This window comes from Bidens hawaiensis, unplaced genomic scaffold (assembly GCF_021521415.1).
Source record: "Bidens hawaiensis isolate Kalapana, Puna unplaced genomic scaffold, B.hawaiensis_p1.1 tig00017348_1, whole genome shotgun sequence".
Classification (NCBI taxonomy): domain Eukaryota; kingdom Viridiplantae; phylum Streptophyta; class Magnoliopsida; order Asterales; family Asteraceae; genus Bidens; species Bidens hawaiensis.
In genome coordinates this window covers 12,213-84,301 of record NW_027492625.1, presented here as the reverse complement: position 1 = coordinate 84,301, position 72,089 = coordinate 12,213, and the positions used below count along the sequence as shown (strand labels likewise).

The 72,089-nt window shown below is 40.3% G+C and overlaps 1 protein-coding gene and 2 pseudogenes across 2 annotated transcripts; 1 reads left to right on the top strand and 2 right to left on the bottom strand.

Annotated features, from left to right (window-relative positions):
- The first annotated feature begins 30,462 nt into the window (after nucleotides 1-30,462).
- On the top strand, nucleotides 30,463-32,061 carry LOC143553659 (phospholipase A1-Igamma1, chloroplastic pseudogene; annotated as a pseudogene).
- Nucleotides 32,062-32,371: 310 nt separating this feature from the next.
- Nucleotides 32,372-35,899, bottom strand: LOC143553648 (hyperosmolality-gated Ca2+ permeable channel 3.1-like; annotated as a pseudogene). The gene is made up of 4 exons (XR_013138866.1): nucleotides 35,576-35,899; nucleotides 34,211-35,096; nucleotides 33,906-34,169; nucleotides 32,372-32,869 (listed from the first exon to the last, which is right to left on the bottom strand). The product of XR_013138866.1 is annotated as a hyperosmolality-gated Ca2+ permeable channel 3.1-like (transcript).
- Nucleotides 35,900-50,339: 14,440 nt separating this feature from the next.
- LOC143553658 (hydroxyproline O-galactosyltransferase GALT2-like) lies at nucleotides 50,340-59,668 on the bottom strand. Its single transcript, XM_077043602.1, has 7 exons — nucleotides 58,596-59,668; nucleotides 52,525-52,757; nucleotides 52,155-52,445; nucleotides 51,940-52,068; nucleotides 51,680-51,853; nucleotides 51,067-51,174; nucleotides 50,340-50,981 (listed from the first exon to the last, which is right to left on the bottom strand). The coding sequence occupies exons 1-7, from the start codon at nucleotides 59,446-59,448 to the stop codon at nucleotides 50,775-50,777; spliced, it is 1,995 nt and encodes a 664-aa protein (XP_076899717.1). The 5' UTR covers nucleotides 59,449-59,668; the 3' UTR covers nucleotides 50,340-50,774.
- Nucleotides 59,669-72,089: the final 12,421 nt, after the last annotated feature.

Below are 72,089 nucleotides of genomic sequence, written 5' to 3'. Positions count from 1 at the left end.
GAGCTCGATCCCGTTTAAGCCGGGGCTCGATTTGAGCTTTCAAATCAGCCTACCTCAAATTGCTTATGAGCAATAGAGCCCTGCTTGTTTACACCATAATCCATAATTTGTCTTCATTGAATTTGTTTCTTAATAATCGGTTTATTATTCTTCTGAACGAGCAAAATGATATTTGTTGGGTTTTGTAGGCCTTTTCGGTGTAGGCCCGGTTTATTATTTGAAGTCCAAAGGGCAGGCCCGGCCGGGTTTGGATTTCTTGTTTAATAAGATATAAACCCTAAGTGTATCTCTATATATTTGATGTCATGTACTTGTAATCGTTGTCACAATATACCTAGTTGTCACCCGTGGACGTAGGTCAGTTTAGACCGAACCACATTAAATCCTCGTGTCGTTTATTGCTTTCGCGTGTCGTGTTCAGTTCGTGTGTGTGTTTAATCCTAACAAGTGTTATCTAGAGCTTAGGTTCGGATCGCACGAAGAACACGCAGAACCGTCCCGTCGCCGCCGCACCAGAATCGGTTTTAGGATTCCACCTGGCAGATTAGTCGCCGCCACCCTATTTCTGTTGTTGTCGCTCGCTGTCGTCGGAGATCTTTTACGGGTTCGGTTATTTTTTGTTGAAAGCAATTATTATTTGCTGTTTGGAGTTCACGCCATTCAAGAAGAAGAAAAAGATGGTTCTTTTCTGATTTCCTAGGAAGAAGATGATGGCAAATAAAGCAAATTAGTTTTGCCGTAGAAAAGGCTTTGACTTTTCTTTCTTTAATTCATCAAGAGTTTCTTTTACATTAGGCATTTTTTTACCAGGGCCAATCCGTTGTACGAGTTATTCGTACCGAGGGTTCGAATCCCTCTCTTTCCGTTGATGACTTTCTATTTTTTTTCTAGTTAAGTATGTGGAATAGCTAAAAGAAAATAAAAATATGAAGAAAATTGTAAAATAAAGCAAGAAAAACAATTTATTCTTCACGTCCAGGATTACGTCCTGGATCATTGGATAGGAATCCAAAGATGAAGAGAGAAACAAAGAATATTACTACTGTGTAAACGAAAAGTTTGAGAGTAAGCATTACACAACCTCCAAGATCTTTTTTTGAAAAAGAAAAACGAGAGAAAAGAAAAGATAATAGATCCTCCATTTTTATATCACATATCTTATTTTGACACCAAGAAATGAATTCTAAAATAGAAAAGAATGTTCAGAAATTCAAATGAAGTTGTGAAGTTGAAATTTTTCAAAAGAGTCTTTGATTACCAGAAATCACTTTCATACCCCCAATTAGATGTTGTAAGCGACCCTAAGCTAATAAGGTATTTTGCCGGAAAGGAAAAAGGATTAAAATCGGGAAATGGAGCGAGCCGGATTTCTCACGGCTATTCGATCATTTCAATGTTTGAATTGAAGGTTCATACTGTCAGACTTATTTGATCTTATCAAATGTTATCATTTTTCTCGAATAAATCATGAATTCTACATGAATTCTATAAGATACTATTAAAGATCTTATCGAAAACTTACAGCAGCTTGCCAAACAAAGGCTAAAAGAAAAAAGAACAGGGGTATTACTGGCATAACATCTACGATTGGATTCAAAAAAGCATAGGCTTCGGGCAATTTGGCGAAGAAAAGACTACTCGGATAAATGGCAGAATTAAGACAGATCAAACTAAAGATATTAAGCATAACAGACATTTTTTTCGTCGAGATAATTGCATTTTGATTGAGTTATTGATATAAGGAAAAATGAAGAAAGTAAGGTAGACAAAAAAATCCTTCTTTTTCCACTCAATCAAAAATCCTCCAATTCTCAAAGAAGACTAGAAGAAATCATACTTTCATACAATATCTTAATTGAATTATATGTAATGATCAATAAATTAAGTTGAATTCTAGATATACACATGTCAAAATCCTAGCAACGAATCTATAATATCTATAATAAATTCTATAAAGAAGAAAGGTTTTCTATAGATAGTTGGACTGGAATTGACGAACACTTAATACCAATATTATTCTTTATTAGTATTAGTGTCCAATAAAAATAGAAATGGGGCGTAGCCAAGCGGTAAGGCAACGGGTTTTGGTCCCGCTATTCGGAGGTTCGAATCCTTCCGTCCCAGAGCATATCCCCTGTACCCGAATACTTCTTTTTTGTTCAACAAGGTTCTGTTTCACGGTCTAATATTGGATAGAATAGTATTCCTCTTTCTTTTTTTTATTTTGAATGATTCTTTTCGGAATCATATCTGAATTTTTCACAAACTGAACTAAATCGAGTTCAAATGACATGCAAAAGTAACTAAACCCTTTTGATAAAGATAAGATGAGATGTAGAAAGATTACTTAACCTCAGGTTCAAATATGAAAATACATATAAAAGAGGAAGTGCTTATCCTATAGGTATGTATTGTTATCAGGTATGTATTGTTATCCTATTTCAGTGACAAAAAGTCTTTCTATTTTTGTGAAAAAGGGTTTTCATACTTACTTAAAAAATGAAAATTTAAATATTTAACAATTATATTTATTTTCATTTTAAATATTTAACAATTATATTTATTTTCATTGTTCGATCTATTTAGCCCCACACGAAGTTTGTGAATAAGTGACTGTCTGATAATGAGCAAGGAATATCCGTCTTTCTGCTAAAAAGGATGTATTGAACTCATAATTCATTAGATACTTTTTATGAATGTCAACTAAGTCTCGTAAGTAAATTGCTCCCGGTTGTTCAATTATTTGATAACCAGAGTCATTCTTTGATAAATGATCACTATGAGTCAGACTCAATAAAATTTGATCAATCCTTTTTTCTGTCGTTAAGGTGGAGAACTGAACAAAGAATTCTCTTTTTTCATCATCAATCGAATCACTGTTTGCAACCCAGGATTCTATTTTATCATCAATCCAGTCCCCGTTCACGTTTTTTCTTTTTCTTATCAATTAATAGATCTCTTTACTTGTATGACTTAGATGTCTCGTATTTCTCGAAAAAGTGATTCGATTGATGGGATTTTGTATGATACTTATGAGATCGATGAGATTGATATTCAAATATTTCTTCTTAGAGCGTCTTGATTTGACCCCATAAGCGGGACCACCACCCAATAGCATGTTGCCGCCTAGAGAAGCTCCTAATTGTTTCAGAGCAACTAGAAAGAGATTCTTTAACTAGAAAGAATTCGGTTCAGATGTAGGATACCTATCCAGAAGTTTTCGCAACTCAATCATAGATGATGGAATCATCAAAGATTTGACCTTTTCAAACTCTGTCTGTAACTCACTAGAGGCCCCGAAAACAAAGAGAAGATGTGTACAAACGAGATATGCAGCAACAAGAAGAAGGAAAAGGATTGCATAGAGGAACTCCCGAACATTTGTCAGATGTGTCGATATCAATGGTGACTCATTATTTCGATGAATCATTTCTTCGGACGGAAGAAGATTATGGAAACACTTACTCGAAATCTCACTTATCAGATTCCATTTTGGAAGACATAATTTTTTCTGAAGAATTCGCCATGATATATCTGATCCATGCATAATATCATGAAAAATGGATACAATTTTTTGGCTGCTACTTAGTATCGGCAATAGGTCTGAAAAAGTATCTAAAAATAAAAACTTTAGATATCTGTACCCTGTCGAAGTAAGGAACCATGACATATATGTTTGGAATAGATTCCATTTTGAGAGAGTTGAATAAGCACTATCTCGTTGAAAAGTTCTATACATCTGCCCTTTCTCAACGCATTTCTTTAGACAAAGACTCCGTTTTTTCCTCTTTTCGGATGGTAAAGATTTCTCAGAACATGGAGTGTGAATCAAACCCATGTTTGAATTGAAATTGAGATACTGATACAAGTTCTTCCCTTCTGAATCAGATAGATTCATATCTGAAAGAGGTTGACAATAAGTTCTTTCAAAATTGACTATTTGTCCCTCTGTTAGAGGTGTTCCAGAAATGTCTGCGATCGAGTAAATAGCTCTACGAACGAATGGATTGGATCGAGTTGGAAAATGGAAAGATTTGTACAAGTTATACGTTTCGTCACCACTTTGTGGAAAAGCCTTAGGTATGAATATGTTAGATACCTGTGACTCGATTGCTGAAATAGTATCTCTCCACCAAAAAGCATGTTTTTTTTTACCGACGCACAAAGAAAATAAGACTTCGAAAATCTAGGTCTAGAAAACAATTTGGGTTGTTTTATTTCTTCTTGGACTATAATTATTTAGGCAGTAGTCCTAGTTTGATTGTGTGGACCAAAACTGTTGAGCAGTTTAGCTTGGAAATAAATTTGGGTCGAGTATCTACTACCGTAAAGCACGAGTCAGGAACAGTTGAATCGATTTCTATTTTTTGGTTGAAGAGCAGTTGTCAAGTCAGAAGAAGCGTTAAGAAACGGAGAACCAGTGCCAACCGCTTTTGTCAGGTTTTATCGTTTCGGTTTAAAGTTTCAGTTTTCTGACTTACAGTTCGTTATTCCGTTGCGTTTAAAATAGGTTGATTGTTTAACAGAGTTTAGTAGAACAGTTGTTAAGTTCAGGCCCGTGCGATTGTTGTGTCTGTCTCTGTTTTATCCAGTTTTTCGTTTTAGTCATTGTCATGGCAGAAGACGGAAATGTTTCGATACAGAAGTTTGACGGACAGAAGTTTGGTTAGTGGAAGATGCAGATTGAGGCACTACTTTGTCAGAAAGACTTGGATTACATTATCGTTGGAAGAAGTTAGACAAGAAAGCTAGAGCTTCAATTGTTGTCAGAAGCATATTGGAAGAAGTTAGACAAGAAAGCTAGGGCTTGTATTACATTGTCGTTGTCGGAAGATGTGGCATTTAACGTCATGAAAGAAACCACGGCCCGTGGTATGATGGACGCACTATCCAACATGTATGAGAAGCCTTCGGTAGCGAATAAGGTCTATCTTATCAGAGAGCTAGTGACAACTTGAATGAAAGAGGGTGGGTCAATTACAACGCATATCAATAATCTTAATTCGAACCTCTCCCGCTTAGTGTCAGTCGGCATCAAGTTTGATGATGAAGTTTAAGGTCTTTTGTTATTATCCTCTTTGCCCGACAGTTGGTCGCAAACAGTGACTGCAGTTTGTAGTTCGTCTACAAAAATTACTTTTGATGGGATTCGGGATTTGATTCTTGGAGAAGATTCAAGACGCAGAAATTCAGGTGGATCATCAAGTGATATATTAGTCACAGAAGGTAGAGGTAGGGGAAAACAACGAGGCAGTGGGAGTAGGAAGAGGAGTCAGTCTATGACTCGTAATGATATTGAATGCTGGGGTTGTAAAGAGAAGGGACACTTCAGGAATCAGTGTCCGAATGGTAAGAAAGAGGTGAACGTTACAGAAGTCAACACTGCAGAAGAATGCCCAGAGGATGAGTTTTACGTTCTTAGTGTTGAGGATAACGTTGATGCTTGGGTGATGGATTCTGGTGCATCGTTTCATGCCACTCATTGTAGTGAAACAATAAAGAATCTAAAGTTTGGGGATTTTGGAACGGTTCGACTTGAGAACGATGATATTCTAGAGGTTACGGGTATGGGAGATGTTGATTTGATAACTTCAGCGGGTACTTCTTGGAGAAGTACAAAAAATCCAATTTGGGTACTAAGATATAAAGTTTGATTTTTAGTATATCTTAGTACCCAATTTGGGTAATATATCTTAGTACCCAAATTGGATTTTTAGTATATTTATTCCAAGTTTGAAGAAAAGTTTGATTTCAGTTGGGCAGTTGGATGACCAGGGTTACGATGTTAAGTTCGGGAATGGGCAGTGGAAGGTAGTCAAAGGAATCTCGTGGTTGCTCGTGGCAAGAAAATGGGTTCGTTGTATATGGTCGATATGTCACCGAAAGGAGTGGATCCAGTTTTGGTGAAAGACAAAGTCCGGTTCACAGAATCTCGTGGGCAGAAGAAGGTTCGTTTTGCAAGTAACAAACCCAGAGCCAGAGTGAAGATTCAGGATGAACGAGCTAGGAAGGTTAAATCAGTCAGATGACATCGTGACAGTGGGAGCACATGTCGTGTTTCAGTTACAGTTCCAGGTCGACAGTGGATTAAGAAAACCAGTATTCCAGCTGTAAAAGTCTCTCTAGTGAATTACTTGTTGAATATGGAGAGTGTTTGTTCTCAGGATATCTCAGGATCCGGTAGTTTGTTTTAGTGGGAGCCGGTAGGGACAAAGAACGGGTTAGGGGCAGTTTTAGCCGTGACTGACGTGTTAGAGCTCCGGGGAGCTTCAACGGGCCTTCAGGTTAATTGATGAGATGGCGGTGGCAACTAGAAGATGGTTAATGTTTGGATTACAGAAGTACAATCAGGAGTGCAGACGAGAGTACTCAAGGCCTCCGAGTGAAGTTTGTTGGGTTTCGTAAGCCTTTTCGGTGTAGGCCCGGTTTATTATTTGAAGTCCAAAGGGCAGGGCAGACCCGGTTTGGATTTCTTGTTTAATAAGATACAAACCCTAAGTGTATCTCTATATATTTGATGTCATGTACTTGTAATCGTTGTCACTCAATAAAGAATATACCTAGTTGCCACCCGTGGACGTAGGTCAGTTTAGACCGAACCACGTTAAATCCTCATGTCGTTTATTGCTTTCGCGTGTCGTGTTCAGTTCGTGTGTGTGTTTAATCCTAACAATATTTTATTTCTGTAATTTTTTTTAATAGATGAGTAGTTGAATCAAACCAACGTTTTAAAATAATTTATTTATTTAAACATACACTACATATAGTTTTTTTTGGTGTAACATTATTAATCAAAACTGTGTTTTGGGGTCTCAAAAGTTTACAATTTAAGTCATTCACTTTTAAGCTTTATGTTGAAACATCCAAACAATTTATAATGAAGTGGTAGGTAAGCGGGCAACAAGCTGCGCCGCAACCCCTTTTTGGATAGCAAACTCAATCCTACTAAATACAAGGTTTCGATTCTTATGGGCCGATACGTTACTATGCACAACTTTCTGAACCCTATTCAAAAGGTCCACGGCATCCAGAGCTAGAGGTGCACAAACCGGTTTTTTTTAAAAAACCGGTTCGGTTATTAACAGGACCGGTTTTTTTTTGCCCGGAAAAAACCGGTTCGGTTAATAACCGGACCGGTTAATAACCGGTTTTTTTCTGTCAAAACCCTAACCGGTCTAACCGGTTAGGACCGGTTTAGAAACCGGTTAGAACCGGTTAATAAACCGGTTTTTTTTATTAACCGGTTTTTTAATAACCGGTTTTTAGGTTAACCGTTTTTTTTTTTTTTTAAATTTCGCGGTTTCAAATACGAATATTTGTTTTTTATATTTTGTACTTAATGAAGACCATTATTTTTTCACAGTATAAACAAACCGGTAACTACAAGGCAAACCGGTAACTACAAGGCAAAACGGACTGACCGAAGCCATTCTTTGCTTTCGTTGTTAGGGTTCTTTGCTTGGAAGATGAGTATGAGTGTGTGTTGGTGAATGTGTTTTCAACAAACCAAAGATTAAAAACACATAACTTTCATTTATAGTTTTTACATTAAAAATACAAACATTAAATCGTTATCGCATATTCGTAACTCAAAAATACAAACATTAAATCATTAACACTGAAGAAATCTCTGCCAAGAACTGTTGTTCATGATTTAACTCAAAAATACAAACATTAAATCGTGAACTAGCAGAGGGCCTTTGTACATGCGCTTTTAAAGTGGAGTTTGCATCTTTGCTATAAAACTTCAAAAATTGTTTGCATCGAGCTTTTTGGCTACCGTTAGACATTTCGCATAAGTCGAAATGTTGCCAAACATCATGGTTTCGTTTCGTGGGGATGACCCGAACGACCGTTTCTCCCGTGTTCGAGGCACCCATGTTGACGGATGAAGCAGCACTTTGGGAGGCCATGATAATCGACTACGAAATAAGAGTGGTATACTCGAGTATGAAATAAACGACTACGAAATAAGAGCGTATGGAGTGGTAATGTGGTATAATTGAGCGTGAGATAACAAAAATAATCGCGTATGAAATAAACGTTTAGAGCGTTTGGAGTTGTATAATCGAGTGTGATCTAACCAATACCCAACCTAAACTATATATGGATGTTTGTGGTGGTAAAATGGTAAAAAAAAAAAAAAAACGGTCCAAAAACAAAAAATACGGGCATATAGCCGTTATACAACGTTCAAAAACCGGTTTTTTAACCGGTTAACCGGTTATGGAGAAACCGGTTAACCGGTTTTTCCACAACGGTTAAAAATCGGTTTTTTTTATAAACCGGTTAACCGGTTTTTCCATAACCGGTTAATAAAAAAAACCGGTTTTTCCATTAACCGGTTCGTTAACCTGTTTTGGAGCTAGAACTTGTAACCGAAAGACGAACCGGCGGTTTGTAAACCGGTCAAACCGGTTTTTAAAAAACTGGTTTTCGTAAAAACCGGTTTCCGGTTTAAACCGGTAAACCGGTTCCCCAACCGGTTTTTTTTGGCCATCTCTATCCGGAGCTAAGAAATCAAAAGTATCAAAGACATAGTTTTTTTATAACCTATTTTTTATTATACTAGAATTTTGTGATATCCGTAATAATATCTAACTATCTGTATAATTACCTACCAAAATATCCTAAGTGTCACCCTCATCCCTCCCTCTAGAGCTACATATTGCTCGATTTGAAAATAAAGCCTTCTTCTCATGCTTTGTTTCCAAATTCGTGGGTTTATATCATATAACCTAAAAAAAATGATTCTCCTCAGACCTTCTTCACCCCACCGTCTCATCCACTTCCCACCATCTTCGTTCCTAAACAGATCATCCTAATCCGCCTCCCGTGATTTATCCTTGTGGATGATCATCCCAAACGAAGGTATGTTCACCCTAAATCAGTTTATATGTTTTGAATAATTAATTCGATTTCTATCATAGATGGATCTCCTGACATTGAAATCTTTTGTCAAACTGATCCAATTAGATGAGATTGGTTATGATGATGTAGGTGGGGTTCGTAAATAAGTCAATCATATGAGGATTGATTAAAAACTAAACTAATCAATGTTGTTTTTATTTCTATCAATTTTATCATATTTTTTAATGTGGGTATACTTTGATTAAAGTTTTATTTCTTTTGGTTGCAAATGTTGAATTTGTTAACCTCTGGTACATCAATCGAACAAACTTCCTGTAACACTCGAACCCAAGTGTAGTTAACAGGTTCGGTAAATGGATACTGTTTTACTATACGGCTTTACGAACATAAACTCGTGTAGTGAATGGACTAATATGTATGTAAGTATTAAATCTAAACAAACTTCCGTATAAAAAATTAAATTAAAATTAGGCAAAGTAAAATAATAATAATAATAATAATAATAGAAACAACACATATATTATAAAAGCCCGTGTAATACAATAGATCAAAATATGTTCAAGTATATAAATTTTGAACAAATTTTCTTATAATAAATTAATTTAAAACAAATAATTTCATAAATATGATTGAAAAATAATTAAAAACAAAACATAAATAAACCCGCGTGACACGCGGGCTAAAAGCTAGTAGTTAATATGCCCTGGCATTTATAATTAATTTGATATATAGTTTCCCTGAAACAATATTCTTATGATATAAAAACTGAATTTAATATAATTAGTTTATGTATCTGAAGAGGTAGGTCCCAGCAGAGCCCAGTTGGACCCGCAAGACTCACCTTGAACAGGGATGTCTGCGCGGTTGGACCCGCAAGACTCACCTTAAACAGGGACGTCTGCGCGGTTGGACCCGCAAGACTCACCTCGAAGAGAGACGTCTGCGCAGTTGAACTCGCAAGACTCACCTAGAGGGACGTCTGCGCAAAGACCCACTGGATCCTCAGGACCAACCATGCTCAGAGACGCGACGTCCTTACGCGCAGTACGCAAGCTGTTCCCGCAGGAAAAGCCTCCCAATGGTGACGTACTCCGCCTGTTCCCGCAGCTACGGATACTAGCCATCAGGGAAGGCTACCCGCACAGCAAGGCTACACGCACAAGGCACTAACTCTCAAATAATTCAGTAATGTCACCTGAAGAAAGAATGAGCAAGCCGGGAACACTCCCGCCCAAAGCCGGGAACACTCCCACCCAAATGAGCCAGTCCGTACGATACTGGAGGATCTTTTGTACTGTACCTGCCAAGGTATGGACAAAAGATCTGACCAAAGCTGCGACAACTCACTGACAACAGTACGACGGGCAGCACGCTCTAGTACTTAAAGTCACTATTAGCCGCTGCCTACTCACCAACCCCTGTCGGGGCACGTCCATAGCCTGCAGTTGGTGGAAAAGGAATAGTACACAGCCGGCCTGGTCACTATCAGCCGCTGCCTACCCACCAACCATCAGCATGGCACGTGCGTAGCCCACAGTTGGTAGAACAGGAATACTATTCAGCCGGCTGTACCTGCTTGGAAACCTACCTTCGGCTATAAATACTCCAACACCTTGGAACGGTATCATATCTGAATATCATATCTTCTCTCTAGCTATTTTCTTAATATACACTCATATTCAAGAGCAATCTAGTCTGATTCTCACGCCGGAGGGTGGTCACAAGGAGGTACCCCCCCTTCTCAGTGACGAGCTCACGGTGTCTGTTTTGCAGGTCATCAGAACAACCATATTTTCCGGAACTAACCCTCGTGGGAAACATTTATTTAACCCCCAGATTATCCGTAATCTGCCCGGGGTCGATTAGTGTTTTTTCATTGGCGCCATCCGTGCATAAAAGCTAGAACTTGAATCTTTTTCAGTTTTTTTTCAAAACTTCTAGAAAGATGGTTAACGTTACTCCGGTCCCAAGGCCAGCGAGTGACCAAGAAACCCCGGTAATCACAACCCCAGCTACTGGGAGGAACACCGGCGAGTACACAAATTTTACGAACACTACCCCGGTTACTCAAGCCGGGGCAAGTGCCGTAAATTTTACGAACACTACCCCGGTTACCCAAGCCGGGGCAAGTGCAGTAAACAATCATCCCCTGGGATTCATTGATACCCAGGTGGAAAGACAACAGACGAGGCTCCCCCGACAAACACTTGAACAAGTTAAAGCGTGGGCGGAAGCACGTCAGAAGGAATTCCAAGCTGAGTTGGACGAACGCTTACGTTCCATCCAACAGGCTGACGAATTTGGAAGCACTCAACAGCTCAACATGAGTAGTGAGTGCGAGTACTCGGAGGAATCCGACACCGACGCAAACCCTCGCCATATGGCGAAAGGGAAGCGTAAGGAAACAGACTTCCAACCGAGAAGGAATTTCGGAGTCACCTTCAAACCAAGGAACGCGGGGGGAAACCCACGCGACTTCTCCAAAACCTTTAGACCAACTGCTGCAAATGCGGGAACATCCAAGTTTGCAAGGGACATTGCGGAAGCAATCGCCCCGAGAAGTGCCAAACAGATGTCCAACATCGGCACTTATGATGGTATATCTGACCCAGACAATCATTTGAACAGATTCATAGCAGGGGCAACCGTCAGCAACTGGACGGAACCCACATGGTGTTATATGTTCCAGATGACGCTGTTTGGAACGGCTAGAGCGTGGTTTGACCGTCTACCGGTCCACCACATCTACGATTGGGCAGACTTCCAACAGAAGTTCAGCCAACACTTCAGTCAACAAAGAAAGTACACTGAAGAACAATGGACGATCCTCAACTGCATCTGAAAGGAAGATGAATCTTTGCTAGACTTCATCACTCGCTTCAACTCAAAGAAGCTGAGTCTGTGCGCTATTAGCGAAGATCTTGTTCGCGCTGCTTTCATCCAGGGCGCGAAAGATCCAGAGCTCATCCACACCTTAACGGGTAAAGACGGCATGCCATCCACATGGGATGCCATCATGACAGCAGCTAAACGCTTCGCGGAAACGGAAAAGCAACTGGGTAGAGATCTTCCCCAAAGCACAAACCTCTACCCCCAGAAAACAAGAGAAAACAACGTCCTTACCGCCCGACTAAACAAAAAGAGGAAGCTAGGTATTTGGCACTCAAGGGTAAACTTTGACACCTCATCCGGCTCGCACCCTCGGTTAGGCGGAAAGGACAACATGCAGTCGTCGAACCGGAACTCCAGATGGACGCCACTCACCAAAAGCGTCACCGACATATTCGCCACTGAGAGGCTCCCATGGCCAGAGGCTCCAATTATCCGACAGCGTCCAAACGCTGATCAAAGCAAATTCTGTGACTTCCAAAGGACAAGAGGCCACACCATCGAGGAATGCTTAGACTTGAAGGACATCGTCGAAGCATTTGTCAGAGATGCGACGCTCACGCACCTCGTGGCGTAATGAACGCTGAGCAGGCTAATGCGTGTAGAACCCCAGTTGGGGAAAACACGAATAAAACTGCAGCTTCAATGTTGGAGACTACATACTGCGTAAACAACGAGATTCCGAACCAAGTGCATATCGGCTCGAAAGGCTCGATGACACTCCCATCCCAAGAACATGGAAGGGAGCTCAATTACACAGGCTGCATGTAGATCAATTCCAAACTTGTAAAGAAAAGGCCCAGAGCCACTTCTAATGGAAATGATTCTCCTTATCCTATTGACGCTGATGATCTTACATTTATACTTATAAACTTTCCACACTGATATGCCGGTATTCACCGCATAAATAAGTGGAGACGTCGTTGCGTGTGGACGGCGGCAAAACCCACATAAACACAAAAAACGGCAAACCTTCACGCAGGTCAGTTATAGGTAAAGTTTGGTCATCCCACTAAATGAAAGTGCCGGTCCTATCCGCACAATCATGATAGAGGAAACTGAACTTTAACCTATTGACAACCGCGCGTCGAACGGTTAACTTATTCAAAACACTGATATGCCGGTATTCACCGCATAAATAAGTGGAGACGTCGTTGCGTGTGGACGGCGGCAAAACCTGCATAAACACAAAAAACGGCAAACCTTCACGCAGGTCAGTTATAGGTAAAGTTTGGTCATCCCACTAAATGAAAGTGACGGTCCTACCCGCACAATCATGATAGAGGAAACTGAACACTAACCTATGGACAACCGCGCGTCGAACGGTTAACTTAGTCAAAACCTTTGGAAAATTGCTGTTAAACTAAAGTATGCACGAGCGAATCATATATTGTTTATGCGGCAAAACAAGTGCCAAATTAAGCTATAATATGCATGGGCAAGTCATATAACGTTTATAAAGCAAGTCATCAAGTGAAATTGGCGGTCCTACCCGCACAAACATTTATATTTCATAAAAATTCAAACATTAAAATGGCCGGGTATCTACCCGCCTACAGAAATATAAATCTATCCTAACGGTGGGAAGGGATCTCAAGGTTCAAACTTCAGGACCACTCCCTCCAAACCCACTTGTACCCGCACCATCAGTTGGCTGTGGCGGTTCAAGGAAAGTCTTGAGAATGGTTAGCCCATCATCAGCAGCAATCTCGTTCACCTTCTCCACCACCGGATGCGGGAAGACAGCATACTGGTTCACTGCTTGGTCATAAGCAACTTCAGTATCCACATCATATAGAGGGAAGTTGGAAGGCGGGATGCCCTTCTCAACAAACCCTAGACCAAGCAGGAAGCCAGCCTTTTCCCCATCCTCATGAGAAGCGTTGAGGGCTGCGCTCATGGCATCGTCATAAGATGTATTCGTGAAGACTCGATGCACAACCTACAACAAGAAAAAATACAAGTATCAAAACCTTTTCTAAGCACAAAGAAAAGCGTAAAGATATTATGAAGCTACGCATACCTGCGACAACGCTTCTCGTAGAAGCCATTCCTTGGTGATCAGAGCCTCCTGGAGGGCAGCTTGAGCTTGGTTACGGGCGCGTTCGGCTTGGTTTTTGTTAAGGTTGGCAAGCAACACTTCCTTAGCAGCAGCCTCTTCAACGCCCTTTAGCTTACGCTCAGTGTGGTCAAGCATACCCCTCTGATCCAAGATCTCTTGAAGCTTCTTGGCGTCTTCCATAGCCAAAGCACCATGAGCCTGCTGAAGCCTCTCTAGTTTGGCTTTAAGCTCCTCATTTTCGGCGCGCAGAGGTTCAGCAACGGCTTCAGCCTTGGTGGCCCTCTCGGTCGCGTTCCGCGCAGTTTTCTTAGCCAACTGAAGCTGTTCGTTAACAGCCTGGGTAGCCTTGAACGGGCCTCGAGCCGGGCCTGCACTTCAACCTCGAGGGCCTTGAAGGCCTTTTCCTTCTCCGCAGCAATTGCGGAAAGTCTCCTGTTCTCTTCCCGGATAGCCCGCGCCTGAGCCACTTCTTGGATACGCGCAGCCTTTAACTTGTCGTTTTCACGACAAAGAAACTCGACGCGCGGCTGCATCCGGGCAAGGAGAATCCGAAGCTCATTTGTCAGCCTACCCTTCTGGTAGCTAGACATGGCTTCTCCCAACGCGCCACTTGGGGCCGCGTGACGCGCCCACTCGACGCAGTCCACAGCCGTCCGAAGGGTTGTTCCCCGGCGGATGTTCCACCGTGGAACATACACCTAATTCAAATCCGACACTGCAAAAACAAAACGCAGTTAGGAAAAGATGATAAAAATATAAAAAGGCCAAAATAACCCAACGCACCTGTAGGGTCGACAACAGGCCGGTAGCCGCCAAACCCATCACCCGAGCCTAACGGATAACCATCCAAGAGGTCAGGCAGATGGGAAGGAGGCAGAGATTGGCTAGAAGCCCCGAACATACCTGCTGAACCGGCCGGGGACGAGGTAGTCGCCGGTGCCGGAGGCACGGTTGAAGCCGCCGCGGTAGAGACCATCGGAAGTGAACTCACAACCGTGGCCACCGCTGCGGAGGAGCCCGAGGAAACAATCACCGCCGGCTCAGTGAAGGATTCCGTGAAGATCGCACTGACAGCCGGCGGGGATGATGTTACAGTTGGAACAGTTGCCTCAACAGGATGAGCAACTGAACCAATATTGCAAACAGGCGTAGCCGCCTGGGTCATCGCCTCGGGTAGGTTGACCAAACCTACCGTCATGGGTCCAGAACTGCTCCTCCCCGCATCACTTTGGAATGCAGTAGCATCCACGCCTGCATGAAGACGATATTAAAAACAATGGCGGAAAAAATTGCGGGTATGATTAATTTACACTTACGAGTTTTCTTGAGCTTGAAGGTTCTGACAGGCGGGGACGAACCCGATGGAGCCGGCCTCTTCACGCCGGTCACCGTCGTCGAACTGGGCTGCCCGGAGGTGATTGCTGTCTCAACCTCCGGGACACTGGTCTCACCATCACCAGGGTTCCCCGCCGCCTCTTCACTTTCGGTCTCCGACTCAGACCGGTTCCCCTGATCGGCAGTGGAGGCAACCTTCGCCTTGCCCTTCCCGCTAGAAGCCTTCTTCCTCGCGAAGAAAGGACCATCTGCGGATTCCTCATCAGAAGACAAAATTAGAGGAATTCCAGTAGAGGTTTGAGCATTGAGAGGGCGATGGTTAAATAATCTTTTACCTGGCCGCGTGGCGCTCAGTATCTCGTGGCCCGGCGGGTAGACCTCCACAAACTGATCCGCAGTTTGCTCAAGGATGGGCAACTCGTTCTCATCAAGAGCACGAGTACCCATCCGAGCGGGACCACCGCTCTCCCGCGGCTGCAGAAGAGATTGCAAGTTGTTTCCCTCTAAAAATAAACAGAAAAGCAGTTAGAAGAAAAACCCTAAATCAGCAAAAAGATATGAAGCATACCGCACGGGATAGAGTTCAAACCGTATTCGAGGACGATGGGAATCAGTGGCGCCTCCGCCCCAGCATCCTTCCACACCCGGCTCATCCCGAGCATAACCATCCCGGACTCCGCAAAGCGGTAAACCGGAGTCTGGATCCGGGAAATCTTGGAAAACCATTCCGCCTCCTGGTAGTTGGAGGCGTGAAGGCTCGGAAGTGCTCTCCCGTTCTTGAATGTCATCGCTATGGGGACGACACGGGCAGAGATGTAAAAGAACTCCCGCTTCCAAGACCGAAGACTGCGCTCGGTAGCACAGATCTTCAAACCCTTGATCCGGGTGACCAAGGTGTACCAGCCTTGGATGCACCTCCAGGAGTAGAAGGTCATCAGGCGGTCGACATGGGGCTCCACACCCAGAATGAGGCACACCCATTCAAAATGGCGGATCTTGGCGATCGCCATTGGGTGTACCTCCGTCAGGTGCACACCGTGTCTCTCTAGAACACGGTATACAAACTTCGTCAATGGGAACCTGAGATTCCCATAGATTAAGAATGCAGCATACACCCCTATTTTGCCCTTGGGGGCATCGTACACCGTCTGGTGAGGCTCAGGGAACTCAGGCTCGAAAGGCTCGAGCATGAACTTCCTGACGATGTACTGATACTGGTCGACGGGAAGGGCACGTTTGCACTCGCCAGCAGTACTCTTATCGTCCTTATCAGAAGTGGACGTCGGGTTCTTGGAATACACGTCCGACTCTTCAGCAGTAACTTCAAGATCATGAGTAGAAGACATGTTTTGGAGGATGGAAAGAAGAACGATTTCAGGAGAATGCTCGACGGAAAAGTTAGAGTATTCGCCGGAAATCGCTTAGAAGATGAAGTGAAATTGTGAATTGAGATGCATCCTCTCCTCCCTTTATATACTCATCGCAATGAATGCGATGAATTTAATGCGGGAGAGACGGAAAAGCGCAGGTGCAATGAAACTATGACACGTGGAAAAAGCAAGCTGGCAACAACTGTCGACAGGACGCGCGCCGTAAACTTCGCGGCCACGCGCCCGAAAACTCGCGCCCACGCGCCTGAAAAAGCGTCTGGAATGACCATATACTGTCATGTCGCCATAACTTCATGCACGTCCTGAAACTGTCAGAAGAAACCGTCAGACCACGCTGACGTCCCTTTAACAGTTGGACTGTTCTTATCCTTTCACCAACTCTTCGAATTTCAAAAAGATTCAAAAGTAAGCGGGACTATACCCCTTACCTTGGCAACCAAGTAACTATATGACAGGTGCGGGTACAGTGTCAAGGCAAAACCCTTCACATACCTAGCACCTGCAGGGAATTGAAGCCAAGAATACCTCGGCAACCAAATAACTTTAAGACGGGTGCGGGTACAGTGTCAAGGCAAAACCCTTCACATACTTAGCACCTGCAGGGAATTGACGCCAGGAATACCTTGGAAGTAAAGTAACTATAAGACGAGTGCGGGTATAGTGTCAAGGCATAACCCTTCACATACTTAGCACTCCGCAGGGAATTGAAACCAAGAAGGATCTTCTGGGCAATGCTTGCGGAAACGGACATAACATCCCCGCATAGGGGGAACGTTGAGAACTAGATTGATTGAAGCTTCAAGATGGAATCGGTTGTTTTAACATAATTGATCACTATGTTTAAAACTACCAAAACCTCATGGAGAATCTACACAAGTGGAACTCAACGCTCCTGACTTGCGAGGAGGTTACAGACCTACCCGCATCATACCCAAAGATCAACCAGAAAAGTCGGGAATTTCTGCACGTGACATTAGGACTTCCGCGGGAAGAATCCCCATGGAAAACCTTAAAACTAAACCCTTTTCAAAACCCCTTGCTTAAGTCCAAAAGTTCACCTCACTTATTAACAATTCATGAGAAGAACATTGGACTGGGGGACTTGAAGAGGTAGGTCCCAGCAGAGCCCAGTTGGACCCGCAAGACTCACCTTGAACAGGGACGTCTGCGCGGTTGGACCCGCAAGACTCACCTTAAACAGGGACGTCTGCGCGGTTGGACCCGCAAGACTCACCTCGAAGAGAGACGTCTGCGCAGTTGAACTCGCAAGACTCACCTAGAGGGACGTCTGCGCAAAGACCAACTGGATCCGCAAGACCAACCATGCTCAGAGACGCGACGTCCTTACGCGCAGTACGCAAGCTGTTCCCGCAGGAAAAGCCTCCCAATGGTGACGTACTCCGCATGTTCCCGCAGCTACGGATACCAGCCATCAGGGAAGGCTACCCGCACAGCAAGGCTACACGCACAAGGCACTAACTCTCAAATAATTCAGTAATGTCACATGAAGAGGGAATGAGCAAGCCGGGAACACTCCCGCCCAAAGCCGGGAATACTCCCGCCCAAATGAGCCAGTCCGTACGATAATGGAGGATCTTTTGTACTATACCTACCAAGGTATGGACAAAAGATCTGACCAAAGCTGCGACAGCTCACTAACAACAGTACGACGGGCAGCACGCTCTAGTACTTAAAGTCACTATTAGCCGCTGCCTACTCACCAACCCCTGTCGGGGCACGTCCATAGCCTGCAGTTGGTGGAAAAGGAATAGTACACAGCCGGCCTGGTCACTATCAGCCGCTGCCTACCCACCAACCATCAGCATGGCACGTGCGTAGCCCACAGTTGGTAGAACAGTAATACTATTCAGCCGGCTGTACCTGCTTGGAAACCTACCTTCGGCTATAAATACTCCAACACCTTGGAACGGTATCATATCTGAATATCATATCTTCTCTCTAGTTATTTCTCTTAATATACACTTATATTCAAGAGCAATCTAGTCTGATTCTCACGCCGGAGGGTGGTCACAAGGAGGTACCCCCCCCTTCTCAGTGACGAGCTCACGGTGTCTGTTTTGCAGGTCATCAGAACAACCATCTTTGCCGGAACTAACCCTCGTGGGAAACATCTATTTAACCCCCAGATTATCCGTAATCTGCCCGGGATCGATTAGTGTTTCTTCAGTATCACTAAAAGCTAGGAGATTAATCATCTTGACTACATATCAGTAAATTGATTATTAATTTTCTCTTTTAGATGATTAATTTTTATCTATTACTTAATGAAAAGCAAGGAGATAGTAATCTTGACTACATATTAGTCGATTGATCATTAAATTTTTTTTTTCAGATGTCAAATTAAATCGTTAAAAAGTCTTTTAATAAAAAAACACAATTAATACTAGATACGTGGACCATTTTTATCCGAATATTAGCCCTTTTTCTTTTTCCGTAAAAGTATTACATTACGGCTTTGGGCAAAAGTACTTTTGCATAAATCAAACGTAAGAATTATCACTTTTGCTTCACTTGGTGTAAATGACGTCACATGTGTTGCGATTGGTTTCTACCAAAGTATGTAAAGATTTTATGTTTGGTCTTTAACATTGAAAAATTACATATATGTGTTTCTTTATATTTTGATGCGGGTAACATTGGTGTTTCCTAGTGTGGATGGTCGTTAATTTTTCCAGTTAAGTGTGTATGAAATTACTTTTATACCTTCATTATTCAATAAAAAGAAAATAAAACATCAAATAATAAAATAAACATTAGCCTCTACCACTTAACTGTTACATTGTCATCTTATTCGGTAACCAAAACCGCCGGCAACCATCTTCGTTATGTAAACTCTCTGCAATTTAGAGTAATCAAATCAGGAATTTACAATCATAGTCACAATTAACAACAAAGTGTTGTAACAACATCTCTACAAATGTAGGTCGCGTATTTAATCGGGAAAACGAGAACTTTGTCGAAAGCCGGAAACCTACAATTAGTCGGCTATCTACCAATATCCTAATTTACAAACTCAAATTCTAAATTGATGTACATCAAATTCAAGATCTTGATCTTTATTATATTTATATATAGGTAAGGTGTTTTAGTAATTTCATAATACATTTAACTAAAAAACTTAATGTCATCCCGTTAAATGAGCACGAGTGTTAGCCGCATCAAAATATCAAGAAGCCCATCAAAATAAACTTAATGACATTTAAGCCCATCAAAAGCGTATTTTCTCTCCTTTCTCTCTACCCGCAAATCAAATTTTTAGAGATTCTTTACCAAAAATTTTACACTATCCTCACTCCTTCACCTCATCACGTCTCTCTTTCACCCACCCCAACTTCTCTCTCTGCTAAAAACAGCTAAGAATATCTATCGTCTTTACTCTTTATCATATCTAATATAGTGGTTATTTTCTTTGATTTAATGGCTGTTCTCTTAAATAAAAAAAAAATAATCAAAATCACAAAAAGAAAAAAACACTTTATAATAACAAAAAAACATGTTGAAAATGAGAAACAGTAGCAGCCGTCATTTGACAACGAGCATGACTTCGTATCCGACTATCCGTCCACCGACCCACATTTTACACCCAACCCGGTTGCTTCCAAACTCCCTATCAAACGCGTCCTGATTTTGACCCGTCAACATTACATCTAAACTCTATTTTCCACACTATAATAACTTGTACAAATAGCTTTAAAAACTGTTCAACACCTTGGAATATAAAATTCAAGCTCTGGAAAAAGCACTACCTTGTTGTAATATAAATATAACAAAATAATCACACTTTTCTGTATTCAGATCACGATGCCGATTCACATGGCGGCCACCGTGACTCCGGTCTACCACCACCGTCAACCGCTCAACCACCGCCGTGTAACGGCGTCACTTAACCCAGCCACAATCAACGACGGCGATAACAAGCTAACAAACAAATCAATCCGCCTGGCGAAATCAATCTCAAACCTATTGAATCTATACATCGAAAAACCGTCGTTAAAAAATATCTTCCAACGGTTTGACCGGAATATCATTGCTCAGGCGGATGCCAAGCTGGACATGCCGATGACGTCACCTGAAGAAACACTAAGTGAACCCTGGACAGATTATAGATAATCTGGGGGTTAAGTAATGTTTCCCACGAGAATGAGGTCCAACAGAGACGGTTGTTCTTCAGGGGACCTGCAAAACAAACACCGTAAGCTCGTCACTGAGAAGGGGGGGTTCCTCCTTGTGACCACCCTCCGGCGTGAGAATCAGACTAGATTGCTCTGAATATAAGTGTATATTAAGAGATTGCTAGATAACTGGATAGCAGATGATCTTACCATTCCAAGATGTTGGAGTATTTATAGCCGAAGGTAGGTTTCCTAGAAGGTACAGCCGGCTGAATAGTATTCCTGTTCTACCAACAGTGGATTATGCACAGGCCATACTGGTTGGTGGATAGGTTACGGCCAACAGTAACAAAGTCGGCTGCACTATTCCACCAACTGTAGATTTTGCACGTCCCACCTACTGTGGATTATACGCAGGCCATGCTGGTTGGTGAATAGGTTACGGCCAACAGTAACACTATTCTACCAACTGTAGACTACGCACGCCCCTTAGTAAGGGTTGGTGAGTAGGCAGCGGCTAATAGTGACAAACAGTACTAGAGGGTGCTCCTCCTCGTACTGTTGTCGGTGAGCTGTCACCCTGTGATTGGCTCATGGGTTGTTCTGGTCAGATCGTCTGTCCTACCCATACCTTGGTAGGTATAGTACAAAAGATCTTTCAGAATCATACGGACTGGCTCATTTTGGCGGGATTGTTCCCGCCTTGCTCATTCCTTCATGTGACTACTGAAGTAGCTATTGCCTTGTGCGTGTAGCCCTGCTGTCTGCGGGTAGCCTTCCCTGATGGCTTGTATCCGCAACTGCGGGAACAGGCGGAGTACTTCACCATTGGGAGGCTTTCCCTGCGTGTACAGCTTGCGTACTGCGCGTAAGATTCTATGAGCATGGTGGGTCCTGCGGGAGCAGATGGCCTTTGCGCAGACGTCCCTGTTCAAGGTGAGTCTTGCGGGACCAACTGGTCTCTGCTGGGACCTACCTCTTCAAGTCCCCCCAGTCCAATGTTCTTCTCATGAATGTTTAATAAAGTGAGGTGAACTTTTGGACTTTAAGCAAGGGGTTTTGAAAAGGGTTTTTAGTTTTAAGGTTCTCCGTGGGGATTCTTCCCGTGGGTTTCCTAATGTCACTTGCAAAAATTCCCGATTTTTTTGCTTGATCTTTGGGTATGATGCGGGTAGGTATGTAACATTCTCGCAAGTCAGGAGCGTTGAGTCTCACTTGTGTGGATTCTCCCTGAGGTTTTGGTAGTTTTGAACATAGTGATCAATTATGTTTAAACCACCAATTCCATCCTGGAGCCTCAAACAATGTAGTTCTCGACGTTCCCGCTTTGCGGGGATGTTATTTCCGTTTCCGCAAGCATTGCCCAGAAGATCCTTCTTGGTTTCAGTTCCCTGCGGAGCGCTAGGTATGTGAAGGGTTTTGCCTGAACACTGTACCCGCGCTCGTCTTACGGTTACTTTACTTTCAAGGTACCCCTGGCGTCAATTCCCTGCGGGTGCTAGGTATGTGAAGGGTTTTGCCTTAACACTGTATCCGCACCCGTCTTATAGTTACTTTGTTGCCGGGGTATTCTTGGCTTCAATTCCCTGCGGGTGCTAGGTATGTGAAGGGTTTTGCCTTAACACTGTACCCGTATCCGTCTTATGGTTACTTGGTTGCCAAGGTAAGGGGTATTTTCCCGCTTACTTTTGATTCTTTTTGAATTTTGAATTTTGAAATTCGAAAGGTTGGTGAGGATAAGAACAGTCCAAACATCTGAAACGTCGTGCGACGGTTTCTTCTGACTGTGTCAGGACGTGCAGGAAGTTATGGTGACGTGACAGTATATGGTCATTCCAGACGCTTTTTCAGGCGCGTGGGCGTGATTTTTCGGGCGCGTGGCCGCGAAATTAATGGTACGCGTCCTGTCAACAGCTGTTGCCAGCCTGCTCTTTGCCACGTGTCATAGTTTCATTGCACCTTCGATTTCTCTCTCCTTCGCATTAAATTCACCGCATTAATTGCGATCACTATATAAAGGGGAAGAGGGTCATTTGTAATTCACATCTTCACTTCTTCTCTTTCATCTCTTAAGGCGATTTCTGGTGAATACTCTCTTATTCAGTTGAGCATTCCTCCGAAATCGTTTCTTCTTCCTTTGCAATATGTCTTCACATGATACTGAAGCTGTAGTCGATGATAAGAGTACTGCTGGCGAGTGCCGGTGTGCTCTGCCCGGCGATCAGTACAGGTATGTTGTTAGGAAGTTCATGCTCGATCCTCTCGAGCCTGAGTTTCCTGAACCCCATCAGACCGTGTATGATGCCCCCAGTGGCAAGATCGGGGTATATGCTGCATTCTTTGTTTATGGGAACCTTAGGTTCCCATTGACAAAGTTTGTGTACCGTGTCCTGGAGAGGCACGGTGTGCATTTGACCGAGTTGCACCCCATGGCGATCGCCAAGATTCGCCACTTCGAGTGGGTGTGCCGGATTTTGGGCATTGAGCCCTATGTGGACCGCCTGATGACCTTCTATACTTGGAGGTGCATCCAGGGGCGGTACACCCTGACAACCCGGATCAAGGGTTTGAAGATTTGCGCGACCGAGCGCAGTCTCCGATCGTGGAAGCGGGAGTTCTTCTACATTTCTGGCCGCGCCGTCCCCATTGCCATGAAGTTTAAAAATGGCCAAGCAATTCCGAGCCACCCCGCCACCAACTACCAGGAGGCGGAATGGTTTGCGAAGATATCCCGGGTCCAATCTCCGGTTTACCGGTTTGCGGAGTCCGGGATGGTGATGCTGGGGATGAGCCGGGTATGGAAGGAGGCGTCTCAGGTTCCCATCCTTCTCGAATACGGTTTGAACTCTACTCCTTATGGTATGTCTTGTCTTTCTTGCTGATATGAGTTTGTCTTCTAACTGTTTCTTTTCTTTTAGAGGGGAACAATTTGGAGTCGCTCCTGTACCCGCGGGAAGCTGACGGTCCCGTGCAGGTGGGTACTCGTGCTCTTGACGAGAACGAGTTGCCCATCCTGGAGCAAACATCGGATCGGTTTGTGGAGGTCTATCCGCTGGGCCACGAGATCCTGAGCCACCGGCGGCCAGGTAAGGCGTTATTCTCTCCTCCACCCCTCAGTGCTGTACCCGCTGCTGGAATTCCTGACATCCTGTCTTCTTCTGAGGAATCCGCAGATGGTCCTCCGTTAGTGGGGAAGAAGAGGGCTGCCGGCGGGAAAGGGAAGGAGAAGGCGGCCTCCACAGCCGATCCAGTGCTCCTATCTGACACTGAGTCAGATAGTGAAGAGGTGGCGGGGAACCCCGGTGGTGAGAAGACCACTGTTCCGGAGGCTACGACTGTTACCTCCGGAGAACCAATGGCGACGACGGTGACCGGCATCAAGAGACCGGCTCCATCGGGTTCGTCCCCGCCCGTCCGTACGTTCAAGCTCAAGAAAACCCGTAAGTACAACTCTTGGCTTTTATCTTCGTAGTTTAATCTTCCAAATCTTTTAACACTTTTCTTCTTTACGCAGGTGTGGATGTTGGCGCATTCCAGGGTGAGGGGCCGAGTACTACCTCTCCGCCAATGACAGTAGGCTTGGTCAGCCTACCTGAGGCGTCGACCCAGGCGCCTGCGCCTGCTTCCGCTGGTTCAGTTGCTCATTCTGAGCCGACTGTTCCAGCCGAGATGACGTCACCGCCGGCTGTGAGTGTGATTTTTACAGCATCCTTCACAGAGCCGGCGGTTACTTTTGCCGCGGATTCTGCGGCAGCGACCGCGGCGGCAACCACGGCGGCTGCTACCATGCCCCCGTCATCGGCAACGACGGCCGGTCCTTCAGGTACGCGTGGGGCTTCTCGCATCTTTCCGCCACCTTCCCATCTGCCTGACCTCTTGGACGGATTTCCATTGGGTTCAGGTGATGGGTTCGGCGGCTATCAGCCTGTAATTGACCCTACAGGTGCGTAGGGTTCTTTTGGCCCATTTTTCTATATATATTTTATCATCTTTTCCTAACTGCTTTTTGTTTCTTTTGCAGTGTCGGATTCCAATGAAGTGTATGTTCCGCGATGGAACATACGCCGAGGAACAACCCTTCGTACCCCTGTGGAGTGCGTGGAATGGGCTCGCCACGCTGCTCCCCATGGTGCTTTGGGGGAAGCCATGGCTAGCTACCAGGAGGGTAGGCTAACCAACGAGCTTCGGGTTCTCCAAGCCCGGATGCAGCCGCGCGTCGAGCTGCTTTGTCGTGAAAACGACAAGTTGAAAGCAGCTCGCGCCAAAGAAGTATCTCAAGCGCGGGCTCTTCGGGAGGAGAACCAAAAGCTGTCCGCAGCTGCTACGGAGAAGGAGAAGGCCTTCAAGGCCCTCGAGGTTGAGGTTCAAGTGCGACTCGAGGCCCGCTCCAAGGCTGCCCAAGCTGTTAACGAACAGCTTCAGCTAGCTAAGGAGACTGCGAGGAACGCGACCGAGAGGGCCACCAAGGCTGAAGCCGTTGCTGAGCCTTTACGCATGGAGAACGAGGAGCTCAAGGCCAAATTAGAGGCTCTCCAACGTGCTCATGATGCCTTGGCGATGGAAGATGCCAAGAAGCTCCAGGAGATCTTGGACCAGAGGGGCGTGCTTGACCAAACCGAGCGGAAGCTTAAGGGCGTCGAAGAGGCTGCCGCAAAGGAAGTGCTACTTGCCAACCTTAACAAAAGCGAAGCCGAACGCGCCTGCACCCAAGCTCAAGCCGCCCTTAAAGAAGCTCTGGTTGCCAAGGAATGGCTTCTTCGAGAAGCGTTGTCTCAGGTATGTCTATCTTCATGTCTTCACGCTTTTCTTTGTAGATAGGGTGTTGACACTTGTATATTTTCTTATGCAGGTTGTGCATCGGGTCTTTTCAGAGACATCTTACGACGATGCAATGAGCGCAGCCCTCAACGCTTCTCACGAGGATGGGGAACGGGTCGGCTTCCTGCTTGGTCTAGGGTTTGTTGAGAAAGGCGTCCCGCCATCCAACTTCCCTTTGTACAATGTAGATACTGAAGCCATATATGACCAAGCAGTAAATCAATACGCCGCCTTCCCGCATCCGGTGGTGGAGAAGGTGAATGAAATTGCTGCTGCTGATGACGGGCTACTTATCCTTAAGGCTTACCTTGAACAGCCACGCTCTACTGACGGCGCTGGTCCAAGTGGAAGTGGCCCTGAAGCCTGATCCTGAAGATCCCTTCCTGCTGCTAGGATAGATTTAGTTTGTATAGATTTACTTTCTTGTAGGCGGGTAGTTACCCGGCCATTCTTGTAACGAATATTTATGAAATGTAAATCTTTGCGCGGCTAAGACCGCTTGATTCATTGGATTCCTTGCTTTATAAACGTTATATGACTTACATACTTAAGTTTAAATTAGCAATTTTCCAAGTGTTTAGAATAAGTTAACCTTTGAACGTGGTAGATAGGTGTGAAGTTTTGCTTCCTCTTCCGTGATTGTGCGGGTAGGACCGTCACTTGCACGTAGTAGGATGGCTAAACTTTACCATCTGACCTGCGTGTAGGTTTACCTTATTTGAGGATAAGTTAACCTTTGAACGTGGTAGATAATAGGTGTGAAGTTTTGCTTCCTCTTTCGTGATTGTGCGGGTATGACCGTCACTTGCACTTAGTAGGATGGCTAAACTTTACCCATATCTGACCTGCGTGTAGGTTTTCCTCATCTTTTTTTTTTTTTTTTTTTTTTTTTTTTTTTTTTTTTAGGATAACCTTTGAACGTGGTAGATGATAGGTTGAAGTTTTGCTTCCTTGTTCGTGATTGTGCGGGTAAGACCGTCACTTGCACTTACAAGGATGGCTAAACTTTACTTACATCTGTCCTGCGTGTAGGTTTCCCTTATTTTTAACGTTGTGTTTATGCGGGTTTTGCCGCCTTCCACACGTAACGACTTACTTCTTCCCGTTTATGCGGTAAATACCGACCAGTGGGAAGTTCATAAGTATAAAGGTAAACACATTATGAAAGGAGAATCATTTCCATTAGAAGTGGCTCTAGGCCTTTTCTTTACAAGTTTTGGAATTGATCTACATATAACATTTGCGTAATTGAGCTCCATTCCATGTTCTTGGGATGGGAGTGCCATCGAGCCTTTCGAGCCGGTATGCGCCCTTTCCCAGGACTTCTTTGATAATGTATGGCACTTCCCAAACCGGGGCCAGCTTTCCCGGGCGCTCTTGGTTTGAAGCCTCGTTGTTACGCAGTATGTAGTCTCCTATCTTGAAGTTGCAGAGTTTTACCCGCGTGTTGTAGTACTTTTGCATTTGTCGTTTGTAGTTCTCTTCACGCACTGCGGCTAAGTCTCTGCGTTCCTCGGTTAGCATGAGATCCAACCGTCTTTCCGCATCATTGTCTTCTGGCTGAATCAAGACCCTTGGCGAGGGTAGACCAATTTCGACCGGGACCATGGCTTCAGTGCCATAAGTGAGGCTGAACGGGGTTTCTCCCGTACTGGCCTTCTTCAGCGTTCTGTTTGCCCAAAGGACGTGCGGAAGCTCGTCCACCCAGCCGGATCTGTGTTCCGATAGTCTCTTCTTGATGCCTTCGACGATGCTCTTATTTGCTCTTTCCACCTCACCATTACCTTGCGGGTGTGCCACTGAGGTAAAGGTATGGGTGATTTGAAGTTCTTTTAGCCACTGTTGTAGCTTCTTGTCAGCAAAGTTGGTGCCGTTATCGCTCACCAAATTCTGTGGAAGTCCAAAACGACAAATAATAAATTCCCAAATAAATTTTTTGATATGTTTCGCGGTTGTTTGGGCTAAAGGTTTTGCTTCTATCCACTTGGTGAAGTAGTCGATGGCTACCACTAGGAACTGAACATTTCCTGCTGCTGTAGGAAATGGGCCTGTCACATCGATGGCCCACTTCTGAAATGGCCATGAAGAAGTGACTGGAACAAGTTCATTCTTCGGGCGGTGCGTGTTGGGTGCGTAAAGCTGACAAGACCTGCATTTTCTGATGTATGCCAGTGCATCCGTATGCATCCCCGGCCAAAAGTATCCCGAGTTGTTTAGCTTGGCTACAACAGCGCGAGGACCTGCGTGTACTCCACAGATGCCTTCGTGTACTTCCCTTAGGAGGTAGTCAGCATCTTGGTTGTCCACGCATCTCAAGAGTGGGCCAAGAAAGTTACGTCTGTAAAGGATGTCATTGACGAGCTGATAATTCAGTGCTTTACAGCGTAGTTTTCTTGCCTGTGTTTTTGACTCTGGTAGTGTTCCTGCTGCAAGGTAATTTATTATTGGTGTCATCCACGTTTCTGTACCGGTTTGGATGACACAAATTTCCTTGTGCGGGACTGATGGTGCTTCGAGGAGTTCAATGCGGATGTCCTTTCCCAAGTGGGTGAAGGCTAGTGATGCAAGCTTGCTTAACGCATCCGCAGATTTGTTTTCGCTGCGCTTGACGTGTATGACTTTACAATCACTAAAATCACGCATAAGGGTTTTTGCCTGGGCGAGGTACAGGGCCATTGTGTCGTTCACAGCCGTGTACGTCCCATTTATTTGGTTGGCCACCAGCATGGAATCCACGTGGGCTTCCAAGTTTTTCACTCCCATCTTACGCGCAATTCTCAAACCGGCCAAGAATGCTTCATATTCGGCTTCGTTATTCGTACTTGGAAAATCCAACCGAATAGCGTAAGTATATTCTTGGCCTGCTGGGTTGGTTAATTTTAACCCTGCGCCTGAACCCTCGTTACTGGCTGCTCCATCAGTGTAGAGTCGCCAGACATCATTGATGTCCTGTGCTGGGGAGGGTTGAGCCTCCTCCTGGCACTCTTTCTCCCGCGAAGCGGGGACTTCTGCAATAAAATCGGCCAGGACCTGGCCCTTTATGGCTGGTCTTGGCTTGTACTTAATTGCATATTCTCCCAATTCAATTGCCCATTTGGCTAGACGTCCCGATAATTCGGGTTTGCCTAGAACGTTTGAGAGTTTGAAGTTGGTGAGAATGGTGATTGGGTGGCCCTGGAAATATCGTCTTAACCTGCGTGAAGCGTGTATAAGTGCTAAGACCAATTTTTCGAGGGTAGAGTACCGGGTTTCTACGTCTGTTAGTACACGGCTAACATAATAGATGGGCATCTGGATGCCTTTTCGTTCTATTAGCAGGACTGCCCCGGTTGCTCTATCTGTTGCGGAAAGGTATAGGATTAACTCCTCTCCCGCTTGTGGTGCTGTAAGTGTTGGGAGTTCGATCAGGCGTGACCGAATCTCCTGAAAAGCTGCTTCCGCTTCTGGTGTCCAGCGGAAGTGCGTTTTCTTTAAGCAGTTTCTCAATGTTGACACGAAAGGAAACGACTTATCCGCATGGTTTGCCAAAAAGCGATTAAGTGCGACTAGTCGTCCATTCAGTGTCTGAGCCTGTTTGATGGTGGTAGGTGATTCCATTTTAATAATGGCTTCGACCTTTTCAGGGTTCGCTCTGAAGCCATCTTTAGTAACAATGACTCCCAAGAACTTCCCTTCTTCCATCCCAAATGAACACTTGCTCGGGTTGAGCTTCATGTTTATTTTTCTGAGCGTGTTGAAAGTTTCTTCAATGTCTTTCAACATCGCTTCTGGCTCGGGGCTTTTGATGACCAAATCATCCATATAGACTTCCAAGTTTCTCCCGATTTGGGCATGAAACTCTTTGTCCATCAGTCGTTGGTACGTGGACCCTGCATTCTTAAGTCCGAATGGCATCATTTTATAACAAAATGTACCATCGGGCGTCCGAAATGCGGTTTTGTCCTGGTCATCTACGGCCATGTGGATTTGATGGTACCCCTTATACGCATCCAAGAAGCATTTAAGGCGAAATGGTACCAACGAATCCACCTTAAGATCAATTTCTGGTAACGGATAACAATCTTTGGGGCATGCTTTGTTCAAATCTTTGAAATCTATGCACATGCGCCATTGTTTGTCATTCTTCGGTACCATTACGGGATTTGCAACCCATGTTTGATATCTGCTAACGCGTACGATGCCTGCGTCAAGGAGTTCCTTGACTTGGGTTCTACACGCGTTAGTTTGTTCAGGCCCCATTACTCTGCGCTTTTGTACGACTGGCGTAACAGCCGGATCGCACTTGAGCTTATGCTCCGCCTTACTTCGGGGTACACTAGTCATGTCAGCTGGTGCCCACGCAAAGATGTCAGCGTTTTTCTGCAGTAAGCGTTTGAGTAGGGTGCGGGTGGGATCAACGATTGTTGGTCCAATGGTAACGGCCTGGTCGGGGTATTTGCCGTTGAAGGCCCATTTTTCCGGTTCGGTGATGGTTTGTTTAGCCTTTTTTCCGGTTCGGTGATGGTTGGTTTACCCCAACTTCTCTATCTGCTAAAAACAGCTAAGAATATCTATCGTCTTTACTCTTTATCATATCTAATATAGTGGTTATTTTCTTTGATTTAATGGCTGTTCTCTTAAATTAAAAAAAAATAATCAAAATCACAAAAAGAAAAAAACACTTTATAATAACAAAAAAACATGTTGAAAATGAGAAACAGTAGCAGCCGTCATTTGACAACGAGCATGACTTCGTATCCGACTATCCGTCCACCGACCCACATTTTACACCCAACCCGGTTGCTTCCAAACTCCCTATCAAACGCGTCCTGATTTTGACCCGTCAACATTACATCTAAACTCTATTTTCCACACTATAATAACTTGTACAAATAGCTTTAAAAACTGTTCAACACCTTGGAATATAAAATTCAAGCTCTGGAAAAAGCACTACCTTGTTGTAATATAAATATAACAAAATAATCACACTTTTCTGTATTCAGATCACGATGCCGATTCACATGGCGGCCACCGTGACTCCGGTCTACCACCACCGTCAACCGCTCAACCACCGCCGTGTAACGGCGTCACTTAACCCAGCCACAATCAACGACGGCGATAACAAGCTAACAAACAAATCAATCCGCCTGGCGAAATCAATCTCAAACCTATTGAATCTATACATCGAAAAACCGTCGTTAAAAAATATCTTCCAACGGTTTGACCGGAATATCATTGCTCAGGCGGATGCCAAGCTGGACATGCCGATGACGTCACCGAAGGAAGATATTTCCAGCATGTGGCGTGACATCCACGGCAGCTCTGACTGGGAGAATCTGCTTGATCCTCTTAGTCCGTTGATACGTAGAGAGATTATTAAGTACGGTGAGTTCGCTCAAGCGACATACGACGCATTCGATTTCGATTCGTATTCGGAGTATTGCGGAAGCTGTTTGTATAATAAGAACAAGTTGTTTGACAAGTTAGGGTTAGTTAAGCACGGGTATAATGTGAGTAAATATGTATACGCCATGTCGCAATATGAGATCCCTAGGTGGTTAGAGAAATCCTACGTGGCGGAGAACACGTGGAGTAAGGATTCCAATTGGATGGGGTACGTGGCGGTGAGTGATGACGTGGAGGCGAAGCGGATTGGGAGGAGGGATGTGGTCGTGGTGTGGCGTGGGACCGTGTTGCCTTCGGAGTGGTACGAGGATATGCAACGGGATTTGGAGCCGTTAGGGCATGGCGAGGCGAAGGTGGAGCGAGGGTTTCTTAGTATTTATAAGTCGAAGCGTGTGACCACTAGGTATAATAAGACGAGTGCGTCGGATCAGGTGATGGAGGAGCTCGGACGGTTGTTGAAGGTTTATAGAGAAAGAGGGGAGGAAGTTAGTTTGACGACTACTGGGCATAGTCTGGGTGGGGCGTTAGCTTTGCTGACTGCTTACGAGGCTTCCATTATGTTTCCGACCCTCCCGATAAGTGTAATATCTTTCGGTGCTCCTAGGGTTGGAAACATTGCATTTCGGGACGAGCTCCATCACAAAGGCGTGAAAGCTCTACGAATTACCATAAAGCAAGATCTCGTCCCACGAATGCCTGGGATTGTTTTCAACGAGACGTTACAAAAATTTGATGATCTGACGGGTACCCTAGAGTGGGTTTACCACCACGTTGGGGCAGAGTTGAAGCTTGATGTCAGAGCTTCACCTTTCCTTAAACGTGGGTCAAATTTTATCGGGATTCATCATCCTGAGACGTATTTACATCTTGTTGATGGATACGTCAGCAATGACTCACCGTTTAGATCGGATGCTAAACGGGATGTGGCCCTAGTGAATAAATATTGTGATATGCTTGTAAATGAGCTTAGGATTCCACCATGCTGGTATCAATTGAGTAACAAAGGGTTAGTTACCAATGAAGTTGGGAGATGGGTTAGACCTAAAAGGGAACTTGAAGACATACCTTCACCCATTCAAGAAGAAAATATAGATTTGTAGGATGCAATATTTGCTTGTAAATCAGTAAATCCATATATTGTGTGTAGAATTTTAGTTTCTAAAATGAATAATATTTTTTATATGTTGACAACTAAAATTTTTGAATATATGACATGATAAAGATTTCTTTTTGAAAATTATATTAAACTAAAAACTGTTAACAAAGTCTTATACACCATTATGGCTTCAATAATCACACAGTCCGAAAAAAGTTAATACACCATAAGTTTGTTGAAAAAAGTTAATTATTTAATTCCTATTTTGTGAACTTAAAAAGGGTCCTAAGCAATATAAAAAATATTACAACTTCTCTATTTGCTGAAAAAAAGTTAATATTGCTACAAATTTGAGTTTTGTGTATTTGCAATAAGAAGCCCATACAAAGAGTCTTGACACCAATATCTTCTTACAAAACATCAAACTCACCCTCCTATATCAACAGTCACCTAAAAACAAAACAAAACAAAACATCAACAAACAAACCATTTTACACAATCATCAACTTACAACAACTAACTTTCAACTTGGTTTCTCTTAAACACCCTCTTCAAACTCTTCAGCAGGACTTTTTTCGCCTCTGTGGCTTGGCGGGATGAAGGACTTGTAAACAGTTTCCATGTCAGGTCTGTCCTTCATATCATGGCTGGCCACAACCTCGAGTGCAGTTGATTGAAAGAACCGGTAAAATTTCTTACTACAAACGAATGCAAAGACGAATGTCATTATTAGAAGCGGGATTATGACCGGGGCGTAGATGAACTTCTTTGTTCCAAAATAACCGAGCATGGTAGCTTGGAACAATAATAACGAGGCCACCATTCGGATATGGATGTGGGGCCACATCTTCCCGTAGCTCTCGTATTTTGGCACCACAACTTTCAGGACCTGAAAAGAAAGAATTAATCTTGTTAATCGACATAATCTCGCTTTTTGTAAGTACCGGTTGAGGCTGTTTTAAATATGGTGTCAATCCTATTGATTTGCTTTTTTCGGTTTTTAATTTGGGTTCGTTTCGGTTTGATTTAGATTTTTCTGTTTAACCAATTGGGCTTAAAATTTTTGGCACAAAATAATAAAGTTGGGCATGAGTCTTTTGTTAATTAATGATTAATTTACTATTATAAATTTGAACTAAAATATTTGGTTACACTATTTAATATTTATTTACTTCTTATAAATTACTTATTATTCAAAATTGAAAACAAAAACTCATCAACTCGGTTTGGATCAAGTTTTTCGGTTTTAGTCATATACCAAACTGAATCTGAACCGAAAATTCGATTTTTATTAAAAAATAAAACTAAATAGTCGTTTTTTGGGTTTGGCTGTTTCGGTTAGGGATCGGTTATTTCGGTTTCATGCACACACAAGTCAATAGTGTCGGGTTGAATGATTAAAATGTTGAAACTGGACATGGCTCGTATATTTATTTGTATCAAAGATCTCAACCCTAATCCGGGTTCATTTACAATCATATAAGCTGAAGATGAACCATTTTAACACATTAATCTAAACGAGTAAAACGATTACCGAAACGGGTTGATGGGTTGATGTTCAATTAAATAGGTTGATGTGTCAACATGTTCAGCCAAACATTGATATTTTTAGGCTAAGCAAGTTAACTTGAACACAGTCAATTTAATTAAGCGGGTCAAGCTTAACATGGCCTGTGTAATTAAACATGCCAAATATAACACGGCCCTTTTAATGAAATGGGTCACAACCAGAACATAGCCTGTGTAAATAAACGTGTCAACCTGAACACGGTCCGTTTCATTAAACGGGTCCACCTGGACACAACTTGTTTAATAAATCATGTCAACCTGAACACAACCCGTCTAATTAAACAACCCAACCCAAACACTCCCCGTTTAGACGTAACACCCCAAAACCTGATTGTTTTCAACTGATGAAATATTACCTGATTCCGAAACACAAGCCACCCTAGCCCAAAATATATCGCTCCAAACGGAATAATTAACGGCGCAATCACCGAATAACAAAGAGTTATTGTGACAACAAGCATATCATTAGGAATCTTGGTCGCATATCCAAGATCACCAGGTAACCAAGCATCTTTCAAATCCTCTTCGGTCTTACACAAATACTTCCTTTTCAAATGAAATATTATCAACGGGACTATCCTCGATAACTCGAGCCCATAACCCACAAAAAACCTAATCCAAAACACCAATCGATAAACACGTTAAAAACCGAGAAATAGAAATATTTCCCCTCAGCCTTTGACAAAAACAGAAGAAATGCAGGCAGCAAAGCTAAAAACACAATCAAAGCAAGCTGAGGAAGATAAGCCCCCAAAACCGTTCGAATTATGTCCACGTTGAGAACCGGTTTGGTAAACGGAAGCAGCTTTTAAATTCGGTAAAGTCGTGATTATCCCTATAGGGATCATGTAAAAACATATTGTTAAGAACACGACATATTGTCGTGTCTCGCGTTCGTAATAAGTTTTAGGAAGATTGTTTTGTCTCGGTTCGGGTGCATCCGTGACTGTCCACGTGTCAATCATCCGTGCGTGTGCGCTTTGACCGGCAGCTGCTGCGGTTACTCTGTTTGTAAAAACCACCACAGCTGAACCTTGTTGTTTACCTCTAAAAGTTGACTTTTGCGCAGACTCGAGTTTTGGAGTCAACTCCTCGATTTTGCCTTTATAATAATCTATCGAGTCCACTTTTTTACCAACAAGACCGAGAAACCCGGTTTTGTGAGTCGGGGGGACTCCATCCGGGTTGACCTTTTTCGAGTCAGCGTATATGGTTTCGGCCCGTCTTAGCTTCTTTTTACAGTCTTCCAATTCTTCATAGATTTTGTTGACTTCCGTGTTGTCGGTTACTACCAACAATTTGTAAAACGTGTCGGGGTAAATGGTTTTGAAATACGCGTCGACTTGTTCTTTTCGGGAACTAGCTTCGGATGAAAGTGGGATGTCACGAACTACAACCGCAAATTGTTTGGGTTTGGCTTCTAGTGAACTCAACGCTTCGGCTCTAAGATCGGATACGTGTTTGTATGCTCTCCATAACAAGACATACGAGACTATGGAAACCCAATAGCACGCAATCACAGAAACCCATAACCGGGGGCTTTTTTCCTGAAATGAAGATAACGGGTTCTCATGGTTACTAAAAAAAAGTGAAAAAGATGGTAAATGTAGAGCCAAGCCGCTAAAAGCTTGAATCAAGAGTAATAAATAAGCTTGTTTAATAAACAAGCCTGGGCTTTAGTTATCGAGCTCCAGCCAGCTCATGAGCCTTAACGGGCCTGTGGAGTAATTTTTAATTAATATATTAAACATATATATTTATAACAATTATCATTATATATACAATTATAATAAAGATAACTAAATAATATACATTTTGTTATGTATGAAAATTATATATAAAATATATATACAAATAATTATAAACATAATATATACAAAAAATTAACCATAAATGTATATAAGTTAGTTAACAAATAATAAACGAGCTGAGCTCGAGCTTGAAAAATTACTAAAAACCACTCATAAGCCGAGCTTGGTCTCAGCTCGGCTCGCTTACAAGCTTAGTAAAATAGTTATGAGCTTACTTTGAGATGTGCCATTGAAAGCTTGTCGAGGTCATCGAACGCGTTTTTACGGGTAGAATCTTTAATATTCGGGTTCTTTTCCGTCATATGGAGGGGTACGAGTACTGGTAGCAATAAAATGCCGGATAATAACAATATCCCAAACACTGTAAAACACACAAAGATAGTAGCATTAAAGTTAATAGCAGGTTAATTATTAGCTTCTAAATACAGTTACAGTTAATTTCACATTAATTCACTTCAATTTTGGTGGTAATTTAGCCTCTAAATTTAAGGCTTTACATAGATTAAGGTTTATGTCTAGTGTTAGAGAGAGCACTCGTCAAATAAACCGGTTAACCGAGTCGACCTAAAAATTGAGCCCAAACTGAGCCGGTTTAAAACTGGTTATGTAGAAACCGGTTTGAAACCGACTGAAACCGAGGTTAGGAACCAGTTTGTAATTTTTTACACCAAAATGAGAGAAAAAAAAACCACGAAAACCGAACCTGAACCGAGGCAAAACTGGTTTTTTAATGAACGAGTACAACAAGGAAAACATATTAGGTCTTTTACTTTTTTTCGTTTTTGATTTATATTTTGAGTGATTATTTTTTATTATTTTTTGAGAGGTTTTTTTTAACTCTTTGTATTTTAACCTTTACTTGGGTCAAGATAACTTTACCCATCCTGACCAATACACATCCTAACCTTTAAAAAAAACCAATCATGACCCAAACCTATTCTAGCCCAACCCAACCCAACCCAACCCATTCATATTGCCACATCTAACTATATTTAATAGGGCTGATAAATTTAAGACACAGATATGTTCACATAACACGAAATGATATGAAGTTAAACAAGTTTGGGCTGAAGTTTAACATGTTTCGTGTTTTAAACAGGTTGACATATTAAGACTTGTTTAAATTTGTGTATAACAAGCTAAACCCTCGTTAACCTGTTAATGACTTGTTTAAACATGCTTATATTATTTATTCTAGTTTTTAAAAAATTAAGTACATGTGCTTATCGGATGTTATAACTGATTTTAAACTATTCTAGATTTTTGTTTCATATATGTTAAGGATTACGAATTAGTTACGACTTTTATGAAATTTTGGCAACTTTTGCTTCACTGCATAAGTGAAACTTATTGTGTCACTAAACAAATCGTAACGCGTAAATTATGTTTGTGTTTCTGTAGAGAAAATTGACACAATTAGTTATCGTGTCCTATCCGTGTCTAACAACATATATAATTGTGTCATGTATGACATGTTCTCCCAACTCTGATATTTTAGTTTTCAAATTAAGTTTCATTTAGTAGTTTTTAATTCATTAATTTAAAATATTCTACAAATCCAAGCGTACTGTAAGAATTAATACATTGAATTAATATACATTTTAAACTATTATGATATGTGTGACATTCTTAGAAGCAATCCAAGAGCATAACAATGTGCGATGCATATTTGAGGTGTAAGTTAATTAAATTGACAAGTTTAGGATTTGTGGTTTGAATTTTGAAATATGTTTTGAGATCTAAGAGAATTGATGTTCGTCATTATGTTACATTTGCCTAAATCGAGCTAAATATCTTTTATAACTGATGATGGGAGTACCACTTTAGTCCTTACAATAAACTCACATATATCTAGCCTAATCCAACAACTCATGTAGCATACAAATCACCTAGTAAGGACCATAGATTGCTCGATGGTAGTAGCCTAGTAGGGTTGGTACCCAGGTTGGGTAGCTGACATTCTAGCAATCACTATCGCGAGACAACCCACAACCAAGGTATAGTGTTAACCATAATAGCATTTAATGACTACAACTACTATAAATTCCTCATTAATTACCCTCAATACACCAACTATAAAAGTAATTCTATTCGCCCAAAATTCGTATAACCAATAACCAATAGACCATGCATCTAATTTTTTTTACTTTAATAATGTGACTTAGCCCTAATAATACTGTAATAGTAATAAACAACAAAACCACCAAAATAAGGTTAAAATAATGACAATTGGGTACATGTTTAAAACCCGATAAGACCTGTTAATAAAAAAAGTGTGGTATGTGATTTTTTTATTTTCTTAAATAATTGAAATTATTAGGCTAGACTCCATCACTTTTCCTTATTGGTACACAAAATTTAAAATTGTCTCATAGTCATGACATATAAAGTAGTTAAACGAGTCGTATTCATGCTTAATATTTGTGTTACGCGCGTCGCTTCTTACCTGTTAAGACACGAATTGTCGGTCATAATATTTTATTGTTATTATTGTTGTTGTCGTTTAATTTATTAAACATACAATATTAGCAAAAGATACAAGTGAGGTGTGGATTTGGTAGTAGTTGTGGTGGAGCATGTTAATCCTGAGTTTGCAATTTGCATCAAATAAAAATAAAAATAAAAACAAAAGAAAAGGATGCCAAATTTGGAAGCTTGCGTGGCAGTTGAGAGCAAAAAGAAACAAACACAACACGTGGTAGGGAAGACAGTTGTTAGTTTGTTACTCATCACTCATCATTTACAAACTTTATCCTTTCCCAAATATCCAATTAATTTGCTGTTTAGAATGGCTAAATTGAATCATCGGACTATTGACTCATCCGTTTATTTGTCCATCTTAAAGCGATAACTGTCTAAAATATTACATCTTACACCATATGTATTCAAAACATCTTACTCTTGGACATTTTGCGTCATGTGTCATTCCCGTAAGCAACAAAGAGTTTTAGACAGTGGCGTAATGGCAAAAACGCCACAACTCTCCTACAATAATTACATATATTCTCCTCTCTCCCCTACTCACACACAATTTCATCAAAATTCGTGTCACCCTCTCGTTTTGTAGGAAACGTCCAATCCAAAACGCCTACCCATAACGCCGGACGCCCGGGGGGGGGGGGGAATGCTCCCGGCGTTTTCACCTGATAACACCGCAACTAGTCTCCATTACGGATGATCTTAGAGGATAATAATATAATGTAACCAATACCAAATAGGTTGTAGATAGTACTATGAAGGTATGGATATGATGTTTTAATTGGGAGTTCTAGTTTTTATAGAACTCATAAAGGTGTAAATGTAAGAGTGATTAACGGGTAAGTTGGTTTTAATTTTGTTACCAAGGCTAGGTGTCGCACCCCCCATCTTGAGCCTGGACGTGTGACTCGCAGTTGGTATCGTTTTTGTAAATAAATCAGAGTTACGGGTTAATATGGAAATATTTGCGCGGATTAAATTATTAATATTTACATAACAAACCCGGAATTATAAAATATTCGTTTAATGTTTACAAAAGATTACTTATTTATACAAAACCATCATTCAAGTTTTAATATTAACAAAATGATCTGAGCCATCAAATCGCTTAGTATAGACTTCGATTCTTCAAGCGCCTCTTCTTCGTTACCTGTAAAATAGTTTGAAATATGCCAACAACACATGCTGGTGAATAAGCTGACGCATAAAATATTTTATTTACATAATTTCCCTTCGAGACATAACTTAGGTCTCGGCCCATCGTGGCTTAGGAATAATCAAGTTAAAAACCAAATCACAATTATAAACTTAAGCTCAACTCGAGACCGTTCAGCAAACACCGCAGCGTTCGAGGTTACTTAGCTACCATCAGTATACACATGATTACCCCCTCTCAAACATAACTTAGGTCCGACCCGTCATGACGGAGGCATATAACCAGGAGTGGTGCGGTGTGCCCACCGTCTAACCACATATGTAAGGATCCAAACAAACGTACACGACAGCCTGAAGGCCATCGATTACTTTTGTTCATAATGTTTTAGAGATACATAATCTCATGTAATCAATTTACTTTGACTCTATTAAACAAGTTATAAAAGTTTGGGGCGTATTCACCTTTGAAAGGATCAGCTTCACTTCACTGATCGTTTAGTCTTTCTTTTGCTATCTCGGACCTATAGTACGAGTATAACAATTTGTTATTACTAGATTAATAATCTAGCTTTAGACCTTTAGTCTATTTTGTATAATCTTTACCTTAATTATATTTTCTATTCGAACCTTTAGTTCAAAACATCTTTTCTTTTTAACAAGTTTTAAACCTTTAGTTTTACTTGTTTACTTTTCTAAACATTACGTTTCTTCTTCTCGAAGAAACGTATTCTTTATTTCTTTACTTATTATTTAAAAAACTTAAATAATAATAATATTAATAACAAAAATTTACTTTACATTATTATTTCTTATTTATATTTACTTTGTTATATTTTCTTTTGTTTATTTTTGAGATAATGAGTATACCCTCGACTAGGGTCAAAGCTTTTAATTATAATATTATTTTATTATCTTTACTCGGTCAGAACCCCTACCTTGATTTGCTTATATTTTCTAGATACTCGGGCATCACCTCTACACTTGCACGTTCATCGAGGAGATCTTGATCAACACTTTGTGCACATAAATCGAGGCACGCCATTCATCAATCTTCGTCGACACGTAATTCGAGGCAACGTTGGTTATTTGGCACGCAAAACGAGGAAACTTCGGATTTTCGGCACGGATTTCGAGGTAGTGTCGACGCTTTACGAGGTAGTGGGATTGTATTCTAGAGAGAGAGCGATATGTTGTGATGAAATGAATGGGCTGATGGCCCTATTTATACGCTGTTTTTAGTAAGTCATCGCGATACACGATGGGCCAATCGTAGGTCATCGCGTATCGCGACTAGGCTTGTCGCGTCACAACTAGCTTTGCCACGTGGCACTAGACACGCGGTGCCACATGGGGACACGTGGCAGGCACGTGTCATGGCTGTCAGGCCTCGTCATCGGGATACGCGATGACGAGTGAGCTTTTGGGAATCGCGTTTCGTGATCCCTTTCTTTTCTTTTCTTGGTTTTTGTGACAAACCATCGCTATACGTGATGAGTTGGTTTCTGATCTATCGCGTATCGCGATTGGTCAAAAAATACAGAATTTCAAATGCGGTCCTTGAATTTTGAATACTTGGCATTTTCGATCTGAAATTTTTGTGATGTTACACTAGGGATCTGTCTTAACGTTTATGGTGTTAAAGCTGATTTGACAAGGATGATGGGTGGACAACACTTTCTGCATGGGTTTAAGAGCATCAAAGGCAAGATAAATTATTATGTTAATATAATTTAAAATTCCCACACAAATAATTGAAGAATTATTAAATTAAGAGATATTAAGAGGGGTTGACCAATTTCTTTATGGTGCGGTAGTGTGAAAGGAGATAAAATGGGTAATGTGGTGTCTATGTAGAGTTAAGGGTGTGAATGCATACCCCTGACCTAAGGGCAATTTTGATCTTGATCTGTAGCATTGCCGGCTCCGAGAAGTCGAATTTTTTTCTTTTTTGGTTAAAGGCGAAATTTTTGTTTGGCCTTAAGTAAAAAGAACATTTTGTTGTGTTTAAACAATTTAATTTTACATGGACTTACTTGGTTATGATTTGAGTTATGTAAAAAACTTTTGCGTAAAAAAAAACTAAAAAATGTCTTAAATAAGACTAGAACCCACAACCTCTTGGTTATAAGTTATGCCTCTTTGCCACTAGAACAAACTAGTGTTTATATAAATGTGTTTAAACATTGATTATAAATATCTTTTTCATAAAAATACACATTTAAAAAAAATTCGGGCCTATCAGGATGTCGGGCCTATGGCCGTCAACTACCCAGCCACACCCTTAGGCCGGGCCTGATCGGTAGCACATTCTTAAAAGCATGCTAAGAATATAACAATACATGATACAACTATACGAATTGTAAGGACCATTTAATTAAAACAGAATATAAAAAAGATCATACATGTATATCAGATTTCATATCTTTTAATCCATATCTTGTTTCTTTATATGGTTTACATTTGAAGTGGGAACCACGACTAGCCCCTATTGAAAGTTTATAATCTTTCAAATCTCTAACGTGGATCCAGCATTTACTTATGAAGTAATAGAGCATAAAATCCATTTTGAAAAAAAAAATTATAATAAAAAACTAATTTGAGTTATTTATAATTCATAAACTAAACCATATTAGTATTTCAGGTTGTAATTTGATATTATCATAGCTTGGATTTGGATGTTTTCACAGAAAACTGAAACTTAGCTTACATGTTTCACCTTTTATGATTTAAAAACCATTTAGTTTCGGTTTTGGTTGTGTTAGTGTAATTTATAATTTTGTTCAATTTGGTTTCACTTACATTGGCTAGGAGCTAAAATTTTACAAAATTATATTTTAATAATCAAAACTATAAAGTATTAGCTGATATTAATCTATACTGATAAATTAACCAATAGCAATCTTAACTTCCAGTTATGTTGTTAAACACAATCCACTTATAATGGATAAGTTAACATGTTTGCGCCTCACTTTCATTTATGTTGTTTCAAAACTAAAACATTTTGATTGGGATCCACAATTATTTATTATGGGAGGACACAATTACTTCTGCACTCTTGTAAGATTGTCATTTGCAATGTAAGTGAAAGTTAGCAATGTCGTTAGTCAAAATATTATTACGAACTTTTATCGGCCAAGGGTCATAATTTGGATTATTAGAATTCAATTTGCCTTTATGATAGCTGATTCGTAGATTCTGAGACTTATTATTTATCAAGTAAACTACTTAATGTTAAACTTATTTATCACATTAACAATTAATTGATTATTGAAACAATAACCCTTCACACATGGATCAGGCCTCATGATTCGATATAAAAGGGAGGTTTCAACGTTTAAACGAACAAAAGAAATGGATATGATGATTTGGTTCATTTATATCCACAATTTTTATTAAAAACAAATGTTATATCTATAGTCTAAAATAAAATAAAGTCCTAGTTGAAGTTATTATATGATGTATATCATTGTGAAAAAGATGTGTGATAGGGCCTTAACGTGCTGCTTGTAAACTTGTAGCTAAAATATCTGATGCTTTATAGGAAGCATTGTTGACACTTGGTATCCATGTTTAGCCACAATTTAGTTAACACTTACCCACATGCTAATCGAGTCATATTCTCCTTCGTTTAGGTCTAGAATCATGTTCTAAAATCGAACCAATAAGAGACTTTGACAGTTCATCGGTTAAAGTGATTTAATCGGTCATAATCTTACAAGCTAGTCAGTTGAAAAGAGAGGGGGCAAATAAAACTTTTTTTTTATTTTATTATGTTGGTTTTATCTGCTTTATATTAAATCAGTAGATTTATTTGTGCCTAGTCCATTAGCTCAAAACTAAACGATGCCAGACTAGTTAATCCGATCTGATTTCCAAAGCATGATCTATAACAACTGACCTACTTATTTTCAGAGAATGACCGGCGCCAAATTTAACTCATCGATAGAGTTATTTCTTTTCCTAAAGGTTTTCTTTTTCTCGAAAGAGAATGACGGGTTAGTATACCTCCGCACTTCTCTTGAAGAAGTCTTCATTGAAGTACATGAAAATCGATGCCTCTAATTATGTCTGTTACTTAAAATTTATAAACTCGGTTCAAATATTGACGCATGTTTCCCTTATATATATCATATAGCTAATCAAAAATTTGGTCTTCGCTTAGAATTTATGTTTTGGATAGGTCAATCAAATATTAAATCGTGTCTAGTTTAGGGTGAATTCGGTTTTATACAAATTTCATGTTGTTGCCAGGACGTAGCCACTCATAAATGAGGGGTTTCATTCGTCCCCTGTGAAAAAAAAATATAGTGTTAATATACCGAAAAATTTTCGACCGACCCCTGTAAAATTTTGGCACCGACCCCTATAAAACTTTAAAGTCGTACTCTGTATAATTTCGATACGACCCCCATGAGATTTTGAGACTAATCCTAACAAAAACTACAATGACAATTTTATAAATATAATTATATAAACGTTATATAAACAATTTTTCCTATTAAATTTGACTTTAGTATTAACAAGTCCATTAGTCCAATATCCAATTCAAACCCTACTCAATTTTTAGCCCAAAACCCAAAATCTCATTCTAACTTCTAAATTTTTTTTTTTTTGACCGCCTTTGCTGTCTCACTTCGTCCTTTCATCTCACCACTCGCCGGAATCGGAAATTTCGACCAGGGGGTACGGCGCACTCAGTCACTCACCTTGATACCTTATCTTCTCACACAATATCACGTCTACTGCTGCACTACAAATTGTTTCCAAGTTCCAACAGACAACAACCCTCACGTCCACTAAAATTGTTTCCAGCCTTCCAGGTACAACATAATACATTTAATTTATGTCTAATTTAGTTTGGTTTTTAGATTTTTAGGTTTATGATATTTAGACTACTATGTAAAAAAATTTGGGGAATTTGGGGTAACATCCGACTTACTTGTTTCATTGAGTTGTTTGACTCCTTGTAATAATTTTCGGGCATTTTCTATTCCAAAAATAGTACGATTAGTCGAGTTGTACCCATATGATTTTGATGAAAAGTGATAAAAGAAGACTCCCATTTGAACTCGCGACATACATTGATAATTTAAAAGGAGATAAACGATTTAAAAACTTGAATGGTTTAACAAGTCTTGTTCAATTGATGGTTCAAACAAAGAAACGCCATTCCTTTGCAGTGGTTCAAACTTGAATGGTTTAGCTCTCATATTACCGGTCGCAACCGCAACCGTTGAAAGATCCTTTTCGGCGATAAAGTATGTGAAGTCCGATTTGCGTAATCAAATGGGTGATGAAAATTTAAGCGACAGTTGTATTTGTTACATTGAGAAAGACTTGATTGTCAATATTAAAGTAGATGATGTAATGGTTAGATTTCAAAAAATGAAAAATCGTAGAGAAACAACTTTAATATATTTGTTATCTAATATTTTGTTTGGTAATCTTTTTTTTATATATATGACCTGACTCGACCCGATTCGACTCGACTCGATTTGACCCGACAGTTGTATTAGTACCGACCATAAAAATTCCCGACCACTGTGAGAAATTTTTCTGGATCCGCCACTGGTTGTTGCAATACACCGTTATTATTATTGTTATAAACCATACGTGTGTGATATTAAATACCAATCATAGGTTCGGAGTGTAAGAAAGCAAAGAGCAATAGTACAGGGGTCAAAGTGTTAATACATAAAATTGGTTCTATATTCTTTGTCTTGAGTAGAATCATTTTGAAAGCGATTTATTTGACAGCCATGACATAATAAAGCTTTAATATATTAGTTAATTAAATATTAGAAGTAACTAATAAAATATTTATGATTAAAAGTTATACAATTTGTAATTTAAAACATCACTAATTAATATGGATCCACGACCAAAACTCCAAAGGTAAACCATTTTACTCACTCTCTACTTACTTTCAGTCTCAAATCATCTTTGTCATCTAGGAAACCTCCACTAATCAAAGTTCATCTCCACATCACCAACTATTCATGGTTCACCTTCAACCATAAAGCTTACGAAGTCAGGACCAAAGGATTTTGCAACCTTTTGTCTTTTGCTTCGTCTTAAATCACCATCCTCAGTCTCGGGCCGTTCATGTGTTCCTTCATGAACCAAGTCGTCATTTTGTGTTGACGAGCTTGCACCTACATCATTCGCTCGTGATGATGAGGCCTCATGTGTGTGTCCTAACTTAGGAAACACGTGCTCAAAATACGAGACAGTATTGGGGCTCGCCTCCATGAAAGTGTTTACGTGTACATTTGGAATTTTAGATTCATGTACCAAAAACCGATGTGCACAACTATTGTGAGCATATCCAATGAAAATGCAATCAACAGTTTTGGGACCAATCCTAAGAGCCTTAGGAGATGGTACGGTGACTTTAGCTAGGCACCCCCACACTTTCATGTATTTGTACGAAGGTTCTCTTTCCTTCCATAACTTATAAGGAGTCTCGTTCCTATTCTTGAGAGGTATCTTCTTTAAAAGATAATTTGCCGTTAAAATGGCACCCCCCCAACATGTCATGGCTCACCCCAGAACTAACCAACATGGCATTCATCATCTCTTTCAATGTACGGTTCTTTCGTTCTGCCATGCCATTTGATTGTGGAGAATAAGGAGCGGTTAATTCATGTATTATGCCACTTTGTGCGCATAAATCCGCAAATGGTGAAACGTATTCACCTTCTCAATCGCTTCTCACACATTTAATTTTCTTGTTAAGTTGTAACTCAACTTCATTTTTAAACAATATAAAATTTTCTATTGCTTCATCTTTACTTTTAAGTAAATATACATAGCAATATTTTGAGCAATCATCAATAAACGTGATGAAATATTTGTTTCCCCCTCTTGTTGGGCACATTTTTAAATCTCACACATCGGTGTGAATTAAATCAAGTGTTTCGGTTATTCTTTCAACCGATTTGAAGGATGATCTTGTAAGTTTGGATTCAACACATGTTTCGCATTTCGAGTTTGTATCAATGTGGAATGTTGGTATACTTTTTAATTTAATTAAACGACGAAGTGAATTGAAATTTACATGTCCTAATCTACCATGCCAAACATTTGAATTTAAAGACTCAATAATATAAGCAAAAGTAGATGCCTTATTCATTTCATTTCCAATCACGGTTACATCAAGTTTAAACATACCATTGAGGGCATAGCCCTTACCAACATACATTCCACTCTTAATCAAGACAAACTTGTCTGACTCAAACACTAAACGAAAACCAAACTTATTAAACAACCAACCCGAAACCAAATTCTTACGAATTTCGGGCACATACAAAGTGTTGCTCAAAGTAAGCTCTTTTCCCGAAGTCATCTTCAAGATCACATTCCCTTCACCCTTGATGTCGGCCGTTGCTTGATTCCCCATAAACAATTTAGCATAACTAGCAGCCTCCTTAAAGGTGCTAAAGAGGGCTTGTCACCACACACATGACGGGTCGCACCCGTATCAATGAACCATCCTTGCGGTTTGTCCCCCACAAGATTGATTTCTTCAATCATTGCCGAGAGCTCGGTGATCATTGCCACCAACGGTTCACCATTTCCATCCACCATATGCGCACGCTCACGCTTAGGCTTCTTGCATTGGTTCGCACGATGGCCATTCTCATTACAATTGTAACAAACACCTTGGAAGTTTGAAGATTGAGGTTTCTTTTTCACAACCTCCTTCTTCGGTCCAAGGTTCAACTTTCCCTTTCCCTTATCCATTTTACCCTTACCCTTATGCCCCCCCCCCCCTTAGAAGATTGTCCAAGTTCAACCATGTTGGCCTTAGCCACTGGCTCCACACGAGCTGATTTTTGAGCCGTTTTATTGTCTTCCTCAATTCGAAGACGAACAATTAATTCATCAATTTGTGCTTAAGATAATTCTTAAACTCAACCCAACTAGGAGGCAACTTTTCAATTATGGCTGCAACTTGGAACGTTTCACTAAGTGTCATACCCTCAGCATGAATTTCATGAAGTATAACTTGTAGTTCTTGGACTTGGGTGATCACAGTCTTGGAGTCAACCATTTTAAAGTCCAAAAAACGGGCCACTATAAATTTCTTTGTTCCCGCATCTTCGGTTTTATACTTCTTGTCTAAAGACTCCCATAGTTCTTTGGCAGTCTTTATCCCACAATAGACGTTATACAATGGATCCGCCAAACCATTGAGCACGTAATTGCGACATAGAAATTCAGAATGTTTCCAAGCGTCCAAAGCACTCACACTTTGGGCATCATCTTGGGCATTGGGTATGGGGGCTGTTTTCTCCAAGAACTGTGCTAAGTTCAAGGTTGTCAAGTAGAAAAACATTTTCTGCTGCCACCTATTAAAGTGGACACCCATGAACTTTTCGGGTTTTTCAGCATGGTTAGCCATTGTGGTCGCTCCCACATTGGCTGGGGTCAAATGGACAGCAGAAGGTAGCATTAGAAGTGTTTGGGGTTGGTCCTGTCATTCTTAAACACAGAAAACAGACCAAGTTAGTAACTTAGAAAAAAAATTCAGAAAATTCTGAAATTTGCGAGATAAATTTATCCCGTGCGAGATAGCTTTATCTCGTGCGAGATAACACAATCTCGTGCGAGATAGCCAAAAACAGCCCAAAAAGGAGCCTTTTCTGATTTCAGAATGCTAAACCAAGAACGAATCTGTCTAAGTCCAACTTTGAAGATCCAATTCTTGATTCTGAGACCAAAACAGAAAAGAAAAAACTGTTTTTAAAACATATACTATTTTGAAACAAAACTGGTTTGGATCAAAATAGAATAGTTTCTGAAAATTTAAACAAAGTTTTCACGATAAGCTATCTCGTGCTAGATAGCCAAAAACAGCCCAAAAAAGGAGCCTTTTCTGATTTCAGAATGCTAAACCAAGAACGAATCTGGCTAAGTCCAACTTTGAAGATCCAATTCTTGATTCTGAGACCAAAACAGAAAAGAAAAAACTGTTTTTAAAACATATACTATTTTGAAACAAAACTGGTTTGGATCAAAATAGAATAGTTTCTGAAAATTTAAACAAAGTTTTCACGATAAGCTATCTCGTGCTAGATAGCCAAAAACAGCCCAAAAAAGGAGCCTTTTCTGATTTCAGAATGCTAAACCAATAACGAATCTGTCTAAGTCCAACTTTGAAGATCCAATTATTGATTCTGAGACCAAAACAGAAAAGAAAAAACTGTTTTTAAAACATATACTATTTTGAAACAAAACTGGTTTGGATCAAAATAGAATAGTTTCTGAAAATTTAAACAAAGTTTTCACGATAACGGTTTTAAAAATATTGTTTTAAGATTGTAGGAACCGAATTCGTGAATTGAGTAAATAAACAGAAAATTAACAAACAGTTTTATTACTCATACAATACAATACAAGAATCTGAAATACAATACAAAATCAAAGAAATAAACCAAATACAATACCAAAAAAATATAAACGGTTTGGCTGAGGATCGTGTTGAACACGGGGCCCTTAAAACAATATTTCGAGTCTCCCAAGAGAACTTGTTGTTTCCCAGGGTACAACAGCCGGAGCAGTAGTACTGCTGGAGTTAACCGTAAACCTGAAAAATGTTCGAATAAAAGAAACCAGAAATGTAGAAGAAGAAGAAGTTGGAAAAACCTTGCAACAATGCTTGTGTTGTGTGTAAGGTTTGGTGTGTGCTGCAACTTAGTTTACCTCTCTATTTATAGAGGAAAAACAAGGCACAAGTTCTCCATCCCACCGATGTGGGATACACCATTATAGTATTTTCTTTCAAATACACACAATCACACATCGATATCTCATTCATCAATGTCTATTAGTGTGCATTTGTTGTGTCATAACAACTTATTAATGCACACGTAACAAATTTTCCAACATGCTTGTCTCAACATCGGAAAACCTTCTTCTAAGTAAATCAACATCAAATATTGAGATTTTATCAGAGTAATTTTGCACGCGACAGTTAGGCTTAACTTCATGATCTCTACATAAACTAACTCTTAACATGTGATATCTTGAAATTATTGAGTTAACATTGCATGAGTCACTGGAAATTGATAATGATGATGAACTAGATGTTGGAATTTTAAAAAGAGATGATTAAAACCGGTAGCAAGAAATAATTAAAACCGGTGTAATTTTCTTAATTGAGTTGTAGATATTTGAAACGTTATCATATAATTTTGTTCTAAAATAGCCGAATCCTATATTTTTGACATTAATATAACCAGTGAAAATGGCCGAGTTAAGAAAGTCAGGAAAATCAACATAGACTACCGCTTGAATAGTTTTTTATTTATACAGGAAGCCTGACCAGCGTTTCTGGTTGTACCAGGACTTTCCCGATCCATTTATCGCACCACACCCTTCGCTCTAATAAATCGTTTTAATCTTCTTAAGTATTTTTTTTCTTTTCCTAATCTATAACAATAAAACCTATCTATAATTTTTTTGTGTTTTATTTATATAGCATTGAATTTTTCCCAATATAAAAGGACAAGACTTAGGCTTTTTCATGTTAGAGATGGGTAACAACAAAAGAGAATTGATGAGCTTGCCGACAGGGATAGTCACTTGCCTGCTTTTGGTTGTTTCATTTAAAAACCAGGGGACCAATAGTTATGTATAGTTAAAACTTCAAAGGAATTTGAACTATTTTTTTAATAGAAACTAAACATTAGGGGTATCCAACTATCCGATTAACTGGTTTTGACATCAATTTAGGGTATTACCATTAACTAAGAATTTAGGAAAGACAAATCGAACCGGGCATGTTGGTTGGGTTGGCCAAACTAGCCACTAATTACAGTTTGATACGGTTTGATGATTCGGTTTCGACGGTTCATCAGTTTTAGACATTTTTCTAATCAGAAATATATTTTTGTATTAACCTTTGAAAAACGATATTGTTTATGAATATAATATACATACATAATTTGTTATTTCTAAATTAAAAGGATAAAATAAATAATAAATGTTAAATGGTTTACTCAAATTTCAAACCATAAATTATTAGATTGTTAAAAGCGGGCAGTATATATTTCAAACCGGTCAACTTTCTTCATTTGAGCGGTTTATCGGTTTCAAAGATTTCTGAGGTTTTTTCAAACCTTTATATATATATATATATATATATATTTCATCCTAATAAAATAGTTATGAACTTTATTAATCTTTATAAGTATTAAATTTAAACATTTTTCCAATTAACATTTTAATAATATACTTTTCAATTTTTGATCTTTTAATTTATATAAATTTTAAATGTAAGCTCAAAACTAGCTTATCAAGTTCTTATACATCTATTTATATTAAACTTTTATTTGTCCTAACAACAATTTGCCGAACATGTATACTCTTTCCAGTAAACTATTCAACTTCCTTTTGAAAGTGATGTAAATGTATATGAATATGAGAAATCCGAGAGTCTGAGCTAAATCGTTTCTAACACGCTAATTTATACGAGCCCCTACAAGTGAGCCACGAGCTACTTAACATAACAATAACCGAAAAATATCATGAACATTAATGCATAAAACAGCCTACTATCCGTGTAAACGAGATCAGAATTTGATTAGTTCTATACAAATTTCCAATCTCCATTTCAAGGGCACATACTCAAAACCCATTGGCCCAAAGATGGTTCATCTTCATGACCATGCCAATAATAATCCACAAGTCCATTCTACATAAGCGCTTTCACAACAAAATCACGGCACATGAATCGAAAACCCGATCCAGCACACATCAACGGCCAGCATTTTTTCATCTAAAGTTACAGCAACTAGGCCGTCCTCTTGCTAAATTATCCCATAAACAAACCATTTGTCTCGGTGATTGATAATGTGCGGTGTAATAATTATCCATACACCCGTATTGACAGAACTTAACATGGTGAGAGTATTGAACCAGGCTCGTCTTGTTGAACTGCTCGACCCACATTCCCATGCTCACATCTTCCATTTTGAATATCTGCAAACAGGTCAAAAAAATTGGTCAAATGGGTTGAAGCTTAAAAATATATAAAGGTGTTTAGAGAGAAGGACGTGTAATGGACCCTGAGATTTCTTTTTGTGTGTCGGGATACGACGAATCTGGCAATGTCACTGGAAATTATATAACCCGGTCCGTTTGCGTAAGGTGGATATACCAATTCGGGCCATTCCTGCAATATTTATATGCAAAACCCCGGTTCAAATTAAGCAAAAGTAAAACTATTTATACCATTTTACTTGATTTTTTATTGCAATATTTAGAACTAACCATTGTCTGGGGGTGTAAACGAACAAAGTCGTCATTAGCTACTCAAGATTGGTTCGCTAAAAGCTCGAATTGAGCGAGCTTAAATGAGGTCGAGCCCTAGCCTAAAGATAAGCTTGCTTAACAAACGAGCCCAAGCTCAAAATAGTAGATATTATGTTATAATTTAAACCAAAAAAAAGTATATAAAATAATATTATTAATGCATATAAATTAATTATTAATAAATAATAAACGAGATGAGCCCGATCCGAGCTCAGGATTGAAAAACTACTTACGAACCGAGCTCAAGCTTAGTCAAGTTTAGGCTCAGTTCATTTTACACCCCTAATGGATACGAAAAAAAGAAGAAACGAGTCCATTGTTTTTTCTCAAAAAATTCATGATTGAACTTTATTGTACATTTGTACCTCAAAACTAACAGCCCATTTGCCATGTCTGAGAGGCCTATGAAAGAGATTAAGATTCCCCATATAAACGGACTGATGCTGCGGCAACTTCTCGAGTTCTTTCAAAATAGTATCCACCCTCGCAAAAGTATCATCATCACATTTCATCACATACGAAGCACTCACATTTTGAACCTGCATTTGCAAGTGGTTGGATGGTAAATAAACTTAACATTTAAAGCCAATTTAGAAATCAGAAAAAAAGGTTACATAATAATCACCGCGTATTCGCAGATGGCTATAGTTTTAAGCACCACAAGCTCATAATGGTCCATAAATGTTAATACAACAATATCACCAAAGTAAGCAGCTTCCTTTTTCAAAACTGCATTTTGCTCCTTCCTTGGAGACTGCATTTTAAATATTACTTTTATAAAAAAAAAGAGAATAAAATCAATAAATAATGAAAATAAATAAGATATTAATAAATTCGTACCAGTGCAACAAAAAAGCGAACGACTACATCTGAGGACTTAATTGCTGAAGATTGCATCCATGTTTTCCTAATAGCCATACGTTCAGCAAAGTGATTTGTAGCCGACAAAATCCCAACAAAAACCCGTATGGGATGACGTGGCAAAGGTTTAGCTTTCCACTTTTCTGACATTTCTATTACCCTTTGTGGCGAGAAGCTCGGATGAGAAGGTGGGAGTGACGTGGCAAAAACCGAGTGCACATCTACATCCCCTTTAATTGCTAGTCCCGTTGCATCTTCAAGTGTATATCCCTATATCAAAGATATATAATACATTTAAGAAAATATTGTGTATGCTTGCATCAATTGGCTAAATAAACGAGTGACATACTGTACGATATGGGAAGGAGGTGACGTGGCGGCCTCCGACATTTATATGGTATCCGTCCACGCCGGCACGTATAGTCAACACAAACAATTTGCCCTCCACAAAAGGAAACGGCCATGTCACTTCTGGTTTCTGAGCCCGTCCTATAAATCGTTTGAACCATGATGATGTTCGCGATTCTTTTGAATCAACAACATCGTTGCGTATCCATTTTTCACATCTTGGAAATCCATCAACTGGCAAATGTATTACATTAGATAACAAAATGATAACGAAGCAAAATGATTTCATGTGAATCAGCCCCAAATAAAAAAGTAGCTAACCAGTGACATGAACGAAATCTGTATTTTGATTATCAATGCATGAGTGTCTGAAAAGCCATTTTAATAACATGAAATTAAACGAATTCATGTCTGCCCTTACGCCATCATACAAGATATTTCTTGTTTAGGGGTGTGAACGAGCCAAGCTGCTCGCAAGCTACTCTAGATTGGCTCAATAAAAACTCGAACTAAGCCATTAAGCAAGCTCAGGTAAGACCCGAGCTCGAGCCTAGAAAGAAGTTTGTTTAATAAACGATCCCAAGGCTGAGCTTCACTTATCGAACTCGAGCCGGCTAACAAGCCTGCTATTATATAATAATATTTATATAATACATATGTAAAAAATATATATTTAAATAATAACTACTACTATGTATAAAATTATGATCAAAATAACTGAATGATATATATTATGTTCTATGTAAAAATTATAAATTAAAGCATTTATAGAAAGTAATTATAAATGTATACAAACTAATCTATATAATAAGCAAGCCAAGCTTGAGCTTAAAAATACTCACGAGCCAAGCTAGAGCTTTAGAAATAGAGCTCAAATAGAGACGAGCTCGGCTCATTTGCACCCCTACTCTTGTTTTTCCATAACATTATTATCATAAGCAATCTACCACAGTTAATCTTGGTAAAGATGTATTGCATATTGTATTACGTAACATCAGATTACAAAGGATATAAGTAATAAACATAATTACACACAAGCCCTTCTATTTATGTATGTATCTAAACTGTCTAATAGTCCCCCTCAAGCTAAGCCCGGGAAACTAGCTGTAGCTTGTCCCGTAGAAGCATGAATCGATCTGAGGGCAGTGGCTTGGTAAAGACATCAGCAATCTGGTCATGTGTGGAGATAAACTGAACAGACAGTCTTCTTTGAGCAACCTTTTCTCGCACAAAATGAAAATCAACTTCAACATGCTTTGTGCGAGCGCGAAAGACTGGATTAGCTTATAAGTATGTGGCACCAAGATTATCACACCATAAGATGGGAGCAGACTTAACTGGTACTCCAAGTTCACGGAGAAGCGCTTCAAGCCAAGTTAGTTCAGCAACTGTATCGGCTAATGCTTTGTATTCAGATTCAGTTGATGACCTGGATACCGTACGTTGTTTCCGAGCTGACCAAGAGACAAGATTAGATCCAAGATATATGGCAAAACCCCCTGTGGATCGACGGTGTGGATCGACGGTCATCTGAACAACCTGCCCAATCTGCATCTGAGTAGGCAGTGAGAGGTCGATAGTGAGCACCAGTATAAGCATGTAATGTGGAGCCAAAAGATCGTTGAAAAAGAAGACCATGATCTAAACTTCCCTGAAGATAACGGAGGATTCGTTTAACAGCTGACCAATGATTTTATGTAGGCGAATGCATAAATTGACAAACTTTGTTAACTGCAAAGGCGATGTCCGGTCGTGTCAGGGTGAGATATTGCAAAGCTCCGACAAGCTGGCGATACTTTACCGGGTTGTCAAAGGGGGGACTGTCACCAAGAGCTAGATTAGCTGAGGTGGAGCACGGAGATGAAACAGGCTTCGATGTGGAGAGACCTGCTTTGTTTAAAATCTCCAAGATGTACTTTTTTTGTGAAAGCAATAAATTAGGCCTGTTGGATGTAACTTCAATCCCCAAGAAATAAGACAGATTTCCCATATCTTGCAGAGCAAAGGTAGTACTCAGATGTTGAACAACTTTGTCAATGGCAGCCGGACTGTTGCCCGTCAAAATAATATCATCAACATACACGAGCATGTATAAAAGAGTACCTGCTTGGGAGTAAATATAAAGTGAAGGATCAGTATTTGACCCTTTAAAGCCAAGATGCTGAAGAGCCCCAGATAAGCGTTGGAACCATGCTTGGGGTGCCTGTTTTAGACCATATAGAGATTTGTGCAACAAGCATAAATGGTCTGGCTTGGCAGGATCAATAAATCCGGGTGGTTGTCTTAAATAAACTGTCTCACGCAAATCACCATTTAAAAATGCAGTTTGAACATCTAATTGTCGAAGAGACCATCCGCGGGTAACGGCCAAGGAAAGAACCATGCGAATTGTGGTTGCCTTGACAACTGGACTGAAGGTTTCATGATAGTCAATACCAGCCTGTTGATTGAAACCTTTGGCAACGAGACGAGCCTTGTACCTTGTAATGGCTCCATGTTGATCCCGTTTGATCTTATAAACCCACTTGCAATCAACTACATTAACATTCGAAACTGGTGGAACCAAAGCCCATGTACCATTTTTCACAAGTGCGTTGTATTCAGCAGCCATGGCATCCCGCCATTGAGGGTATTTGTGTGCAACGGTGAAGGTGGTGGGTTCAGTTTGGGTAGGGTCAGAGGTGGCGGTAAAGGCAGATGGTTGGTAAGGTTTAGTTTTAGAGGGATTTGGTCTAAGGTTGGCAGGACGGGTGCGGTTGGGAGGAGCAGTGGTGGATGGTTGAGTGGGTTGGGTAGACTGTGTTTGTGTAGTTGTGGATTGTTTGGGACGTCACTGATAGGTTTGAATGGAAGGTGTGTGGGTTGTTTGAGGTGAAGGTGGGGCTGTATCACGGATGTTTGTGATGACAGGTGGTGTCGGTGTTGGGGCTGGATCAGGGATGTTTGTGGTGACATGTGGTGTCTGTGGTGAGGCCATAGGGGTTGAAATGGGATCTGGTGTGGTAGATGAGTTAGAAGAATTGGGAAAATTTGGAGGTATGGGAAATGAGGATACATAAGGATCAGGTTGTGAGGAAGGAGTTGTGATAGGTGGTGGTTGAGAGAATGGAAAAAGATGTTCATTGAAACGGACATGTCGTGCAATATAGAGGCGATGTGTGTGGGAATCTAGACAACGGTAACCATGGTGAGAAGAACTATAACCTAGAAAGACACGGTGTAGAACGAAAATCCATTTTGTGTTTATTGTAAGGACGTAAGTGAGGATAGCATTGGCATCCAAACACACGTAAAAAGGAAAGGTCAGGTGCTCGTTTGAAAATGTGTTCAAACGGAGAGATTTTGGAAGCAACACGAGAGGGCATGCGATTTATGAGATACACGGCGGTGTCGAAAGCAAAGTGCCAAAAACGTTGAGGGACACCCGACTGAGCGAGAAGAGTAAGCCCGGTTTCAACAACATGTCTGTGATGTCGCTCAACAAAACCATTTTGTTCACTTGTGTGAGGACAAGATAAGCGATGTATTATACCAAGTGATGAAAAGTAGGGAGAAAGGGGTCGAAATTCACCACCCCAATCTGTTTGAATAGATTTTAATTTTGTGTTAAATTGTCGTTCAACCATAGCATGAAATTGTTTGAAAACCGTGCAAACATCAAATTTATGTTTTAACGGATAAAACCACATGTAGCGAGTGAAATTATCAACACAGAGTAAAAAGTAACTATCACCATTTGATGATTTAACAGGTGCAGGCCCGCAAACATCACAAAAAATCAAACGAAAACATTATTACTCTGAAAAGTTGATAACAAATGAAGTTTTGAGGATTTCCCTATGTGACAAGAAGTACAAGAGAAACTCAAACTTTATTACTGACAGGAAGTGAGAAATTTAAAATCATAGACTTCAAAAGATCTGGATGTGGATGCCCAAGTCTTCGATGCCATGTATCAGTAGAAGCACGAACAGCAGAAAAAGCAACTTTATTAAGAGAACAAAGCACTGGAAGATGAATGGAGTAGAGCCCGTTGTCACTTGGACCCGTGAGGAGGGTATTGCGTGTAAACTTGTCCTTCACAGCAAAAAAAGTTGACTGAAATTCAAAGAAAACGTCATTATCAAGACAAAACTTTTGAACAGAAAGAAGGTTTCTTTTAATTTGTGGAACATGAAGTATGTCAGATATGGAAAAAGTTTTTGTGGTGGAATGAATTTTGGTTGAACCAATGTGTAATATAGGTAAACCCTCACCGTTGCCAACATGAAGAGAATCCTCACCGTAATAGGGTGTAGAATTATCAAGGCTGTGAAGGTCTGATGCAACATGACTGTTGGAGCCAGTGTCGGGGAGCCATGCAGTTGATGCTTGTGAGCGGAAATCAGCATAGTTGGCAGTTGGTTGCGGTGACCTCAATGTATTCGGATCACGATTGGGGCAAAGAGATGGTATATGTCCAATTCCACACCTGTTACAAGTACCATGAACCAAATTTTGATTAGTTGACCAATTAAATTGACCACGATTACCACCATTGTTGTTGTAATAGCGAGAGTTGCCACGTCCCCCACGACCTCTATTTGAATAACCGCGACCGCGACCACGGGAAGCATACATGGCCTGCGGCTGTGAAGATGGCGTCTGTGGGAGACCTAGTTGAGACATAAGCTGTTGAAGAGTAGCAACAGTGTCATTAGGTATGGAAGAGGTGGCCGTAGGTGGGGACGGTTTAGTGGTGGTAGCCGTGAAAACCTGAGGAGAAACCGGATCAGGTTTCTTAACCATATAATCATGATTTGAGATAAGACCATTTAATTCAGAAAAGGCAGTAGGAAATTGACGTCCTAATACAGTGGACTTCAAGGTATTGTACTCATTACGAAGGCCAGCCAATACATGCATAACTAGATCCTTTTCTTTTACCGGTTCTCCGATGTTTGCCAAGGCATCAACATACCCTTGTGCTCTTGTGAGATATGCTGTAACAGTTTCATCATCTGTCATCTGGATTCTGAGAAGTTGTTGTTTTAGCGTGTACTCTCGAGAGGATGTGTTGGGAGCAAAAGCACGCTCCAAAGCCAGCCATAATTCACGAGAAGTGGTGCCCTGAAAATGTTGAAAGACACCTTCAGAAATTGTTGAAAGAAGCAACATACGTACATGGGCATCATTGGAGACCCACGTTTCATAATTAGGGTTCGGTTGGGTTGTGGGAGGGATTTCTTTGCTGGCAGAAGGAGTTGTAATGGTGGAATCTGGACACGGGATAGTTCCATCTACATAACCAAAAAGTTTATTGGTTACAAGAAAAGGTTGAATCATTGTTTTCCAATAACCATAGTTAGTGGAAGAGAGGGTGAAACCGAATTTGTGAGAGTTGTGATTGGTCTTTTCGGCTGTAGTGAAGGAGGGAAGCAACGCCATTGATTTGTATTTGCTGGAGATCAGTTGATCGAAAAAGAGGAGAGGAGGGTGATGGTGGCGGCTGTTTTAGGGTTGCAGAGCAAGGCTCTGATACCAAGTTAATCTTGGTAAAGATGTATTGTATATTGTATTACATAACATCAGATTACAAAGGATATAAGTAATAAACATAATTACACACAAGCCCTTCTATTATACTAATATGTATGTATGTATCTAAACTGTCTAATAACCACCTATAATTCTATAAGCTATAACTATAATCATAAGATAAACCTTGATTGTTAAGAAGTCTTAAAGCTATGTATCCTCTAATTCGTTCACAGAATCAAAGTTTTGCAGTATGTAACTATGCATCCTCTAATCAATTTACTATACTAGGCTTATAATTCAATTCCTTTATCTCACTTTGCACTGGTATCCTGTAACTTGGTCACAGAAATCAGAAAGGTCTCAGCATTGCCTATATAGCTAAACTTAGAAAATCGTCACAATTTTGTAACCCAAACAATCAAATGCAAAATACCTAACTTGGCACATAAAGAATGCAAAAATAATGAGAAAATAAAGCGCAGTAAACATGTCAATCATCCTGATGCATTACAGTTTCTTTAATCAATTTATAAACCATAGCAATAAGCTTACCAAGCATGTCATCATCGCCTTTCGATGGCAAACCATCACACCTCTGAGCTCCACCCCATTGCATCCTATAACACGTGTTGTGTTCAATCACCGGTTGATGGCTCCAATCACCCCTCAACCTAGGATTCAAATGCAAAATCTTCGGCGGATCCTCCGCAACCACCGACTTCAACCCCTGCAACTCAACCTTAAACTGAGAAACCAAAACCACCGGATTCCCCGCCTTCGTCTTCGCAAGCTGCGGAACATACTCCTCGTGAGCAACCCGAGGCGTCCCCACCACCGTAACAGACGACCCTGCAGCAAGACCACACGGAAGAAACATAATCCTATCCCCTTTCGTCAACTCCTCACCACTAACCGACACCCACGGCGGACACTGCTCCTGCTTCCCTTCAAGCACAGAACTCAACACACTATCCTTCTCGTTATAATCCCGAACCTCTTCCCACGCCTTCAACCCTAAACTCCACGCTTCATCTGCCATTCTCTCCAACCCTGTCATAACCCTAGCCCTATGCCTCTGCCTCAATATATTACCAGTTAACCTTCCATATCTAATATCAATCGGCGGTAAACCATCACCATCACCATCATTATCATTATCATTATCTAATACTTCACTAATCTCATCATGATACGCAGACCGCAACGTCGGTTTACTGACTTCTAACTGAAACTTAGCTACTGGCTCATTATCATTATTATCAGAACTAGTACTCGGTGTGTCGAAATACGCAGGAAACTCGAAGCAAACGAAAAGTAGATACAATGCAGCTAAGGCTAACAGAATATGAGGCAGTTTAACTTTGACCTTGCGTAAACCGAAAACCTCACTCCTGGACCGCTTCATTGTCAATCAAGTGATAATAATATCCAACATATTGAGCCCTAATTTGGAGACTAAATCAATATCATAACCTAATTTCAGTAGACTAGTTGATGATGATAATAATAATAATATTAACGGACAGGAATCGGTGTGACCTAATTTGACGAAAATGAAGATGACGTTGATTATGATTACCTGCCTGCAATCAAATACGATGGATCGAGAGAATGAATATGAATGTGAATGTGGAGCAACTTTGTCTAAAGAATATAATGATTTCAATAGTAAAACTAAAATTCTTCTAAACAAAAAGAATAACATGAACCTTTTGTTAATTTATTACTATTTGTTGGGTGAGATTGGGTAGAAATGAAAAATAACTAGTATAATTTTTTTAATTTTTTTTTTTTTTTTGGGAATGATGATTTTTTTTTGTGTCAGGATGTTTTCAGACCCGGTCTGGACGTCGACCCGGACGTCTTACCGAGTTAAACGTCGGACTGATCCGGGAGGACGGACCGGTGTTTAACCCGGATAATATAATAAATAATATTATATTATATATTTTAAAATTTAGAGAACTTGAAACATAACACATTTATTTATCTTTGTTATAGTTTAAAAGAATAAGAAATAATTAGTTTTAAATCTTAATTCTATAATAATAACGACATAAGATATCTGCTACATCCGTTGAGTTAATTTTTTATTTTATTTTACATTAATACATACCATATATATATATATATATATATATATATATATATATATATATATGGGAAGGTTCAAAAGAGAAATGATATTATTGCAAGAAATGTAAGAAATGAATATTTATCACTATTTTGTTTTAATTTTTAAATGCTTAAAGCTAAATAAAGAAACTATTAATTATTCTTTTTCTTCAGTTAATATAACTAATAAATCATAATACTTATTTATTTAATTAATATAACTAATTAAATTATTATAATTAGAAAATATTAAAAACTCATTTATTTTTATAACTTACTTTTTGTTTCTTGAATTTTTATCCCACACAAGTATAATTTATTCATACATTAAAATTTTTTTCTATCCAAAACTAATTTCTTCCAACTCAATATATTAATATCTATCAACACATACTTACATTATGATGAATAATACCAAAAAACAATTTTACATGTGTTTGAATTAGATATCAACAAAAAACATACAACCAACACAAAAGTGTATAATCTACACTTATTCTAAGAATAAGACAATATATAACCTACACACGAAAAACATTTAACCTACACACAAAATTCATCATCAATAAATACACACGCACACGAAAACATATAACCTACACATAAAAAACATATAACCTACACACGAAAATTTTATCTTACACAAATACAATTTATTCATACATTACTTTCTTTTCAAAACCAATTTCAACATATTATATCCATCAACATGTAGTTACATTGTGATGGTAATACAAAAAACTATCTTACACATAGTTGCATTAAATGCCAATAAAAAATATACAACCTACACAAAAACATATAACCTACACTTGTTCTAAGAATAAGAAAACATATAGCTTACATACGAAAAATATATGACCTAAGCATGTGTAGGGTATGTGTATCTTTGTGTAGTTTATATAATTGTTGATGTCGAATTACATATGTAAGTTATATGCATTTTGTATGTTGTACGTTTTTATTGCTCAAAACAAGTGTATGTTATATAACTTTGTGTAGGTTGTATATTTATTGAACTTAAATACGTTGATATATGCTAATATATTGAGTGGAAATTATTTTTTTAATACAAAGAAATAGTATTATATGAATAAATTGTATTTATGTTGAATAAAATAAAGAATGTGTAAATAAAAAATAAAACTAAAGTAGTGTTTTTATCTTTTTAATTATTATAGTTAAATTAGTTAGATATATTAATTAGAGATATTTATTATGGTTATATTAGTTGTATTAATTGGAGAGAGAGATAGTGCATTTATTGTTGCATTTACATCTTTTTTATTTATTTTTAAATATTTAAAACCTAAAATAAAACTAGTGACTCATATTCATTTATCTTATTTCTTGAAATAATTTGTTTTCTTTCTTGAACTTAAACCTAAATATATATATAGGGGAGGGATATTTTGAGAACCATGTTGAGTTTTAAGAACTTAATAACTAAATTCTAGGCCACACATTTAATTAAATATATTGAAATATGTGGTTGAGATTAAATCTGGCAAAAAAGTCAAAGTAGAAGAGAGAATAAATATGTAAGTGATTACACTAACTTTTACGTCCGTTACACATGTGTAAAAAGTCGACTCGGTGCGTAAAAAATTCTGTAATTTTTTACGTGTATGTAACTTACACATATTACGCATGTGTAAATAAAATTCGAAAAAAAAAATCGTTACACTGAGTTCTTTCGAGTTCTTAAAACTCAAAGGGGTTCTTAATTGAAATCTCCCATATATATATATATATATATATATATATATATATATATATATATATATATATATATAGGGAACATATAGAATAAAAACCCACTCCAGTTGAGAAAACCCTGGAAACTCAAAATGTGTGGTTAAGATTAGGCCACATAGGTCTTTTCTAGTTTTGAATTCAATGTTGTAAAAGTAGGTCTACAAGGCCGAGTACTCTCCGAGTACTCGCTACAAGGTATGGTGCCGAGGGGAGTTTCTTTAACTCCGTCTAGTTACTAAAAGTTCTTCAAAGGTGGTCAACATCAGCCAGATATACATCTAATCGGTTAACTTGAGCCTATTATGACTTAAAATTACATCATAATTCGTATTTCTATAGTATTAAAGAACGAATATCATCTTTTTTAATTAATGATTAACAATTTTTAGAATAATTTAGTATATAAAAATGTATTTCTCTTATTTATATTGATATTCACTTATTTTGGTATAAACATTAGTAAACTTATGATATTTGAAATATATATATTACCCAAAAATTAATTTTCTTTATATTTATCCTGTCCGAGTACTCCCTCCAAGGGGGTTGCCCCCCCTAGGGACCTCCTAGCGACTTTTGCAACATTGGTTTTGATTATTTTATTTTCTGAAGGGCACATAGGTAATTTTATATGATCCACTCTCTCTTTCCTTGCATTTGTACCAGTCCATTAAATCAAATTATCACTTTCTCTCTCTTTCATTTGATATTTAAACTCAAACTCAAAGATCTATAACTTACAACCACCACTAATTGATCACTACCTTACCATCACTAACCCATCATCTCCACTACCTGCAACAAATCGAGGACCCCACCACCGGGTTGACGGTTGCCGGATCTGTTCATCGTTGGCATCGTGGAGAGAGGATCTGTCTCCGGTTGACGGATCTGTCTCCGGTTGGCGGATTTTGTCTCCAGTGAGTTTGTTTTTTGCATTTAAACCCTACCAAGAAGTCGATAACAACCTCCATAATTTTCTTCTCTACCACAGATCTGAACAACCCATAACTCGCCGACCAAATCTGGTTTCCTTCTGGTGACATCACTGACTCGGGACGAAGGTCAAGGTTAAGTTTTCCGGTGGTTTTGAGTTCCCGTCGGAAGTCAAGCCGAAAAGTGTGACTCCGGTTGATGAATTTTGTCTCCGGTGAGTTTGTTCTCTACCACAGATATGAACAACCCATAACTCGAATCTCTCTCCTAAGAGGAGTTTGTTTTTTTGTCGGGTTAAAATGAGATCTAAAGTCTAAGATTTAAATGATAGTCATTCCTAGTAGGAGTTTGTTTTTTGTCAACATCTTATTGGTATATGGATTTTTTTTAATATGTTGTTTATTGGTTATGAAGTTTTTGATGCTTTATTTTAATGATAAAGTATGAGTTTGTTGTGTTGTGAGTCTTGGGATTTAAATCAGATCTAAGATATCATTTACGGATCGTATTTAGCCAATAGTTTTAATTTGAGTTATTTTTTTCGATATATCAAATTTCTTTTTGTTTAATTTAGCCAGTAGTTTTAATTGTCTATTACTTTATTGTATTTTATATTTAATTAGGTGTTAATTATTTTGTTATTAGAAAAAACAAAAATTGAGCCCAAAAGCCCATTAAAAAAATAACATATGTTTTCTTTATAACATATGTTTTTTAAAAAATAACATATGCTTTCTTTATATAATTAACATATGTTTTCTTTATAACATATGTTTTTAAAAAAATAACATATGTTTTCTTTATACAATTAACATATGTTTTCTTTATACATTTTTCTTATTCCTATGACTTAATGTTATTACAAGTAACATATGTTTTATATTACTTCCAGACCAAAACCAGCTAAGAGATCAGCTTGTGGTGGGAAAAATTTCCAAAGAGTGCCGGAAAAACGCATATTTTTGTTAAAAGCTAATCAGAAACTTGTGAGAAAAGAAGTTGCAATGATGAGAGAAAAAAAGAAAGTTAAAAAATGGTTAGAGAAAAAAGATGATGTAAGAGAAAAAGTAGGAAAGAGAAAATTAAAATGATGGGAGGAAAGAGAAAGTTGAAAAGTGGTTAGAGTGATTTTACTAGATTGCCTTTTTTGCATTAATTTAAATGTTTATTGAAATTGATTTTAGTTTTTTATTCACTTTTAATATAGACCACACAAATCAATAGAATTATTTGAATATGTGGTCTAGGTAGAGTTTACATGGTTTTCACAACTCAACCATGTTTTTATTATAACCCAACCCTATATATATATATATATATATATAGGGTGTGGTTAAAATATAAAATGGAGTGTGTCTAAAAAGTGTAAGAAGTAATCTGGTGCGTTAGATTTGTTGATCTGATGGTGGATATGTAAAGTGTGTTTTGTGTGCGGTGTGTTTAATTTTAGTTGTGTGTGTTTATTGTGCGGTGTGTTTATTAGATATAATGGTGAAAACCCACTTTCTACACTTTTTAAGAAAAATCTACTTCTTATTATAACCTTGCTCTATATATATATATTACTATTTTTTAGCAAACATAAAATAGCTCATATTAAATAAAAAATTTTCAGTCCAAAATAAGCCCATAATAACCTCACCTCATGTGTATAAGTGTTTCAATTTTTATGGTTTTGAAATTTGTTCTACTCAGCCGTCAGTTTCATTATCCACCATCTAAGCTACCCTCTTTCATCTTTATCTATCTTCTTTCAAAAATTTCATCCATCTATAAACACATAAAAAAGAAAATATGGTTGTTTTCGGTTGTATTGAAGGCTGGTTCAAAGTAGTCGGCCCTGCAGATGGCTCAAATGAAGGGTGCTGGCTTCGATTTAGGGGTTATTTTTGAGAAAAAACACCTTTAGGTTTGAAATATCCAAAATTGTTGGTTCACCCGCCGAGTCACCGGTCCGGGCCGACCGCGAAACCCGGCCGGGTTTTTAGAAAACAGTCCTAATACCCTGACCCGACCTGGTATAGGGACCGGGTCCAGGTCGGACCGGTCCGATCAGCCGTGCCGGGTTTCAAAACACCGGTGTCAAGAAGTAATTGTACTTTTTAATTTTGAAGAGTCTCGCTGTTTTTTTCTAGTTAGGTAAGACTATGTTGTCTTAAGCGGGTTGTAGAAACATGAAATGAATCTGACCTGATCCATGACGATGTTCCCCGGTCTTCGAGATGAACGAACCACGACTCGATCTTCTTCTCCGGTAGCTTGAGATCTGCAATGGCTTTTTGGGGGTGTGGAGGTGACTGCTAAGAAATCTCGAGGATCTCTTGTTTACAGACACAAAAATGGTTATGGTGGTGGCTCTTATTGAGAGCAACAACAACCCTTAATAAGGAGGTGGAGACCTCCTTATATAGGGAGCCTCATGGCCACCATCATGGTACCCTAATGGGCCTAGCCCAGTTAGGGTTACCTCCACAAAACCCCTTCAGCCCAATAATATTGTATTAGTCCATATAATAAAATAAGCCAAACATAATAAATTAAGGTCGTAAGCCGGGTTTAGTACCATACCCCTACAAGCCCCCCAAGTCCAGTGTTGCTCCTAGGCGTGCAAGCGTTTAGGTGGAGCGCTGGACTTCATAAGGTGTGTTAGGATATGAGGCGGTTTTTTCCCTTTTCTTCGGCCTTGTATTTATTGTCTTTGAGTTTTGAGAGGTTTTTTCCATGATGGTGACATGTTGTGATCCTTATGATAATAATGGTGCACTGGCATGAATAAGATATAGCACGCATCATAACAATAGTGGCGCGGGGCCTGATAAAAGATAGAGTGCGCATCTCGATAATAATGTAATGCAACTTGCGCGCGAGGCAGCTTACGAGCTATAAAAATAATGAAGCTTGCGCGCGAGGCGACTTACGAGCTATAAAAATAATGAAGCTTGCGCGCGAGGCGACTTACGAGCTATAAAATAATGAAGCATGCGCGAGTTGCGGCTTATGAGCTATAATATGATGATAATGACTGGCCCACAAGGGCCTCTTCTACGCGGATGACTATCCCAACTTGTTTTCAAAATAATAATGGAGGCACAAACGGCCAGATAATAATAATGTCATAGGTGCTTGTGCGACTCGTAGCCGAACCTGCAAAAACATATCAACTAAAAGTGGATGTATTACGAGGTTCCCATCATCGGGCAAATTAAGAGGTGTGCCCAACCCACGTTGGCGCGTGGCCGTTTGGGATATTATTAGGTTCCCGACCTTTATGTTTGGCGCGTGGCCATGTGGGATATTATTGGGCTCCCAACCCTTATGTTTGGCGCGTGGCCGTTTGGGATATTATAGGCTCCCGACCTTTATGCTTGGCGCGTGGCCATGTGGGATATTAGGATTCCCAGCCTTTAAATATGGCGTGTAGCCGTATGGGTTTATGAGGATCCCCAACCTTTAAGTTTGGCGCATGGCCGTATGGGTTTATGAGGATTCCCAACCTTTAGGTTTGGCGCGTGGCCTTATGGGTTTATGAGGATTCCCAACCTTTAGGTTTGGCGCGTGGCCTTATGGGTTTATGAGGATTCCCAACCTTTAAGTTTGGCGCGTGGCCTTATGGGTTTATGAGGATTCCCAACCTTTAAGTTTGACGCGTGGCCGTATATTTTGCATTAATGTAAGCACTTTTTGTGCCATTTCATGCAAATCCTATATACTCATACATCAAGAAAACACCTTCATTCATCATACGAAAGACATCCGGATCGCTTCTTCAGTCCCCGATGATGGTAGTGAATTTCATCCATGCGGAAGCGTGACGAGCCCGGGTAGTAACCCGCAAAAGTTGTTTACGGACGCGGAATGGTGCGAATCAACCCGCTATGAAACTCTCTCGTGATCTGCGGGAGCCAGAAATGACCCGCGATACATCCGTGATGGCTGAAGTTAACTTGTGGGAGTGCGCATGCGGCTCTTTATGGTTGCTAGTTGATCCTCGTAAGTGCCCAGATGACACGCCGTTAGTGTTTCATGGTGGCACTGTGCCGGGGCTGGAATATCTGAGCGCTTGTCACCCGCGGAAGTTGAGCGCGCACGCATGGCGGAGAGTTGGGCGCGCACGCATGGCGGGAGTTGAGCGCGCATGCGTGGCGGGAGTTGAGCGCGCATGCATGGCGGGAGTTGCGTGCGCATGCATGGCGTTAGAGTCTTGACCCTCAGCACTGCGCATGCATGGCGTCGGGGTGTTCCTCTGATGCGGCGCATGCATGGCCGGGAGAGTTCGTCCGCGGCGCACTTGTATGGCGTCGGAGTGGTGATCCGTGAGTGCGTATGCATGGCGGCGGAGTGTTGGTCCGCGGGCGCATGCATGGCGGTGTGTTGTGAAAATGAGTAAAGGACTTAGAATATATCTCTTGCTTGACCCCAACTGTGGAGGTGGTGTGGTATTCATAGTATTAGGGTTTCCAATGATTGGGCTCAGACCCAATTAGGACCTTTTTGGCCTCCTTCTATTGCTTCGCGCCACGTGTACTTAGGACACCTGGTGCTTTTTCATTGATTATTCTCTGACCAAGGTATTTTACCTGACCCATGTGCCATCACGTGGTGGCACATGGGTTTTGCTGAGTTGTCCACCCTTCATTGGCAGCTGTCAACATCCGCACATTCTTTATTCCTTAAAAGATACCTTCTGGGAGGTTGTCTGATGAGTACAATCATGGTTGTCCTTATCCTGATTTGGATTAGACTTGTCTCATTTGTTGTGTTGTCCTTTATGCGCCTATCCCGGGGATGCGCCAGGTCCTCTTTATTCTCACGCGCAGATGTTTCATGCGCAGATGTGATATGCGTGAGCATGTGATATGCGTAAGCATATGTAATATACGTGAGCATATGTGACATGTGTCACGCGCAGATGTGATATGCGTGAGCACATGTGATGCGTGAGCATATGTGATGCGTGAGCATGTGTGATATGCGTGAGCATATGTGATGCGTGAGCATGTGTGATATGCGTGAGCATATGTGATGCGTGAGCATGTGTGATATGCGTGAGCATATGTGATATGCGCCACGCGCATAGGTTTTGGCTTTGTCTTATTGACATCCTGATGCGTGAGCATATGTGATGCGTGGGCATATGTGATATGCGTGAGCATATGTGATGCGTGAGCATATGTGATATGCGCCACGCGCATAGGTTTTGGCTTTGTGTCTTCATAACATCCTGATTTCAAGCCTCTTGTCTATATCTTGTGGGTTGACCCACCCCGCTCGATGTTAAGGCGGGTGCATACCCCTTCAAGCCCCCCCAGTCTAATGTGTCTTGTCTCGCGCGAGCGGGGTAAGATAGATATTAGACTTAATAGTTTGCTTTTTTAATAGGGCTTGTTTTTTTTTTCTTTTTCTTTTCATGTACGCGCGTTGCGCGAAATTCCATCCCTTTGGTTAGAACGAATCGTCAATGCATGTGGTTGGTTGGTGTTGACATGCATCAGAGACGGAGACGTTGTCAGACCTTCGTGTGCTCGGCGCCAGCGCGCATGCGTGATGGCGCGCTGCTGCTTCATGGAGGTGGAACTCATGCATGGTGGCATGCACCATGGCGGCCAGATGATTATCCGCGGTGGCGAGGTTCACTTGTCGTGGCGCGTATGAATGTTGACCGAAAGTTAATCCGCGACTGTGCGCATGTATGGTGGAAAAGTATTGAACCACGGTGGCGCATGCGTGGTGGCGATGTACTGAACCGTGGTGGCGCATGCGTGATGGCGATGCATTGAATCGCTGTGGCGCATGCGTGATGGCGGTGTATCGAACCGCGGTGGCGCATGCGTGATGGCGGTGTATCGAACCGCGGTGGCGCATGCGTGATGGCGGTGTATCGAACCGCGGTGGCGCATGCGTGATGGCGGTGTATCGAACCGCGGTGACGCGTGCGTGATGGCGGTGTATCGAACCGCGGTGACGCGTGCGTGATGGCGGTGTATCGAACCGCGATGGCGCATGCGTGATGGCGGTGTATCGAACCGCGGTGGCGCATGGATGATGGCGGTGTATCGAACCGCGGTGGCGCATGCGTGTGCTTGTTGAATATAAGGTATGCTTACACATTGAAACTTGAACAAGGTTGTAAGGAAATTATTTTTACTTAATCCTTAACAGTTGTCATATTTCAAGTTATTTTGCGATATTCTGAATGTGCTGACACGTGCCTTGGCATTTCATTATTCCTCTTTTGCGCGACGTTATCGTGCATTTATTATAGGGAATTATGAATGAGTTTTTTAGCCTTTACGTGTCAGTATGTGTTACTCTGCCTATACCCATTATAATCCCATGCGCGGCCCCGACCTGAGACCTTAACAACTATGCTTTGGCATGTGTTTTGCCTTAGTTGTGCTTAGGTATTTTTATGGTCCAGCTGCGCAATACGTAGGATGGATGCTATGAGTAATTTGAGCTAAGGCTCATATTATTGGGCTAAGGCCCTGACGTTTTAGAGTTAAAACTCGTCAACGCGTCTGAGCTTGGAGCTCGCGCATGTATGTTTTACTTCGTTTTATTTTTAGTTTGATGTCAATACAATGTTGTTGTATTGCTCAAAATTAATAAAGGGAAGTGTGAAACATGTATGTAAAAGGTAATAGAACGCATATTAGTTTGGTGAGGGGAGTCCATATTCTTGGTAAAGGTCTGTTAGGCTCTCCGCCGCCTTCCTTCTTGTCACCTTCGCGATTAAGAATGTCTTTTTGGGGTTGGGCGCGCATGCATGGCGGGAGTTGAGCGCGCATGCATGACGGAGAGTTGAGTGCGCATGCATGGCGAAGAGTTGAATGCACATGCATGGCGTTGGAATCTTTTATAGGTGGTGGAGTGTTGATCCGCGGCTGCACGCATGCATGGTGGTGCATCAGCCGCGACGCGCGGATGCATGGTGACAAAACCTTCCACGAGCGGTGGAGTGTTGATCCGCGGCTGCACGCATGCATGGCTGCGGAATCTTGATCCTCGGCAGTGCGCATGCATGGCGGCGGAGTGGTGACTCATGGGCGCACATGCATGGTGGCGAAGTCTTGATCTTCGGTACTGCGCATGCATGGAAGCGGAGACTTGATCTCCGGTGGCGCGTATGCATGGTAGCAGAATCTTGATCCTCCGCAGTGCCCTTGCATGGCGGCGGAGTGGTGACTCGTCGGCGCGCATGCATGGCGGTGAAGTCTTCTCCGCAAAACCAAAGGCATGGAGTTGTCTTCCGACCCGCATGGTGGGTTTTTGCGGACGCGCATGCATGGCGGTGGAGTGATGACTCGCGGGCGCGCATGCACGGCGTCGGGAGTCTTGTTCGCTAGATCTATAACCTAGATCTAGATCTGTAAACCAGATCTAGATAGATCTGAAGCTCGGAGTGGAGAGAATTTAAAACCATCACAGATCCGGAGGCTTGACCGTCCGAATCAGGTAGTTTCTTTTTTGGATCTACAAATCTTTTTCAGCTTCATTTTTGCACAGATCTAGAAGCATCTTTTAGATCTATGGATCTTTTTGAGCTTTAATAGAACAAATCTTGAAGCATTTTTCTGTAAACTTCCAGATCTGGATTTTCTTGGATGAACATGTCTGAGAACCGAGACGAAAATCGAAGGGTAGCTCGTTGCCGTCCCACGGATGGCGCCAATGTAGAAACATGAAATGAATCTGACCTGATCCATGACGATGTTCCCCGGTCTTCGAGATGAACGAACCACGACTCGATCTTCTTCTCCGGTAGCTTGAGATCTGCAATGGCTTTTTGGGGGTGTGGAGGTGACTGCTAAGAAATCTCGAGGATCTCTTGTTTACAGACACAAAAATGGTTATGGTGGTGGCTCTTATTGAGAGCAACAACAACCCTTAATAAGGAGGTGGAGACCTCCTTATATAGGGAGCCTCATGGCCACCATCATGGTACCCTAATGGGCCTAGCCCAGTTAGGGTTACCTCCACAAAACCCCTTCAGCCCAATAATATTGTATTAGTCCATATAATAAAATAAGCCAAACATAATAAATTAAGGTCGTAAGCCGGGTTTAGTACCATACCCCTACACGGGTCAATGCTGGCTTTCAGAGTTTGAATTGAGCGTTCCCCTGGGAAACCATACCGTCGGTTGCCACTTGACAGTTGTTGTGGCACCACAAGAGTATAACTCTCTGGCTTAACACACGGTGAGACAAAACCCAGGTAGAGTTGAATCTTACAAATTTACAAAAGGCTTAGCACAAATATTTTATTGTCAATATCCAATTAGAATAATAACACTACAAAAAATGAAGTAACGTAATAACAACTATAGTTAAGAAAGACTATAGAGTTATTATAATTACTCTAATTATACATACGCTTATTACAAAGGGCTTGTTTTTTATTCTAAAACTATGACATGCAATATCGAGTTTGGTCTACATCTCGTTAGTTTTATTTTTGTTAATTGTGATAAAGGAAGATGGTAGCCAAATATATCAATTCTCATTCTTGTTCATTTTATTTTTTTGTAAGAATGTGAAAATAACTTGTGATGTAAAATCAAAATCTTACACATTGTGCTTATAGGTAAAGAAATAAATTTATATAAATATATGCCAATATGTTAATTAGTTTGTTATGTAAATTTGTAGGCTTGTATCTCTTTGAGGTGATGATTAATGACAAGTTTTTATGAAGGTGTAGGATTAAAATTAAAAACTTTTAGGGGCTCGTATCATTTTTCACAACGTTGTCTTAGACTCTTGAGACTGATGGCTTTTGCATGATACATTCCTGTCTTCACTTTCCTTTGATTTTATTTGTTACTATGTATACTTTTCTACCCTACCATATACCTCTTGTTTGTAGGGATGACAACGTTTCGAGTCTTAGACGAGTTTAAGTAATCCCAGACCCATACCCAATTAGAAAAGTTTTTCCTAAACCCGACTTAAATCCATCGGATATCTGTTACGTAACTACACATTAAGTATCGGGTATACTCACGTGTTTCGGGTATACTTAAAATATTCATATATAATCAAGTACTTAAAAGTTAAAACATGAAACTCTAAGAATAATGTTTTATGTATATTTATCACGGTTGACTTTTATTTTTGTTTCCTACTTGAAATCTTAGTAAATGGAATGGTTTTAATAACATAATATTTGTAAAAGATAGTAATTACGTCATTAAATCATTTAGTTATTACATTTGTGTTTTAGTTGTATTTTTTT

What these genes read in the sequence shown, in the direction of transcription:
- LOC143553658 (XM_077043602.1), bottom strand. Translation starts at nt 59,448, where the DNA reads ATGAAGCGGTCCAGGAGTGAGGTTTTCGGTTTACGCAAGGTCAAAGTT. An exon ending in TAGCCATCTGCGAATACGCG is followed by an intron (nt 51,854 to 51,939) that starts GTGATTATTATG and finishes TTGCAAATGCAG; the next exon opens with GTTCAAAATGTGAGTGCTTC. An exon ending in AATGGGCTGTTAGTTTTGAG is followed by an intron (nt 51,175 to 51,679) that starts GTACAAATGTAC and finishes TAAATATTGCAG; the next exon opens with GAATGGCCCGAATTGGTATA.